Source organism: Chiloscyllium punctatum, chromosome 1 (genome assembly GCF_047496795.1).
Source record: "Chiloscyllium punctatum isolate Juve2018m chromosome 1, sChiPun1.3, whole genome shotgun sequence".
Taxonomy (NCBI): Eukaryota; Metazoa; Chordata; class Chondrichthyes; order Orectolobiformes; family Hemiscylliidae; genus Chiloscyllium; species Chiloscyllium punctatum.
The window spans coordinates 9,600,655-9,672,743 of record NC_092739.1 but is presented as its reverse complement, the minus strand read 5'-3'; the positions used below and the strand labels follow the sequence as shown (position 1 = coordinate 9,672,743).

General features: G+C 45.4%; 1 protein-coding gene across 1 annotated transcript; it reads left to right on the top strand.

Moving 5' to 3' along the window:
• The first annotated feature begins 17,164 nt into the window (after nucleotides 1-17,164).
• ednraa (endothelin receptor type Aa) lies at nucleotides 17,165-71,769 on the top strand. The gene is made up of 7 exons (XM_072568534.1): nucleotides 17,165-17,921; nucleotides 18,730-18,842; nucleotides 36,291-36,489; nucleotides 53,901-54,053; nucleotides 55,371-55,504; nucleotides 66,822-66,930; nucleotides 70,656-71,769. Exons 1-7 carry the CDS (start codon nucleotides 17,418-17,420, stop codon nucleotides 70,800-70,802), a joined length of 1,359 nt encoding a protein of 452 aa, XP_072424635.1. The 5' UTR covers nucleotides 17,165-17,417; the 3' UTR covers nucleotides 70,803-71,769.
• The last annotated feature ends 320 nt before the right edge of the window (nucleotides 71,770-72,089 follow it).

Sequence of the window (72,089 nt, the reverse complement as noted above, 5' to 3'; positions counted from 1 at the left end):
TGGCACTCATCGGCGAACAGAACCACAACATCCAGGAACTTGCCTTTGAACCCCATCACACCACCTGGTGTTTCTTCCTAAGATGGTTCAAAGGCTTGGGTTCTTCTAAAAGTCAGAAGGCTGTGGGCTGTGGGTTGTGGGCTCAAGTTCCCTCTTGGTCATATTGCAGCTGTACAGGACATTGATTAGGCCACTTGTGGAATACTGCATTCAATTCTGGTCTCCCTGCTGTAGGAAGGATGTTGTGAAACTTGAAAGGGTTCAGAAAAGACTTACAAGGATGTTGCCAGGGTTGGAGGGTTTGAGCTACAGGGAGAGGCTGAATTGACTGGGGATATTTTGCCCGGTGTGTCAGGGGCTGAGGGGTAACCTCATAGAGGTTTATAAAATCAGGAGGGGCATGGATAGGGTGAATAGTCAAGGCATTTTCCCCAGGGTAGGGGAGTCCAAAGCTAGAGGGCATGGGTTTAAGGTGAAAGAAGAAAGTTTTAAAAGGGACATGAGGGACAACTTTTTCACGCAGAGGGTGATGCGTGTATGGAATGAGCTGCCAGAGGAAGTGATGGAGATGGGTACAATTACAACATTTAAAAGGCATCTGGGTGGGTATATGAACAGGAGGGGTTTAGCGGGATATGGGCCAAACAGGATTAGATTAGGTTAGGATAGCTGGTCAGCATGGACAAGTTGGAACAAAGGGTTGGTTTCTGTGCTGCACATCTCTATGACTCTGTGACGAGAGATTGAGCATGTGATCCAACCTGACATACCCACGCAGTTAGCATGCAAATGTTGGACTGTTAATCATGCAATCTTTGACGACAGCCACGCTAGTCTGAATGCACCAAGCTCCATCTGATCCTGGAATCTAAGCAGACTTAAGCCTGGTCAGTATCTTGATTGGATATTGCTTGGGAATATCAGGTGTGGCAGGCTTTCTGAGTAACCAGAGGTTCAGAGTGTGGCGCTGGGGAAGCAGAGCAGGTCAGGCAGCATCCGAGGAGCAGGCAAAAGCCCTTCATCAGGAATGAGGCCTCATTTTCCTGCTCCTCGGGTGCTGCCTGACCAGCTGTGCTTTGCCAGCACCACACCCTCGACTCTGATCTCCAGCATCTACAGTCCTCACTTCCAACCATATGTTCAGTCAACTCCCTGGCCACCTGTAAATTCTGTAGCCTCAATGAATCTATGAACTATGTTCCTATTTATAGTTACAGGCTACAGCCCCTGGTTTGTTTTTAGATGGGTTACTGTTGATTTTTTGGTTCCACACGAGTCCACCACACCTTGCCCCTGACCTTTGTGCACCCAGCACAGAGTGAAGCGGGCAGATCAGAGGACTTCCCCATATGTCTGCTACTGGGCTGGCTATGATGGCCATTACCAAGTCCAGGCAGCAGGCAGTAGAAGGGGTCATTGCACCCTGACTGACAGCGTCTCTTCTTCTGTGACGGCTGCATCCTGGTTTTCCCAGAGATGGAGCACTTGGTGCACACTGGCATACTTCAGGTTTCCAGGACTGGGGGGGGTAGGGGGGATGCACAACAGGGGCTAGGATATATCATCACTCCTTACCCCCGAAATTATACTTTCATTCACAATCCCGTAAGTTTCCTTTTGTGATTTAATTTCTGTTACATTGTTAATTCAAATTTTGTTCAATTTAGTGCATATCGTAGAATGCCTACAGTATTGAAACACGCCCTTCGGCCCATCAAGTGCACCCTGACCCTTTCCCCTACCCTATATTTACCCCTGACTAATTCACCTAACCTGCATATCCCTGAATACTTTGGGCAATTTAGCACGGCCAGTTCACCCGAACCTGCACATCTTTGGACTATGGGAGGTAAACCCGCGCAGGCCCAGGGAGAATGTACAAACTCCATACAGTCACCCAAGGCTGGAATCGAACCCAGGTCTCCAACACTGTGAGGCAGCAGTGCTGACCACTGAGTCACCGTGCTGCCCATGTTTTATTTGCAATACAGTATTAGAAAGGCTGATTGAGACGCTCTCGTGAGTGTCAGTGTGCTAATTATTTTTTATTTCAAAATATACTTTATTCATAGAAATAAATCTTTGGTACTTGTACAATTTGCCATGTCGTTCATAGGTATAAACATTGCATGTCTTAACATTACAAAGAACAGATTGAATTAATCGAATTTATACTTATCCTATTTACAGTTCCCTTTATTAACCATCCAGTCTCTTAGTATTTAGCTGTGGCTTCAGCAGAACCCACCTACTGAGTGGGTGCCCTGTTATATGAAAGCAAATGAAACTTCTTTAACCCCCAGTTTATGGGGTTCCCATTGTCCATTTGACTGTCCTGTCTCTGGGGTAGCTGTCTACATCCCCAAGGTAAGCACGAACTGCTGGACCTTCGCTGGGCTGAGGTAGCTATCCAGCTCCTCACTGGGGTCATTTACCCGCTCTGGTGTCATTGAGCCAAGGCAAGGGTCCGCACTGTCCAGTTCTGTGTCTGACAATGGGACTGTCAGAGGATCACAGCTCTCGGTTGCCTGTAGTTGTGGGGCAGTGGGCACCCCCTGGTTCTCACTGGGTGGAGGGTGGACTTTGGGGGGTCCGTTGTTTCCTGGTTGGGAGGAAATGCCCTCCTCTTTACCGACGGCGCTCTGTCTCTTCTTCTGGTGGTGATGACCTTCTGTGTGTCCATCTTCCCCCTCCGAAGAGCTGGCCGTCCCTCCCTCGTGCAGCTGTCTTTTCCCCTTTTGCTGGGAGGCTTTGGGAGCCTGGCAAGATTTCCTCTTCCTGTTTTTAACAGGTATCCACTCCTCTGCCTGCTTGATTACCTCCTCCTCCTCCATTTCTTCCATCTGCCCGGCTAGAGCTAGGATCAGCTGCTGTGTCTCTCCGCTGGCTGCTGCCTCCTCCACTCCAGCCTGTTCTTCTTTCTGGGTGCCACCAGACTCCGTTTCCCTGCTGTCTGGGTGGACCTTACTGGTTTTTGGGGGTCCATGGCTCACATTGCCACCTCCAGCCATCTGTGCGTAAGTGGGGCTCCCCCCCCGTCTTGGGCAGGTCTTATACATGTGGCCCGTCTCTCCGCACAGGTTGCAGCTCTTTTCTTCCTGGCAGTCCTTAGTCAAGTGACCCTCCTGTTTGCAGTTCCTGCAGATGGTCACTTTGCAATCCGCCGCCACGTGTCCCGACTTCCCGCAGGTTCGGCACACTTTCGGCTGCCCTGCATATGTCAGGTAGCCTCTGCTGCCTCCAATTGCGAAGCTCGAGGGTGGGTGGAGGATATTCCCACTGTCATCGGCCCTCAGAGTTACCCTGACCTGCCGCTTACTGGTCCAGATCCCAAAGGGGTCGATCACATCGGTGGCTTCTCCCTCAACTTGGACGTACCTTCCCAGGAAGGTCAGGACATCAGCCGCTGGAACATAGGGGTTGTACATATGGATTGTAACAACCCGATTCCTCTGTGCAGGAAGCACACACAATGGGGTCGCTGACAAGATGGAAAACAGCGGCTCCCCTTCCTTCTCCTTGAAGACCTTCAGGAGCTGTTTGTACTGCTTCACATTTCTGAAGGTCTCATCGAAGTAGCCTGCCCCAGGGAAATCCTGCAGACAGTACACATCCGCTGCAGCGAACCCACAGCATCCCAACAGTACCTTGTTAATAAACAGGGTGCGGTCGAGCGGTGTACGATCCTCAATCTTCTTCACAGTCACCCTGACTGTGTTTCGAATCCCCTGACCTGGGCTGCGGGCAGCTGTTGAGGCTATAGCTCTGAGGTTGGCTGGTCCCTGAATTGGCGTTAGGCCGAAGCTAGCATGAAGATCCACCAAGAGCAGGTCAGCACAACCAAACCAAACCAAACCAAGAAGCAAATTTTTTTTTAATTTCAAAAATATACTTTATTCATAAAATGATTTGATGGTCTGTACATTGGATCATGCCATACATATGTCCATATTTACAAACACAGATTCGAATTTATCCTTGTCATTTACAATCCTGTGCATTTTTCAATCTTGTACATATACATATATTTGGCTGAGGCATCAGCAGAGCCCAAAAAAACGTCTGTATGGGCCCCCTGTTCTTCTTTAGGCAGGCCGATGTTACACGGTGGTCTTTCCCCACCGCGCCTTGGCGGCAGCTGCCCCAAGCTTCAGCGCGTCCCTCAACACGTAGTCTTGGACCTTGGAATGTGCCAGTCTGCAGCACTCGGTCGGGGTCAACTCCTTCAGCTGGAAGATCAACAGGTTTCGGACCGCCCAGAGAGCGTCCTTCACCGAGTTGATGATCCTCCAGGCGCAGTAAATGTTCGTCTCGGTGTGAGTCCCGGGGAACAGGCCGTAGAGCACGGAGTCCCGCGTCACGGCGCTGCTCGGGACGAACCTCGACAAGCACCACTGCATTCCTCTCCAGACTTCCTCTGCATAGGCACATTCCAGAAGGAGGTGTGTGACAGTCTCGTCCCCCCCGCAGCCACTTCGAGGGCAGCGTGCGGTGCGGCAGAGAGTCCGGGCGTGCATAAAGGATCTCACAGGCAGAGCCCTTCTCACCACCAGCCAAGCCACGTCTTGGTGCTTGTTGGAAAGTTCTGGCGATGAGGCATTCTGCCAAATGGCTTTGACAGTCTGCTCAGGGAACCACTCGATAGGATCCGCCCTCTCCTTTTCCCGAAGGGTGTCAAGGACGCTACGTGCTGACCACTTCCTGATGGACTTGTGGTCAAAGGTGTTTTTCCTCATAAATTTCTCCACGAAGGACAGGTGATACGGAACGGTCCAACTACTCGGAGCGTTCCGCGGCAGCGAGGCCAGGCCCATCCTTCGCAACACCGGGGACAGGTAGAACCTCGGTACGTAGTGACACTTGGTGTTTGCGTACCGGGGATCCACGCACAGCTTGATGCAGCCACACACAAAGGTGGCCATCAGGGTGAGGGTGGCATTGGGCGTGTTTTTTCCCCCATTGCACCGGTCTTTGTACATAGAGTCTCTTCGGACCCAGTCCATCTTTGATCTCCAAATGAATTGGAAGATGGCCCGGGTGACTGCAGCGGCACAGATCCTGGGGATAGGTCAGACCTGTGCCACATATAGCAATACTGAGAGTACCTCACACCTGATGACCAGGTTTTTTCCCGCGATGGAGAGCGACCGTTGCCCTCATCTGCCTAGTTTCTGTCTCATCTTCCTGATCCGCTCCACCCAGGTTTTGGCGCACGCCCCAGCCCCCCCAAACCAAATACCCAGCACCTTCAGGTGGTCAGTCCTGACGGTGAAGGGGATAGAGGATTGGTCGGCCCAGTTCCCGAAGAGCATGGCCTCGCTCTTGCCTCGGTTTACCTTGGCCCCCGAGGCCCGTTCAAACTGGTCGCAGATGCACACGAGTCTGTGCACGGACAGCGGATCCGAGCAGAAAACAGCGACGTCATCCATGTACAGGGAAGCCTTAACCTGCAGGCCCCCGCTGCCAGGAATAGTCACCCCTCTCAGGCTCGCATCCTTCCTGATGGATTCGGCAAATGGCTCTATGCAACACACAAACAAGGCGGGTGAGAGGGGGCATCCCTGCCTGACTCCAGATCTTACAGGGAAGCTATCTGATTCCCACCCATTGATTGAGACTGCACTGACAATGTTGGTGTAGAGCAGTCTGATCCAATTTCCGATTCCCTCCCCAAAGCCCATTTTGGAGAGGACATCTCTCATATATGTATGCGATATCCTGTCAAAGGCTTTCTCCTGGTCCAGGCTGATGAGGCAGGTGTCCACCCCCCTGTCCTGCACGTAGGCGATCGTATCCCTGAGGAATGCGAGACTCTCAGAGATCTTCCTGCCCGGTACAGCACAGGTTTGGTCCAGGTGGATCACCGATCCCAGAGCAGACCTGACCCGGTTGGCGATGACCTTTGACAAGATTTTGTAGTCTGCATTTAACAGTGAGATCGGTCTCCAATTTCTAATTTCCTCCCTCTCCCCCTTCCGCTTGTAGACGAGGGTGATGATGCCTTTCCTCATGGATTCACTCATGGTACCTGCCCGAAGCATACTGACATACACCTCCAGCAGGTCCTGGCCGATCAAGTCCCAAAGAGCGGAATAAACCTCGACCGGTAAGCCGTCGCCTCCGGGAGTTTTATTCTTTTCGAAGGACTCCAGGGCCTTGGTCAGTTCATCCAGCCAGGCAGTCTGGGTTCAAATTCCACTGCCATAGAGGTACATCATAACATGTCTGAACAGCTTGGTTAAGAGTACTTGTAAGGTGCAGTGGTGTGACTCAATGTCTTCTTGTGGAGGTATGTTGAAACAGGTTGATTGAAAAATTGTTTTGCAGGTAGGAGGGTTAGTGGCAGCAAATTATCCCAACCAAAAGCTATCATTGATTGGTCAGCAGAAGATAGGAACACTCAGGAATTTTATTCAGATTATCTGTTCTATATGACCTCTATGTGGTATGTGGTTTTATTCCACTAACTTACCACACAAAGTAAGATCACTGTACCACCACTGTACACAAGATTGTTGCTAAGTAGACAGGATCTGAGTATTTTGCATCCTGTGAACATTCAGAGTGTTTGCATGTATTGTATAATTCTACTTATTACTTTATTGTGTGAGATCTTGCATTTCAGAGTAAGCGTCTGTCTGCCTTTTCCTTTTGGTCAGTCAGTGCGTTGTTTAATATACGCGGCTTTCTCAGACTGTCTTGTCAATTTACTATTCCTCTAAAACCTACAAGCACTCCTCATACTTGTTAGCGCGAAACTGAGAATTGAAGATTGATGATTTTTAACATTTTCATTAATGTTCACACTGTATTCTGTCATGGGGCAGGGGGCATGGTTTCACAGGGGGAAAAAGGTTTATGCAAAATCCAATTTCAGATTTTTAAAACTGTGAGAATTTATTGAGGGTCACACAACTTTGTGTTTTTCTTGAAGTTAGCTCCCAATGCTCAGAAGGTTACATTGCTTGGTGCTTAGTAAAGTCACATAAACCTGATGCTTACCTTTGCTGATCAGACTTAGGAAGGCAATGGAGGTTCTGCAGTTATCCTGAATGGGGTCAGGGAGAGGCAATATTAGCCAGATATTTCTGCTCATAATGACTATCTACTGATTCCTGATGGAAAACGCACATACACAATTGGTGGGTGGAGCTGGGATTAAATTCTGCAATCATGGTGTAGTTGAATATTCTGCAGGTGCTTATCATCTTTGCAACACAACATTTAGGACAGAAACAAGTACCAAAAAGCATTAGCATTGTATCTCATACATATTACTCTATCCTCAAATAAATAGATGGTTTGGAAACGACTATACTGGACCTGCTGCAATTATTTATTCCACTCCATAGAGTTTGGGAATTATCTAGATATGTTACCAGTTGCCTAATATATAACTAACAATTTTGCTCCAGGAAGCATTGTAGTATTTGCAGGAAGCGTACTGAGCAATGCATTTGACTGGTGTGAGACTTGCCAAGTACTACAACTGAACTATGGTCTCAGCACATGAAGACAAACCTTTTCATCCCAAGTACCTGTTGGTTCAGTTAGTTGGACAGCTGGTTTACATCAGACTGCTGCTAACAGCATGGATTCAATTCCTGCACTAACTGAGATTACTACAAAGGACTGCCCTTCTCAACTTCTCCTTTTACCTAAGATACGACCCTCAGTTAAACGACCACCCTCCAATGAGGGAGCAGCCCTATGGTCCGAGATGACTCTGGTGACTCTACCCTTTGGAGGGCCTAGCTTTTTGAAAAGCCTGTTCAGTTGTTTACATTTCAGAAGACCGCTGTTGGATTTAGGGAATCAAGTGGAAAAATGAGAATGAATTTGTGGTGTTTTGCACCTAGTCTTTTGAAAGTTTGAAGTCTAACATGCTATCAAACTTACAGGAAAGGGTTAATTTACCACACAATTAAAATTAAATATGCTACCAAGTGGCTAATTTGGACAGTTTTTTCTTCCTGTAGAGTTAAATCGAAATGCCAGGAACTCATTGGATATGTAGATATGCTGCTGTTTATGTTAGTCTCAATAGTTTTATCATGGATGTTTCCCACTGAGCTCGGAAAGGAACCAGTCTTTCTTTGGTGTCAGCAGACAATTGCTTCCTGCACTCAAGAGCCTGATACAGTGAAACTCTGATAATAGGGAAGTCTTGTCCGTTACAAAAGGACTTTGTTGCAATAATTATTTGGTTATCGTGTTCCCAGTTACCAAAACCATATATCTGGAACTTTTCTTAGTTTAGAAAGAATAACACATGACTTTTAATTTCCAAAACACACTTTTTCTCATTGTTTATTTATAGATAGCTTATTCTAATATTTAAAGGAGTCCAAGCTATTTCAAATTCAGAACTACACAACCTATTCTCTGTGACATAAATGGATATTTATGAGACTTAATTATTGTCTCATAAAAACTCATACACTGCACTCAAGAAATCTGACACCTATCTAAGCCTGAACTTTTCTACAGCTTATCATAGTAGACTATTTAATGTTTTGTTCTTAAAATCTTCCTGATATCAGATTGGATAGGGACTCGAAAATGTGGTTTTCAAGTACCTGCATATACAGATGCCATGAGTTCAGTTCCAATTTGACGGATTGTTTCTCTATTGATCTGAGAGGCCGTGGGCAAACTTGCACCTCTACTGTCCCTGGGTGGTCAGCTGGCAGACTGGATTACCCACCCAGTGTAGAACACAGGAGAAAGTGAGGACCGCACATGCTGGAGATCAGAGTCAAAAAGTATGGGGCTGGAAAAGCACAGCCAGTCAGGCAGCATCCGAGGGGCAGGAGAGTTAACATTCCAGGCATTAACCCTTCATAAGCCATTCCTGATGAAGGGCTTACACCTGAAATGTCGATTTCCCTGCTCCTCAGGTGCTGCCTGACTGGCTGTGCTTTTCCAGCACCACTCTTTTCAACAATGTAGAACATGCCCAACTTTCAAGCTATTGAGAACAAAATGAAAGTCAAGTGGATTCAACAATAAGCAACTGGTTCCTCCCTCTTCCTGTCAAAATGGGTTGAGGTGGAGACTTTAACATTGAGTTGCTCGCCACATTTACTAACCTTTTTGATGCCCGACAACTATTTGTTTCACCAACTTCCAGTTTCTTGACCCTAACCACCACCTCCTCACAAAGGATGTGCTATCTCTGTACATCTCTATCCCCTATCAGATCAATCTCAGGATTCTCTCCTTCCTCCTGGAGACAGATCCTCTCCAGTTCAAACCCAACAGCACTCTCTTCCATCTGATTTTCTTCTCTCATTGGTCAGTTCTGTAGGCCCCTTTAATCTGGAGCACCTTTAATCTCTTGGATTTCCCATATAGGAGATGCTTTCCATGCTAAAACTTCCCTACCATTTCTCCTTTGGAGTTTCTTGAAGGACTGGCATTGGCTATCCTTCTCAGTGGTGGCTTCCAACGAACTGCACTCAGCACATCCTCAATTTGTGTCAGCAACCTTGTATTCACAATCCACCTCTCCTGAAGCATTTACACTTTTATATGTCAACACGTTGATTGGTTTGGACTCTCCCACTCACCCTCAGTGATTGAATTATTGATAAAACTCCCCGAAGTCTACACCTGCAGTCCCAAATACATCAGAAAGTTGACAAGATCAATCTCTGCACTCCCTCAAATCCCCCCTCCTCCCCCCCACTGACGTCCAGCAACCATATTCCCCCATCCTGAATCAGATAGTTTGCAAACAACTCCATGCATTTGGGAACCATCCTTTCAAAGGTTTGATGATTCTCCACCAGTCCCAACATAAATCTGCTCTCCCACACGCAGACCAACTCCAAATACTTCCTCATTGCAGGACTCCCTTTCAGCTCTGAGGTCTTAGAGGCTTCTTGTCCCACGCCTGTTTGAAAACCCCTCAGTTCAATTTTGGAAGTCAAAATTGATTATTGTGTGACTGTTCTTTATGACCTTCTCCTCCACTGCCTTCTGCATTGTAATATAAGAAACGAGGTTACCTGTCTCTCCCTGATGTTCTCCACTGAGCAGTTCCAGGACATTGCCCTTGCCATTTCTCCCTCCTCCGTGTTCACATACAAAGCCCATCAAGGCGCTATCCTTAGGCAGCACCTGTTCTGGGAATGTATGCCCCCCACCCCCCCCTCAGTTGAAAATCACACAACACCAGGTTCTAGTCCAAAAGGTGATGTTTAACTTTATCCACCCCAGTCCAACAATGGCACCTCCAAATCATGGTGACCCTCAGTTGGCATTTTCCTGGGGCCATAGAATAAGATTGCCTTCATATGCTGAGAAACTCGGTACACATTTTGACTCTGCACCTTTGCCATGCATTTCATGCCATGGTCACATATCTAAGCAAATTTCGGCAACCCAGTCCACTCTAAGCTTTTATCAAACCCACTTACTAACAGCTCTGCACCAATTCTCCCACTGCTCCGACTAAGTCATTTAGTAACCCCCGTTTCCCCCCGCCCCCCATTGTCGCCTGCCCCCATTCTCAATTACTCACTCCGCGTTTTCCCATTCAACCTCCTCCTAAAATTCCCACTAAAATGTGTCTTCATCCTCCCTGGGCCTTCCATTCTAACACCACCTCCTGCTCCTGCATCCAGCCCTCGGTCTGCTGGGTCATCCTCAGCTCCGCCACTGGGAGCAGGCTCACCAGGAACACCATCCTTGAAACCCCCTCGCCAATGCTCCAACACACCAGCCTGCCTTTTTTGTTGCCTTTTGAAAACGATTCACATTTTAGATTCAGTTCTTTTTTTAAAAACCAGCATTTTTAAAAAATCTCCCCCTATCCATTTTGGGCGGACTCTGTTTCCCATTGTGTGAGGCACCCCGACCGTTTTGTCTGTCATTTCAATGTTACTGGAACAGAGGGAAACACCTCCACTTGATAAATGCCAAGATTTCAAACATGTCAAACCAAAGAGTCTGTGGGTACCCTGCATTCCCAGTGGTTACCAGAAGACGGGAATAATCAGCCCTTGAGATTCCCCGAGTATTTGTGGAACAGAGGAAAGGTTGCTGAAGGTGTTCCTCAATGTTTCCACTTTCCAGCAGCAGACATTGTTCATTTGCTGATGCCAAGCTTGGACTGTGGTCTGCTAACATGGAGCAGGGCGAAACAGTTTCGAACGTGATATTGATGTGAGGCAACTTGAACATGAGCCATGCAGTTCCACAACTCAAATTATTTGCATTCAAAGATACGAAGAGTTTGCATGAACCTTCTCTCCGGTGTGCAGTGTGTGCGTGTGTGTGCTGATCTCAGGCTGTGTGTGTGTGTGGGTGTGTGTGTGAGTGCTGATCTCAGACTGTGTGTGTGAGTGCTGATCTCAGACAGTGCTCTGTGTGTGTGTGTATGTGTGAGTGCTGATCTCAGACAGTGCTCTGTGTGTGTGTGTGTGAGTGCTGATCTCAGACAGTGCTGTGTGTGTGTGTGTGAGTGCTGATCTCAGACAGTTTTCTGTGTGTGTTGATTTCAGACAGTGCTGTGTGTGTGTGCTGATCTCAGACAGTGCTGTGTGTGTGCTGATCTCAGACTGTGTGCATGTGTGTGCTGATCTCAGACAGTGCTGTGTGTGTGTGTGTGTGCTGATCTCAGACTCTGTGTGTGTGTGTGTGTGTGTGCTGATCTCAGACAGTGCTGTGTGTGTGTGTGTGCTGATCTCAGACTGTGCTGTGTGTGTGTGTGTGTGCTGATCTCAGACAGTGCTGTGTGTGTGTGTGTGCTGATCTCAGACAGTGCTGTGTGTGTGTGTGTTTGCTGATCTCAGACAGTGCTGTGTGTGTGTGCTGATCTCAGACAGTGCTCTGTGTGTGTGTTTGCTGATCTCAGACAGTGCTGTGTGTGCGTGTGCTGATCTCAGACTGTGCTGTGTGTGTGTGCTGATCTCAGACAGTGCTGTGTGTGTGTGTGCTGATCTCAGACAGTGCTGTGTGTGTGTGTGTTTGCTGATCTCAGACAGTGCTGTGTGTGTGTGCTGATCTCAGACAGTGCTCTGTGTATGTGTTTGCTGATCTCAGACAGTGCTGTGTGTGCGTGTGCTGATCTCAGACAGTGCTGTGTGTGTGTGTGTGTGCTGATCTCAGACAGTGCTGTGTGTGTGTGTGCTGATCTCAGACAGTGCTGTGTGTGTGTGTGTTTGCTGATCTCAGACAGAGCTGTGTGTGTGTGCTGATCTCAGACAGTGCTGTGTGTTTGCTGATCTCAGACAGTGCTGTGTGTGTGTGCTGATCTCAGACAGTGCTGTGTGTGTGTGTATGCTGATCTCAGACAGTGCTGTGTGTGTGTGTGTGCTGATCTCAGACCGTGCTGTGTGTGTGTGTGTGTGTGCTGATCCCAGTGCTATGTGTGTGTGCTGATCTCAGACAGTGCTGTGTGTGCTGATCTCAGACAGTGCTGTGTGTGTGTGTGCTGATCTCAGACAGTGCTGTGTGTGTGTGTGTTTGCTGATCTCAGACAGTGCTGTGTGTGTGTGCTGATCTCAGACAGTGCTCTGTGTATGTGTTTGCTGATCTCAGACAGTGCTGTGTGTGCGTGTGCTGATCTCAGACAGTGCTGTGTGTGTGTGTGTGCTGATCTCAGACAGTGCTGTGTGTGTGTGTGTTTGCTGATCTCAGACAGTGCTGTGTGTGTGTGCTGATCTCAGACAGTGCTCTGTGTGTGTGTTTGCTGATCTCAGACAGTGCTGTGTGTGCGTGTGCTGATCTCAGACTGTGCTGTGTGTGTGTGTGTGTGTGTGCTGATCTCAGACAGTGCTGTGTGTGTGTGTGCTGATCTCAGACAGTGCTGTGTGTGTGTGTGTTTGCTGATCTCAGACAGTGCTGTGTGTGTGTGCTGATCTCAGACAGTGCTCTGTGTATGTGTTTGCTGATCTCAGACAGTGCTGTGTGTGCGTGTGCTGATCTCAGACAGTGCTGTGTGTGTGTGTGTGTGCTGATCTCAGACAGTGCTGTGTGTGTGTGTGCTGATCTCAGACAGTGCTGTGTGTGTGTGTGTTTGCTGATCTCAGACAGAGCTGTGTGTGTGTGCTGATCTCAGACAGTGCTGTGTGTTTGCTGATCTCAGACAGTGCTGTGTGTGTGTGCTGATCTCAGACAGTGCTGTGTGTGTGTGTATGCTGATCTCAGACAGTGCTGTGTGTGTGTGTGTGCTGATCTCAGACCGTGCTGTGTGTGTGTGTGTGTGTGCTGATCCCAGTGCTATGTGTGTGTGCTGATCTCAGACAGTGCTGTGTGTGCTGATCTCAGACAGTGCTGTGTGTGTGTGTGTGCTAATCTCAAACAGTGCTGTGTGTGTGTGCTGATCTCAGACTGTGCTGTGTGTGTGTGTGCTGATCTCAGACAGTGCTCTGTGTGTGTGTGCTGATCTCAGACAGTGCTGTGTGTGTGTGTGTGTGCTGATCTCAGACAGTGCTGTGTGTGTTGATCTCAGTGCTGTGCATCTGTACTGATCTCAGACAGTGCTCTGTGCGTGTGTGTGTGTGCTGATCTCAGACAGTGCTGTGTGTGTGTGTGTGCTGATCTCAGACAGTGCTGTGTGTGTGTGTGTGTGTGTGTGTGTGTGCTGATCTCAGACAGTGCTGTGTGTGTGTGTGTGCTGATCTCAGACAGTGCTGTGTGTGTGTGTGTGTGTGTGCTGATCTCAGACAGTGCTGTGTGTGTGTGTGTGTGTGCTGATCTCAGACAGTGCTGTGTGTGTGTGTGTGTGCTGATCTCAGACAGTGCTGTGTGTGTGTTGATCTCAGTGCTGTGCATCTGTACTGATCTCAGACAGTGCTCTGTGCGTGTGTGTGTGTGCTGATCTCAGACAGTGCTGTGTGTGTGTGTGTGTGTGTGTGCTGATCTCAGACAGTGCTGTGTGTGTGTGTGTGCTGATCTCAGACAGTGCTGTGTGTGTGTGTGTGTGTGCTGATCTTAGACAGTGCTCTGTGCGTGTGTGTGTGTGCTGATCTTAGACAGTGCTCTGTGCGTGTGTGTGTGTGTGTGCTGATCTCAGACAGTGAGACAGTCTTGCTGCTGGGACTCTGTGGTTAATGTCTGAGACCCCAACCCTCCTTATCCGTGTATGAGCCGGGTGGACTCTTGCTGAGCTGAGGACGTGAGATAGGCTGTTGACTTTCTGTCTCGGTTTCTTTCTCTTTCTATCTTCCCCCACCCCCTACAATCCCACATTGATTCGCTTTTGGGAGAGTTTTTAAAAACCAGGAACGTCATTGGCCAAGCTCCATCCGGGGTTGGGTTGAGATGTGGGGATCAGCCACGTCTCTCCCTCCCTCAGTCAGACTCACTGGGAGCAGCACTCACACAGACAGGCTAACTGTGGGGATCAACACTCACTCACACAGACAGGCTAAGTGTGGGGATCAACACTCACACACTCAGACAGGCTGTGGGGATCAGCTCTCACTCATTCAGTCTCTCCCTCTCTCAGTCAGACTGAGGGGAGCAGCTCTCCCTCCCCCCCTCCCCCCTGTCAGACTGAGGGGAGCAGCTCTCCCTCCCTCCCTCCCCCCTGTCAGAGTGAGGGGAGCAGCTCTCCCTCCCCCCCTCCCCCCTGTCAGACTGAGGGGAGCAGCTCTCCCTCCCCCCCTCCCCCCTGTCAGACTGAGGGGAGCAGCTCTCCCTCCCTCCCTCCCCCCTGTCAGAGTGAGGGGAGCAGCTCTCCCTCCCCCCCTCCCCCCTGTCAGACTGAGGGGAGCAGCTCTCCCTCCCCCCCTCCCCCCTGTCAGACTGAGGGGAGCAGCTCTCCCTCCCCCCCTCCCCCCTGTCAGACTGAGGGGAGCAGCTCTCCCTCCCCCCCTCCCCCCTGTCAGACTGAGGGGAGCAGCTCTCCCTCCCTCCCCCCTGTCAGACTGAGGGGAGCAGCTCTCCCTCCCCCCCTCCCCCCTGTCAGACTGAGGGGAGCAGCTCTCCCTCCCTCCCTCCCCCCTGTCAGAGTGAGGGGAGCAGCTCTCCCTCCCCCCTCCCCCCTGTCAGACTGAGGGGAGCAGCTCTCCCTCTCTCCCTCCCCCCTGTCAGAGTGAGAGGAGCAGCCCTCCCCCCTGTCAGAGTGAGGGGAGCAGCCCTCCCTCTCTCCCTCCCCCCTGTCAGAGTGAGAGGAGCAGCATTCCCCCCCTCCCCCCTGTCAGACTGAGGGGTCAGCCCTCCACCCCCCCGTCAGAGTGAGGGGTCAGCCCTCCCCCCTCTGTCAGAGTGAGGGGTCAGCCCTCCACCCCCCCGTCAGAGTGAGGGGTCAGCCCTCCCCCCTCTGTCAGAGTGAGGGGTCAGCCCTCCCCCCTCTGTCAGAGTGAGGGGTCAGCCCTCCACCCCCCCGTCAGAGTGAGGGGTCAGCCCTCCCCCCTCTGTCAGAGTGAGGGGTCAGCCCTCCACCCCCCCGTCAGAGTGAAGGGTCAGCCCTCCCCCCTCTGTCAGAGTGAGGGGTCAGCCCTCCCCCCCCTTTCAGAGTGAGGGGTCAGCCCTCCCCCCCTGTCAGAGTGAGGGGAGCAGCCCTCCCTCTCTCCCTCCCCCCCCCCCTGTCAGAGTGAGGGGCCAGCCCTCTCTCCCTCCCCCCTGTCAGAGTGAGGGGAGCAGCTCTCCCCCCTGTCAGAGTGAGGGGAGCAGCTCTCCCCCCTGTCAGAGTGAGGGGCCAGCCCTCTCTCCCTCCCCCTGTCAGAGTGAGGGGCCAGCCCTCTCTCCCTCCCCCCTGTCAGAGTGAGGGGAGCAGCTCTCCCCCCTGTCAGAGTGAGGGGAGCAGCTCTCCCCCCTGTCAGAGTGAGGGGAGCAGCCCTCTCTCCCTCTCTCCCTCCCCCCTGTCAGAGTGAGGGGAGCAGCCCTCTCTCCCTCCCCCCTGTCAGAGTGAGGGGTCAGCCCTCTCTCCCTCCCCCCTGTCAGAGTGAGGGGTCAGCCCTCCACCCCCCCGTCAGAGTGAGGGGTCAGCCCTCCCCCCTCTGTCAGAGTGAGGGGTCAGCCCTCCACCCCCCCGTCAGAGTGAGGGGTCAGCCCTCCCCCCTCTGTCAGAGTGAGGGGTCAGCCCTCCACCCCCCCGTCAGAGTGAGGGGTCAGCCCTCCCCCCTCTGTCAGAGTGAGGGGTCAGCCCTCCCCCCCCTTTCAGAGTGAGGGGTCAGCCCTCCCCCCCTGTCAGAGTGAGGGGAGCAGCCCTCCCTCTCTCCCTCCCCCCCCCCTGTCAGAGTGAGGGGCCAGCCCTCTCTCCCTCCCCCCTGTCAGAGTGAGGGGAGCAGCTCTCCCCCCTGTCAGAGTGAGGGGAGCAGCTCTCCCCCCTGTCAGAGTGAGGGGCCAGCCCTCTCTCCCTCCCCCTGTCAGAGTGAGGGGCCAGCCCTCTCTCCCTCCCCCCTGTCAGAGTGAGGGGAGCAGCTCTCCCCCCTGTCAGAGTGAGGGGAGCAGCCCTCTCTCCCTCTCTCCCTCCCCCCTGTCAGAGTGAGGGGAGCAGCCCTCTCTCCCTCTCTCCCTCCCCCCTGTCAGAGTGAGGGGTCAGCCCTCTCTCCCTCCCCCCTGTCAGAGTGAGGGGTCAGCCCTCTCTCCCTCTCTCCCTCCCCCCCCCCTGTCAGAGTGAGGGGCCAGCCCTCTCTCCCTCCCCCCTGTCAGAGTGAGGGGAGCAGCTCTCCCCCCTGTCAGAGTGAGGGGAGCAGCTCTCCCCCCTGTCAGAGTGAGGGGCCAGCCCTCTCTCCCTCCCCCTGTCAGAGTGAGGGGCCAGCCCTCTCTCCCTCCCCCCTGTCAGAGTGAGGGGAGCAGCTCTCCCCCCTGTCAGAGTGAGGGGAGCAGCCCTCTCTCTCTCTCTCCCTCCCCCCTGTCAGAGTGAGGGGTCAGCCCTCTCTCCATCCCCCCTGTCAGAGTGAGGGGTCAGCCCTCTCTCCCTCTCTCCCTCCCCCCTGTCAGAGTGAGGGGTCAGCCCTCTCTCCCTCCCCCCTGTCAGAGTGAGGGGTCAGCCCTCCCCCCCCTGTCAGAGTGAGGGGTCAGCCCTCCCCCTCTCCCTCTCTCCCTCCCCCCTGTCAGAGTGAGGGGCCAGCCCTCCCCCTCTCCCTCTCTCCCTCCCCCCTGTCAGAGTGAGGGGTCAGCCCTCTCTCCCACCCCCTGTCAGAGTGAGGGGTCAGCCCTCTCTCCCTCTCTCCCTCCCCCCTGTCAGAGTGAGGGGTCAGCCCTCTCTCCCTCCCCCCTGTCAGAGTGAGGGGCCAGCCCTCAGCCTGGCGAGTCAGTCTGAGAGAGTGTGAGCAGTCCCTGAGTCCTGACCCAGTAGTCTCTCTCACTCACACACACTCTGTCTGACAGAGGGACAGACAGCGCTGACTCTCCGGGCTCCGCTCAGTCTCCTGTGTGTGTGTGTGTGTGTCTTTCGCCTCTCCTTCCTGGGAGTTTGCTGTGTATTCATCGTTCCGCCCCTGGACCTGTTGAGAATGCGGCTGCTGCGGGTTTGTCTGACCCTGCCGTGGATTTCTGTGTTGGTCGGTTTTGGGATATCACAGAGCACCGCCGAGAAAATGTTGCTCCCTGAAAATGAGACCTGGGGCAAGTTTCATTCAGCTGCCGACTCTCTGGATGTCTTCCACTCCCCCACGGTCCAGCCCAGCTTGGGCTTGTCTCAACGGGGAACCGGTCAACCCTATGGGAATCCGGCGGTGGATAACTCCAACCGAACCGATGGCAATGCTAACTCAGTCGGTGACAATATTATCCCTTCCTCCTGTTACTACCCGACCCGCAGCAACCCCACCTTCAGATACATTACTGCCGGCCTGTCCTGTGCCATTTTTGTGGTTGGAGTGATTGGCAACGCGACTTTGCTGAGGATTATCTACAAAAATAAATGTATGAGGAATGGTCCCAATTTGTTGATTGGAAGCCTGGCGCTGGGCGACCTGTTCTACATCACGATCGACATCCCTTTGCATGTCTACAAGGTAGGTCTACTCTCCTCTAAGGTCTGCTCCCCTGCATATCCCCTCAGCTCTTCAGTCTCACTCCCTAACTGTCCTCTCATTCCCACTTCAGATTTAATCTGCATTCCCTTGCTCTCTTCATTTGGCGTATTTCCCACTTTCATGGTCCAACTTTTGTGTTTGCATTTCACTTCCTAACATTTCAAAGGAACCATAGGGTTTTTAATCCTGATCGGACTGCGTATTTCAATTTATTTGTAACAATTTCTCAAAACAGAAAGAGCTAGGGTCAGAAAAGATCATTTCGGTCTATCAGACGTTAAAAAGAGAGGTATATTGACACACAATACCAATGTGCGCTGCCTGTGGGAGTGACAGAGCCAGAATCATTGGTGACCTTTAAGCGGCAATTGGATAGGTACATGGATGGGTGCTTAAGCTAGGACAAATGTTCGGCACAACATCGTGGGCCGAAGGGCCTGTTCTGTGCTGTATTGTTCTATGTTCTATAACATTACAATCATTCGCATTTTTTTGATGTGAACCAGGCGTCATTGCTTCAGTCAGTACCCCTTTCTCTCTAACTTAGTTGCTCCTGTGCCTTGAAGCTTCCACATATGGTTTAAATTTCTTTCTCTTTGATATTAGAAATAAGTCATTTGTGGTTTCTTCCGGTTTTTTTTTCCCAATTTTATCATTTATCTCTTTAAGCGATCTAACCAAGACAAATTATCCATTTTTTTTCTCTGCCTCATTTGTTAACTTTTTATCCAACTTTTTTTGGGTGCATGTGTTGACATTTGTGTCCTTTGCCAATCGTGTTTTTCAGCTTCTGGCTTCCGAGTGGCCGTTCGGGATTGTGGTTTGCAAGCTGATACCTTTCTTGCAGAAAATTTCAGTCGGAATCACAGGCCTAAGTCTGTGTGCACTGAGTGTGGACAGGTAGGCCTCACAATGATATCTCCAAAGCTTCTCTAATATGTCATAGCACACTCTGTGACAATTTCCGATTCTGGGAGCTCGTTGAGGCTTTGTATTTTACTATGTTCAGTGGCAATGAGACCACGAATACGTTATATTGACTTTTTTAACAGTATGTTTCCCAGCGCTGAACTTCAAAAACAGAAAACGATTCTCTTAGAGAAACAAAATCAGGTTGCGCGGGAGTTTGAAGTTAGTTCCTCTCAGAATTTGTTTCTTTTGAGCTCCAGTGGTTAACAAATACACTAAATTATTTGGAGGTTTAATTGGAAGCACTAGCTTTCAGAGCGCTGCTCCTTCGTCAAGTGTTTATGGACTATATAACCTGGTGTGTGATTTTTAACTCATCAAATTATTTATTTGAACTTTATATAAGTCCAGCAATAGCATTTTTTCTTTAAAAATGTACATTTATGTCACCTTGTTTTATAAAATAAGTTTTTATTTATAAATATGGCTGCACTGGTAACTTCATTATATTGTTTTACACGGTTGTAAGCTGTGGTCACTGATAAGCATGCTATGGTAAGCTGTTCTTTGAGATTTCTGGTGTTGATATTAAACTTCCTTTATGATATTTGCTATTATTTAAAACTTTCAGAAACTCCTTGCAATTTGATGACTCTGTCCTACTCTTCATGTCATTATAGGGGAAGTTAAATCACATTCTTGAGATCCTAAAATACAACATATTAAAAGGATACTAATTGCCATGTGCTCTGTATTTTGCTTTTATTTGCATTTTGTTTAAATTATGTTTTTATGGTTACTACATTGTCTCACTCCTGAGAGCTCAATTTTTATCTAATCCAGAATTGAAATAATTTGAAGTCCCAACCCAGCTCCACATTGACTGAGGTCCACCAAATTGCCTACAACTTGCCAATAATTGCAGTAAACTGACAATTTCCCTTAGGACAGGTTCGAGAGGTTAAGATATATGGATAAGACTAATTTCACGTGACTCACATAACAGCCTGAATTGTTCCTCCTGAGATCAGGAGAACAAGGAAATTTAAGGACATTTCCGGCTCTGCGAATTCAACTTGAGGGAAAGTACCTTGAATGTTCCAATTGTTTTTTCTATGGATGGGTGTTGATAGGAGATCAGTCCACTGCCAGGAAACACAGCACAGGCTTCCACAGGGCTGCTGTGTGTGGAAGCAGGATGTATGAAATGCTGGCCTTGGTTCTGTCAGACCTCTGTACACACCAGCGCTTCACCGGAGACTCTCACTGATGATGTTACCTAGTATGGTGACGAAACATCTGAAAACAAACCTTCCAGCTCAGCAAGCAAACCTACAGACTTAACATCAACCTGAGCTACAAATGTGCTCAAAAATTGCTCACCCTCATGCCTCTTTGCATTCCCCATGCGCCATGCCTGCCTCCTCAAACATTCTCCATTCATCCCAGTGCCTCTTGTATCATCAATTCAATCCATGTCGCTCTACCCATCCCCATGACCTGTCATACATTTTGCGCCAACCTTATGCTCCTCTTACCCACTCCCATGGCCCCTCTTATCCCCTTTTACCACCCCATGTCTCTTTGTGGTGCCATTTTCAACTTAAGGCCAACTTGTGCAGCCCATACTCACCACCCCACAAGGTAAAAACAATGACTGCAGATGCTGGAAACCAGAGTTCTGGATTAGTGGCGCTGGAAAAGCACAGCAGTTCAGGCAGCATCCAAGGAGCAGGAAAATCGACGTTTCGGGCAAAAGCCCTTCATCAGGAATACCACCCCACAAGCCTTTACCCTAAACTCCATATGCTGACTGCCTACTCTTCATTGTAGATTTTAATCCCCACTCTGAGGGTAAAGAAAATGAAGTTGTGAACGTTTGAAATAGAGTCCACTGCATATAAATAAGCACTTGCATTGATAAAAATCCATTCACTCCAATTACATTCCTTCAACGGTTTTAATCCGTTATAAAAGCAAACATTTCATTCAACTGCTTAAAGTCTTAGCTCCATATTAAAGACTTTATGACCACTTAGATCTGTCAATTGAACTGTGAGCAGCTCATTGCAATGTAACAATGATTGATTGTGAAATCAATCATGCAACGCATTTGGTATGATAATGGTATTCAAGCTAGATAGGTCAACAGATAGTGAAATCCTATTAAAAATCACTTTTTGTTTTAAAGTATAAGTTAGGATATTTATATGCTTTGCTAACTTAACAGTTCCAACGAGTTTGACAGTTTCAGTGATATTATCCATTTATTATACACATTTTAACAAACCCAAAGGGCACTTGACATGGGTGAAAGGGTACTTGACGTCTCTCAAAAGGCGTCCTACCTCTCTCAAAGACGTTCCTGGGCTTATCCAATATCTCCAACAGCATCAACATTCGACTTTCCCCTGAGTAGAATAAACCTGACAAGTGGTGTGCTTGATCTCCACTTGCATGAGATTGGATTCTCTGTAAATGCAGCTACACCTTTACAGTTGTAAGGATTTCTGTGAACGACAGATCTGTCCTCTCCCATAATGCCCTGACCAAAACGACAGCCACTGTATTTGGGAAGCACTTCTAGAACTGGGGCCGCAACACTATTTTGGCTAAAGCCAAACACTTTCTCATTGTTACAAGAATTTGGCCAAAAATCTGATATTGCCGCTCACTCTTGGGCAACAACTGAAAGATTAAAGGGACAGAAACCCCTTGCCCCGATGACCCTCCTGCTGCAAACCACCTCCAAAATCTAAAGCTGTAATGGATTGTTTTTAGATTCACCATATTCTTATCATTTACACCCCTCTGAAATCAATGCAGTTCTGGGAGTAGTATATTGGATCTTATTAAATAAGCATGACACTTTCCAAATATAAGATTAGGGGATTTAATTTTGCTGCTTACTTTAATTAAAAGTTGAACATCTTCAAAAGGTGAAAAATTATGCTTGACAAGCAATGTCAGGTATTTGAAAGGATGGGATAAATTTATTTCTTCCCAAATTATGTCAGAGGTGAGCTAATCATTCTTTGACAGGTTCCCTTAACTAAGTGTGGCTCAAGAATTGAATCATTCGGTGATTTTTGCAGCTTTAAATCTAAATAGATTTTTGATTTTACTTCCAGCATATAAATTGATAGATTGTTAGGTAATCAGAATTAGATTAGCTTCCCTACAGTGTGGAAACAGGCCCTTTGGCCCAACTAGTCCACACCGACCCTCCAAAGAATAACCCACCCAGACCCATTCCCCTAATGTCTACAGGCAATTTAGCATGGCCAATTCACCTAACCTGCATATCTTTGGACTGTGGGACGAAACTGGAGCAAACCCACGCAGACACGGGGAGAATGTGCAAACTCTACACAGCCTGAGGCTGGAATCGAACCACTGAGCCACCGTGCTGCCCAATTAGTTAGAAGAATTGGTTAGAAACATTCTGCCGTTATTAATTCTTTCAACCCTGCCGCTGGCCACAATGACTATGATGATGGAGAGATGTCTGACCTCCAGCAGCATGATGGCAAGATGCCCACCACCAGTCAGGGACCACTGCTTCTGGTCAGGAGTCAGACTGTCCTGCAAGAGAAAGGGAAGTGAATCAGTGAATGAATGACAATGTGCAATCAGTTTAGGTGACGTAGTTGTTATGATTGAATAGCTGGAAGTGTGTTTATTCTGGGAGATGTCAGTGTGAGGCTTATAACAGTGTTAAGTGTGAGGGTGGGGTGAATCATGAGTGTGAGGATGACTTTCAATAGATAGAGATTGTTCGTAGGTGAATTGTAGTCATATAGTTCATTGAGTTTGTGTGAGATTTCGGGTATATTTGACCTTGATCACCTTTACAGGATCTTTCAATGTCTTGCAAGGTCCTCAGGACTAACAACTGCGAGCAGCGTCTTGTATAGCTATCTGCTTCCACTGCTTTCTCAGAGCTTGTCTGGAGGATCATCCAGCTTCCTGTAGATAGCTGTCCTTTCTCCCATCTACTTCATTGCTCTATTGGATGATTTGCAGCCCCCTCTTGTTTATCTTTTATTGTTTCTATATCTTAACCGTATCTAAGTTACTGTTTTTAATGAATGATTGAATTTGCTCAGACTAAAATGCATCTCCTCCTTCAGAGGTTCCGTCTTCCTTGAAGTATTCAGGCTGGTTTGGAAATGTGTGGCAGCCTCTCAAGGGTTAGACCTCCTTCCTCAGATGATGTGATTACTCAACAGTGTGCTCAGGGGGGTTTGGACGTTGTCTGGATCATAACAAATAGGTTTGGTTTAGTCATGCATTGCAATCCCTTTAACCATTTTTAGGCCTAACTTCAATTCTTCTGCATATGACTTTACTCAGCTCAGGTTGAATATTGTGGATTCAGTTCATTTGAAAAGCTGGAATCGGTTACATAGAAACTAGAAGCAAAATTGGGCCATCTTCCCTTCAAGTCCACTCAGTTGTTCAATAGGAACATGACTGATCCTCTACTTCAACACCATGTGCTCACTTGTTTTCTGTACTCTTTGATGCCTTTTAAACTTAGGAATGTCTCTGTCTCTTACTTGACTATATTTAGTGACACGGTCTTCATGGCATTTTGTCTTGGAAAATTCTGCAGGGTCACTATTCTTTGAGTGAAGAAATGTTTCCTTATTTCAGTCCGAAATAACCTACCCCACATCTTAAGACTATGATCCCTGGTTTGGACTCCCTAACAAGGGAAAACATCCTCCCAGAATCTAGTCTATTCAGCCCCATTACAGTGTTATTTCTGTCAATCAGATCTGACCCACTCCCCCATCCTCCTAAACTGTGGTGAATACAGACAAAGTTGAATGAATCTCTCCTCAAAAGACAGCAAGCCATCCCTAGTGTCAGCTTAGTGAACCTCGGTTGCATTCTGCCTATGGCAAGTATGTCCGTTCTTAGGTGGGGAGAGCAAAACTGCACTCAATAGTTAGTGTGATTCCATCAAGACCCTCTGTAACTGCAATATGGCATCCCTACTTCTGAATTCAAATCGTCTTGCAATGAAGGCCAATAAACCATTTACCTGCTTAATTGAGTACTCCACTTACCTGTCTAGTTTAATTATCTGGTCTCCAAGGTCACCCAGATGCCCTTGTACATCCACATTTCCCAATAAATCACCAGTTAAATAATACACTACCTTTCTGTTTTATTACTAATACAAGTGCCAAAGATTTCAAAGTGTCAAAGGTTATTGTCAGCAATCTGAGAGCAAGTGAACATGAATTTCAGGGCCTGAATGTTTTTGATATGAACTTGGTCTTTCCACATTGCACAAAATATCCACAACCCATTTTATTTTGTGTGGAAATCTCTTTAAACTCTAGAACTAGAAGTAATCTAGTTCAGACTTACCGCTAGTGAATTTAGTATTGAGAAGGATTCCTAAGATTCACCTCTGTAATTTTAAAAGCAAATTGCCTTTTTCTCTTGTTTACACATTTAAAATAAATACTCTCCCCACCTTAATCGTTTATTCTTTTCCTAGTTTGGTTGAGTCCAAATTATGGCTGATCAGAAATTTATTACTGGACACCTCATGCAAGACTGCATCTATAATACATGCTTAGAATTGTTTTTTGTTCAAAATTATCTCAAAAACAAATGTAAACTTTAAAAAAGGACAATGCCAGGGTTAGATACTTTATTAATTTCAGTGCTGACTCAATGGGCACATAAACTAGTCGTCTTGCGTGGTCAACCACTGGTATGCAAAAAATATGTGCTGTTTATTCAGAGTCAAGCAGAAAGGAAGCGGCAGGAGATATACAGCATGCTTAGGAACCCTGCTTCTGGACTTTAAGGGCAGTAATAGTGTCTCTGTTCTCCCACAAAACCTCCATTGTTTGGTATGCAGGACACTGCCTGTAAAACACAATAGTTTTTTTAAAGAGGTCCTGTATGGGCCAGGCTCAGTAAAATAAAACGCGCTATCTCAAAGTTGCCAAAAGGAGCTACTTGGGTCCTGTTGAACATACTAACTGAAAAACTTTAGAAAGTTATGGATTGCAAATAGCTTTTCTTAAAAAAAACAGACCTTTGAGAGTCCTCGGGAGAACCATTTTGTAAAACAACAAACATATTTCTCTAATCTGCTTTCTTTCTTTCTATCGAAATGTAAACTTCTGGTTTGACTTCAAAACTGCATAAACTTGTGAAGCAATATGTTAAACCTCTGTGCACATCAGATTTTGATTTAAATTGCATTTTTCGAGGGACTGGCTTTAGATGAAAATTTATAAGGCAATTGATAATTGCCAATTTTATTTGAATTCCAACACTCAGAAATAAAATTGATGTAGTGGCGGATGTATAAACAAAATCTCGAAGCGAGGGGGAGTTTTCTGCTTCGACCTGGTCACAAACCCATGCCTTATCCATGAGATGGGCTGTATAAATAATCGGGGCTGACAGAGGGGATAGAACAAGGGCACGTGCCTCACAGAAGAAGCATCATGACCATTGAGTTCTGAGAGTAGAAGCTAGAGACCATAGCAGCTGAAAATAAAGATGAACTCATTTAAATAAGAAAGCCTTTATTGCTGCACGTTAAAAATGAGGAGGTCTTCATATAACTGTATGGTTGGTGAGGCTGCACCTGGATAAACTGTGTCTGGTTTTGGTCCCTGTATTTAAAAAGAATATAGTGTAATGGCATTGGAGGCTGAATTTCAATCTCTTTTAAACTTCACTGTGCTGATTCCTGGGATGTAAGATGTCAGGAACAACTAGGGCTGTATGACTCCATGATTCTATAACTGAACAGGTTAGGGCTTTATTTATTCAAGAATAAATAAAGGGGCAGCACAGTGTCTCAGTGGTTAGCACTGCTGCCTCACATCGCCAGGGACCCAGGTTCGATCCCTGCCTCTGGCCACTGTCTGTGTGGAGTTTGCACATTCTCCCCGTGTTCTGCAGAGGTTTCCTCCGGTTTCCTCCCACAGTCCAAAGATGTGCAGGCCAGGTGAATTGGCCAGGCTAAATTGCCCGTAGTGATAGGTGCATTAGTCAGGGGTATACGTGGGGTGGGTCTGGGTGGGTTACTCTTTGGAGGGTTGGTGTGGGCATGTTGGGCTGAAGGGCCTGCTTCCATATTGCAGGGAATCTAACTTAATGAGGGGTGATCTTGTTGAAACATTCAAGATTCTGAGGGGTTTTGACAGGGCAGATTGCTGAAAAGATATTTCTACTGGTGAAGGAATCTCAAACTAGGGGATATAGTTACAGAATAAGAAGACGCTCATTAGAAGGAGAGATGCAAAAGAATTTCTTCTCCCAGGAAGTAATTAGAGTCTGGAATCTCTACCTGACAAGGTTGCGGAGGCTAGATCACTGAAAATATTTAAAGAGGAGGTAGATGGAGCTTTGAAATATCGGGGTATTGATGGCTATATTGGACCACCATGAAAATGGAATTGAGGTGCAAATAGATCAGCCATGACCTTATTAAGTGATGAGGCATGTGTGAGGGGTGAATGGCTTGCACCTCCTCCAGTTGCTTATGTCCTTATTTCGTTCTTGTAATTTATCTTTCCATTCCACACGGCTTTGGACCTAAATTGGACCTAGGCAGAAGCTATGTCTGTTCTCAGTTTCTGTCCAAATTGTCACAGCAGTGTGGAGGAAGCCCCAAGCAAGTTGAGTGTCTCACCGCTCACCCCTCTCCTCTTGCTTTGGTTTAACCTGGCCCACTGGGGAGACGTAGCAATCCAAGTATAACCCAGGATGTACTTTGACAAGCTGCTGCCATACCATAAGTGAGATGGGACGTAAACGCCAAAATCTCCATTACTGGATTGTGTTATGATAATAATCCAGTGGAAACTCAACTCTTCTGGTTTCTGACTTAAATTGTGATTCCAACAGCATGTCTACATTATAAATCCATCCACAAAGAAGCAGAATGTCAATCTGATAGTCTTCACTTAAGAGAACGTTCAAGAATAGCTGATTGTCCGAGGGTACTGCAGAGGGATTGTGGTTTGTATCTCATCAACTATTGTAAGCCTCAGTTAACATAATAGTAATTTCACTTATTTCATTTCTTAGTAGTTGTGAAGTCAGTGGCATTGATTTTGTTACAAACAACAATATGTATGCACCACATAAGGTCTTGTAACCTATTGCTGGAAAGAAATAGATTTTGATGGATAACCTTTCACCTATTTAACTTATTTAATAAAGTGAGGAATTCAACCAGGACTGCACAACCCTTTTAAGTTGCAATCCTGCTTTAAGAACAATGAGGGCAGAGAAACTCAAAATAATTTTTCCAAAGAATTTTAATTGAAGGCATGTGTGCCTTGCGTTGGGTAAACAAGAGTTAATAACATGATATTAGTTGATGTTCATCATTGTGTACCAGTGTTATCGGATCTACACAACCCAGTCACCACACAGTTTTAGTTAGTAAGAATTCCCTTCCATCCGATGCACAAAATTTACCAATCAGCTGTTCAAAAGATCAGTGTCACAGAATTAGTGCCACTCAGATTGATTTTCTAAAATGGGTCACCTGGAACATTATTCATGGATTGTCTTCATTTCATCCCAGGGAAAACCCTTCAAGGAAAGGAACGTTGCTTAATGAATGACCAGAGGTTGGTTGATCACAGAAATCTAATTGTGCAGATCTGTGGTTGTTATCCAGGCAGTATCCACAGTGCGATCAGTCTGCAGCAGTATCTAAGACCTGTATTATTTTGTGCAAGAAATACTCAGTGAACGAAGCTTGTGACAATAGGGCTACTTTCTGCAACTATGGCTGCTGCTGTGGCATTTATGACCACTTCAAGGAGTAGAGGTGTATCTCAGCCTGGCAAGCTCAGCATCTGTCCACTGTTTGTCACTGCACTTGCGTTATCACAACAGTCTTTCTAAGCTAGTATAAAAACAATGAGGTTGAAGATGGAGTGCGAAAGCACAATAGTTGCATACCATACCTGAAATGTTACATCCTGAAAGGTTGTCAGATTAGTTTTGTCTCATGGATCCACAAGAAATAGGTGGAAAATGAAGAGCACTCCTGAGAACAGAACGCAACCATCTCATTTACAGACGAGTGCAATGGCATAAGAATATTGCATTGGCTTTATCAGCAGCCTATTTCTGTAGTCGAAACTTGTGCTGTTAACAATGGACGCAATTCTCCTTTGGAGCATTAGCTGTGACATCCACATTGAAGTCACACCAACAGTATCCATCATGCCATTGTGAACACTTGGTTCACTTCTCTGCTATTGCCAGAACTTTCTCCTTTATGGAGCAACAACCATCTGATGTAGGAGCAGCGCTCCGAAAGCTAATGCTTCCAATTACACCTGTTGGGCCACAACCTGGGGTTGTGTGATTTTTTTTTCCCTTCATGGTGAGTTGTCTTTGCAAAAATACACTTCATTTATATAATTTGTAAACAAAAACATTACAGGAGCATTTCAGTTCAAGCATTACGGGATTTGCAATCGATTATAAAGATCTTCCATAGCCCGTATTACTCTAAGTTACCTCGAGACATTTCGATTGTCTTAATTTACATCATACATCTTTATGAGGCGCACAGGATGATGGGTATTACCAATCCCTACCCCTCAGTACACAAGGGCATAAAACAATCACCTTTCTGTACTGCAGTTCTCCAGTGAACCTTTGTTCACAAAATAGAAAGGTATGTCCTTTTCTTTGTCTTGTCTGAAGTTCAGTGTGAGGCAGATTGCTGCCTGTTCTGCCCACATATCTAACCATGATAAAACTGACCTGGATGTTTCTGAGGCACTGCTCTACTTTGCAGCAATAAAATTCACATCAATGGGTCTGCGCCATGCATTAAGTAGACTCAAGAAAGCGCTGTTGTCATTTGGAATGATAGGGTATATGAGTCTATGGTATAAAAATTCAGTCAAGGTATTGGATATTCATTGAGCATTGAAGAAATAGAGCAAGGTCCTTGGGATGGGTGGCCCTGGCATGGATGGGTTGGTCCGAAGGGTCTGTTTCCATGCTGTACATCTCTATGACTCTATGTGACAGCCACAGCTAACATTAGCATTCCTTGTTCATCCGAATTGCCCTTGAGAAGATGATGGTGAATCATTGAGCCTATGTGGTGTAGGTACACTCACAGTGCTGGAAGGGAGCTGCAGATATTTGACCCAGTGACAGTGAAGGCTCAAGTGTGTGGATTGGAGGGGAATTTGCAGGTGATGTTACTCTCATGTGTCTGCTGTTCTTGGCAGCGTGAGTTGTGTGTTGGACACTGCTGCTGAAGGAGCTACTCAGAGGCACTTCCTTACCTTCTTCTTTGTTACTTCATGAATAGCCATCAAAGCACAATCCCTGCTCCCACATCCTTCCTTGTCCCCGCCCCAAAACTTCCCTACCCAAACCCCCGGACTTACCTGGGCCTTGCCAACGTTCTGAGACCTTAATGCAGTCCCGGCAGTGACCACTACTCTGATCTGGTACGTACGACACTGCTCATGCTTGCTGGTAATTCCTGAGGTTGACTTTCTCCCACTGAAGAGAAGAAGTCTCAATCTCACCTTTTCAGGGCAGTCTGCAGTATGTTGCTGCTGTTATGGTTTTACAAGGCCTTGAAGTATAACGTGGAAGTTATTGATTTTGGAGACAGAAACAGGCAGGCAGATTCTCTGACTGGTGATAGATAGGGAAAGGGGGATAAGTGCAGAGATCAGTTGCTGAATGTAGGCCGACTGGATCCAGCAGTAGGTGAGGAAAATGGTGGCAGAGCAGCATGGCTGCGGGAGGGCACCTGAACCCAGGACTCACTCGCTTCCTTCTGCTTTCTTTTTCTTTGGCATTCTTTCTTTCTCTTTCACTTCTCAGTTCACTTTTATTTTCTTTCAAGCCTTTTGCAGTGGGTTAATCAGCAGCAAAGGTATGTCCGCGAAGGTGGCCCGTGCACAGAGTGGCAGCAATCTCCCGGCAATCGGAGCCGACAGTGGTGGACAAGGCAGCTGGGATATCCTCCTGTTATTGTCGGAATGGCCGGCAGCAAAGCTCCTCCAGCGATTGAGGCGGCAATGGCAGCATACCTTTCAAGATGGCGGCACTGACAAGGTGATACCTTGGAGGAGGGTGGCAGCAGCCTGGGCTAGCAGTGGAGCCAAGGACTCCTGGTTGCAGTAGGCCCAGAGTGGGGATTCATGGCATTGGTGAATTGGCAGTGGAGCCAGGACTCCTGGTTGCAGGCGAGCGTGGGACTTGGCATCAGCGGTGGAGTTGGTGAGGTGGGCCCAGCAGCAACGTGATGGCGCCTGAAGAGTGGCGACTTCTATATTGAGTGGGTCTTTCCCAGGCAGCCACAAGACAGTGGAGGAGACGTCGCTGTTGTTGGTGAGCTGACTTAGGACTCATGGTGGAGGCGATGGAGCCAAGGTAGACTCTCTTCCAGTTATGTCTTTTTTATTCTTAAACTGTTCAAAATGGCATCCAACTTCACTGTATTCTAAAATAAATCATTCAATTCAAGGCAAATTTGTTGGCCTTCACTGTGAGAGGACTCGAGTACATGAGCAGGGATGTCTTGCTGCAATTATACAGGGAAGAGTAAGTGAGGGCTGCAGATGCTGGAGATCAGAGTCGAGAGTGTGGTGCTGGAAAAGCACAGCAGGTCAGGCAGCATCCGATGAAACAGGAGAATCGACATTTCGGCAGAAGCTTTTCCTCATTCCTGATGAAGGGTTTATGCCCGAAACGTCGATTCTCCTGTTTCTCGGATGCTGCCTAACCTGCTGTGCTTTTCCAGCAACACACTCTTGACTGTAATTGTACATGGACTTGGTAAGCAGTTTTGGTCTCCTTATCTGAGGAAAGGCATTCTGTCCATGAATGGGGCATAAAAAGAGTTTATTAGACTGATTCCTGAGATGACAGGACCAACATGCAGGAAAAGACTGAATATATTCACTGGAGTGGCGAAGAATAAGAGGAACTATCATAGAAACCTATAACCTATAAAATTCTCACAGGATTAAACAAGAATGATGAAGGAAGGGTGTTCTTAATGACTGGTGAATCCAGAACCAGAGGTTGCAGGCTCAAGACAAGGGATAAGCCTTTTAGGAGTGAGATGAGGAGGAACTTCTGCACCCAGAGAGTGGTGTGCCTGTAGGAATCTCTGCCACAGAAGATGACTGAGGCCAAAATATTTTGTGTCTGAGCAATATGCCACATGGACGTGATAGTGAGCAACAAGCAAAAGTATGATCAGAGAATGCTTGCAATATACAAAATCAGGGCCTCACACTGAATCACAAGTGTGAATTCTCCAAAGAATCCATCTCTTGGGGCAACATTGTCAACAATGATGGCAGACCGGCTTATTCTCAAAGGAGTGATGCCATTATGGAGTCCCCCACTCCAAAGTCAATTTAGGATCATCAAAGAGTCTTGGTTGTGGTGAACCAGCTGGTAAAGTGTTTGCCTAACCTAGCAACCACGACAGACGACACAAGGATGGTGTTGGAGTCTTCATCAAGAGAACATTTTTTGGATGTTTATGGATATTTTAATATTTCATGTCCAAAGATAATTGCAGCCAATACTCCAGCTGCAGGTTTAGAAGTAGTACACTTGAAGGAACAGTCAGATGTGTTTGGTAAACTAGACATTAGACATCTTGACATTAACTGATACAGAAACACAAAATGTGGTGATTGAGAAGGAAGCCATCTCAGTTATATGTGCTTGCAAGAGATTTTCAGACTGCACCTTTGTCTGAAACTGGTCATCACAACAGATCGCAAATCATCACTTGCTCTACTGGATGAGAAAGAACCTCCAAAAATACAAAACTATTGACTTTGTTTTGTAAGCAAACCTTGTGAGACAGTGTACATGTCGGGAAAACTGCAGGCAAGGACAGATCAGAGCAATCTTTGACTGCCTTACTTGTCATGATACTGGTTACATCCAAGACATTGAGTCTTAAACCCAGACAATAAGGGCACGATGTCCAGCAAGGCACATCAGCTTAACCAGATTCAACACAAAAAAGAGAGAGAAATGAGGAATGTCTCATCATTCACATGTTGTACTGGGGGTTGGTCACAGTTCTAGTTACATCAATGCAGACATAATGGGCTGAAGGGTCTTTTCTGCACTATATGACTTTATGATTCTATGACATCAAAGTCTGACCATGTAAATATATTTCATACACAAAAATAATTTACTCACTGTTGATGACATAGCAGTTCGTGATGAAAGGCTGTGTCATATTGCGGCTATACAGGACATTGGTTCGGCCACCTTTGGAATACTGCTTTCAGTTGTGGTCACCCTGCTATAGGAAAGATGTTGTTACATATGAAAGGGTGCAGATAATGTTTTCAAGGATATTGCCAGGGCTGGAGGGTCTGACCTGTACTGAGAGGCTGAATAGGCTGGGGCTGTTCTCCCTGGAGCATCAGAGGCTGAGGGATGACCCGAAGGAGGCTTATAAAATCATGAAGGGCGTGGACATTGTGAATAGTCAAGGTCTTTTTCCCAGGGTTAGGGGAGTCTAAAACTAGAGGGCATAAGTTTAAGGTGAGAGGGGAAAGATACAAGAGGGACTTAAGGGGCAAAGCTTTCAGACAGAGGATGGTGCATGTATGGAATAAGCTGCTAAGGGGAGTGGTGGAGGTGAGTACAGTCACAACATTCAAAAAACATCGAAATGGGTAGATGAATAGGAATGGGATTAGATTAATTTAGGATATCTAGTTGGCATGGACAAGGTGGACTGAAGGATCTGTTTCCATGCTGTACAACTCGAGGATTCTATGACTAGTCATCCCAGCTTCACTTCAAGAGGACATCTTGGGGAGTGTAGCAAGGACATTTGATAGTCACCCAGTGCAAAGCCAGAGCCCAGTTGTCAGTATGCTGGCCTGGGATATCCAGCAACATTGAGGAACTTATTGGCAGTTGTTGGCCATGTGTCATCCACAGACAGGACAAAATGAGCCTTTAACGCCCAACTAAATTCCCAAACAGACCTTAACAATGTGTGTGGATGGATTTGACTGTATTTGATTAAAATCTTATCTCTATTATTATTTCTCCTGATGGATCAAGGTTAAGAAATTGCACTGGAAGTGTATGGAAGAGTTATCTGAATCTTAAATTAGATAATCGCAACACATGAGGTATTCCTGATGTAGCTATTTGCCTGAAATAACCACAATTTGTGAATGAGAGCATCAGCCATTTAGTAACCAACTTAGGATTTGAGTATGTGACAAGCTCACTGTGGTAACCCTGAATCTAACAGGGATGCCAAATGTGGGATCAGAATGGTTAAGTCACTTTTGAAGATGAATTCAGATTGTGACACAGTTCTATTGAATTATGGATCCACTCCAATGTGATTTGGCACTGTCAGAGTTACTGATGGGTCAAAAACTGAAGACTCAGCTGCCGAAGAAATTGCTCCATACTTACTCCTTCACGATTACCAATTGGTACATGATAACCATCACTTCTGTCAAGTTCAGTAGGCCACACATTAGAATAAACACCATTTGCCAGGGCTAGAATCAGGGTAGCAGGTACAGATCGAGAATTTAAACAGCAAATGTACAGTAGGCCACACAGGTGTAAACCTGTGAGATAGTATACTGTTCGTATTGCCAAAGTATACTAAGGAACTGCAGGTACTGCATCCCATTACAGAGGAACCATCCTCACATTATTGATTAGGATGAACTAAATGGTAAACCTGAAACAGAGACTATCAGGAAGACAGCCAGACTGTTTGCATGTGTAAAGTCTAAGACTTGAAGGGAGATGGGATTGTGTTAAATATAATAATAGGTATTATAAAAAGTTTAGGGGGAGATGTTGTACCTTGCTGTGAAAGGGGTGAGTGTTAAAGCACCACCCACTATGATCATGACATGAGGGCTTGGTGGGAGAGTAAAATAAGATCTCGGGGGAGGCAAAACTAAGAGGAGATCTTACCGACAGCCTTTAAGGTAACATACGGCCTGTTCTTATAACCTGCAAATAGTTACAGAGCTGCAATAAATTTTATCTTGTTTACAAGAGTGTTCTCATTCAATCAGACATAATAGATTTTGCACATAATTGACTGTATAAACACCTAAAGAACGCACTCACCAAAAAGACATAGAGAGCAACACACCTAACACCACCTCCACACTCAGGAGGTGGGGAACCAGCACTGAGTAACATGTCTCCTGGCTCCCCAAAACCTGTCCACCATCAACAATGTACAAGTTAGATATGTGACAGAAAACTCCTCACTTGTCTAGAATGAGTACAATTCAGCATCATCCTGGACAACGTAACCTCTTGACTGGCACTCCATCGATCACTCTCCACCACTAGTTCACCTTGGCTGAAGAATGTACCATTTATCAGATACAAAGCAGTAATTTCTTTGACAACAGTTTCTAAATATGACATCTATCTGAAAGGACAAGGGTAGCAGATGCATGAGAACAGCAGTGCCTGCGAGTTCATCTTCAACTCTCACACTCTCCTAACATGGAACTATACTGTCACTCATGAGGTACGAATCCTGTAATTCTCTTCCTATTAGCATTGTGGTATGCCTACACCACACGGAATGCTGTGTTTCAAGAAGGTAGCTTAACACCATCTTCTCTAAGACAGTCAGGGATAGGCAATAAATACTGGCTTTGCCAACAACTCCAACATTTAAAAAAAAGAAATGCCTGAAAATCCATCAGTTTTTGATCCTAGTATAAACGGTAGGATCAATTTATCAGAACTTCCTGTATTACCCCCAGTAGAGAATATGGCACGATGGCTCAGTGTTTAACACTGCTGCCTCACACCACCAGAGTCCCAGGTTCGATTCCAGCCTCAGGTGACTGTCTGTGTGGAGTTTACACGTTCGCCCGTGTCTGTGTGGGTTTCCTCCCACAGTCTCAAAGATGTGCAGGTTAGGTGAATTGGCCGTGCTAAATTGCCTGTAGTGTTAGGTGCATTTGTCAGAGGGAAATGGGTCTGGGTGGGTTACTCATCGGAGGGTTGGTGTGGACTTGTTGGGCCAAAGGGCCTGTTTTCACACTGTAGGGAATCTAATAAAAAATGTTTTTGCAGGTTCCTGTGCTACAATAAGTCTATTTTCAGTTGCTTGCCAATGTAGGGCTTTGAGTGTGGAATGAAAAATAAATGCTGGAAAGCAGTTCTAGTTTACGGGCAATGATTTCAAAAAGGACCACTTTCTAAAAAGGTTACATCTTTCTCTCTGCTGGCTTCACTGAAGCATTCAATCTGAACCCCTTGCTCAACATCTGCTGGCCTGGAGGTCTCCTTTCCTGAGGCATATCACCCTCCCACAGGATGACGGACAAGAATGTGACAGTCCTTAAAACTTCTGACTAGACAGAGGAGCCACCCTAAACAAAGCTGCCCAGAGTTTAGAGTTAGACGCTGTATATCAGTCCTCTGACTTTATTTAGTCATCTACTGCCTTACAGTCTGGGAGTATAAAATTCAGGCTGATTGTTTCTCAGGACAAGTTTAGAATTATATTTACACTGAGTGTGAAGTTGTACTTGAAGAGACTGCATTTGGAGATAGGACTACAATTCTGAAATACTGATCCCTTTGCCCAAATTTCTTATCCACACCTGGAATGACACAATAAATGTTGTGGTTCTGTTCACCGAGCTGGGAATTTGTCTTGCAAATGTTTTGTCCCCTGTCTAGGTGACATCCTCAGTGCTTGGGAGCCAGGCCTCACAGGAGGCTCCCAAACACTGAGGATGTCACCTAGACAGGGGACGAAACGTTTGCAAGACAAATTCCCAGCTCGGCAAACAGAACCACAACAACGAGCACCCGAGCTACAAATCTTCTCACAAACTTTGACACAATAAATATGAGATCAGTATAATAATAAATCCAGGGAAGAACTCAAGAGAAATTTCCTCACTCAAAGGACGGTGAGAATATGGAACTTACTCTGTGATAGAACAGCTGAAATAAATGGCATAGGTGCATTTAAGTACGGGCTCGATAAGTATATGAGAGAAAGAGGTTGATGGATAGAGTGTTTGGTTTAAATGTGGTAAATAGAGTGTGAGAAGGCTGTAGTGCTGTCTGAGAGCTGGCACAGACCAGGTGGGTAGAATGTGTTATTTCTGTACTATGCGAATCTTACCGAGTGTAACTTGTACAGCAAGCAGGATTGTATACTTTCAGACAGTAATGGATTTTGAGTGTCAAGTATTTGTTGATGAACTGGTTCTAATTGGAACACATTTTAGTACACTCTTATATATCATAGTACACTCTATGTATTATATATTTGCCACTTGGAGTTTTGTATAGAAGTACAAGATAATGAGAAGGATAAGGTATTGTTCTGTTTAACTAAAGCTGACTGTGACTCCTATTGTTTTGAAACAGGTATCGGGCTGTTGTCTCCTGGAGCCGGGTTCAGGGGATTGGAGTGCCTCTATTGACTGCCTTAGAGATCATTGGCATTTGGATCCTTGCTAGCCTCTTGGCGGTTCCTGAGGCTGTTGCTTTTAATATGGTAACATTGGAATATGGTAAACAAAACTACAGTGTATGCCTTATTCTGCCAACAACAGAGTTTAATCGGGTAAGATTGTATTTCTAAAGATTAGCAAATGTATCTGCTTTACCTTATGGGGAGAGAACATGAGATACAGGATCAACATTTACTGACTTTTTTATTAATTTTAGACTCTCTTCAGCATCAAATAAGTTTTATTTTTGATTGAATTATTCTTTTGCAGTTTTAGAAATGAATATGGCTAGAATAAAAGACACTGATATAGAAATAAATGGGAATGTGAGGAAATTGCCCCACCAGCAAGATTCAACCCACGTGGAATTTTAATCCAGTTTAAAAATCCTCATAAATGAATTTGTCACATTTTAATGAAATTCCTGGTTGGAAGTTTCAGGGAATTCCCCAATTGATCTCAATGGAGAATAAAATTGGGTGTAACTTTTGTGTTTCACCCAACCCTATGAACCTTTCCAACAATTTGTTCATTATTGTGCTGGCTTAACTTTGCTCCCTAAATTGGGTGGCACGGTGGCTCAGTGGTTAGCACTGCTGCCTCACAGTGCCAGGGACCCAGGTTCAATTCCAGCCTTGGGTGACTATCTGTGTGGAGTTTGTACATTCTCCCTGTGTCCGTGTGGGTTTCCTCCCACAGTCCAAAGCTGTGCAGGTCAGGTAAATTGACCATAGTGTTAGGTGCATTAGTCAGAGGGAAATGGGTCTGGGTAGGTTACTCTTTAGAGGCTCAGTGTGGACTTGTTGGGCCGAAGGGCCTGTTTCCACACTGTAGGGAATCTAATCTAAATACCGTCCTTGTTTATGTAAATTTCACTCCACATGATTACATGTTGATCAAGTGGATAGCTTTGTGTTTCCAAATTCAAGTTGGGCAAGGAAAATTCTTGTTAGAAAGGATATCCAGAGATTGAATATTTTTCAGTTGCTTTGGTTTCAAACATCTGCTCAATGTTGATATTCTATACGGGCTTTTGATACGATTATCTGTGGTGGCTTCTTATCTCCTGTGTTTTGTTTCGAAATGTGTTTTGATGTGAGAACATGTTAGGAATATTCATTTGGAAACAATCATTGTCAAATACTTCCAACTCAGCAAGACCCCTATAATGGACAGAATCACAACAGTTCTTCAAGGTTAGGAAGATGATAAGAAATGGGTGTCACAAACAGTGAGTCGATGCAATTATTTTCTCAGGTCCACTGTCTCTAGCATCTCAGTTCAGGCCCATATTCTTGTACTTGCTGTGAACTTTATATGAAGGCCAGTATTCTGTAGTAGACGTATAGGTCGGGCTGTTAGCACTCACTCTCACTAAAGAGTAAATAAGACAACAATATCTGGTGACGCCTCTTGCAGAGTTACGTGTAGAAAGTCTGAAAGTTGCTGCCTGACTAACCCTGCCTTTCCAGAAATATCTTTTTGTTTTCTGCTGTCCTTTTTGCTGATTTTTTGTGTTGTTGTCGTCAAATGCCAAAAGGTCTTATTTAAAAACAAAAAAGAAGAGAAAAACACCATCTGGCATCGAAACGTGATTCAAGACTACCATAAGACATTAGCATCAAACAACCGTTTAAAGAAAGGGCAACCAAAGATGTAACTTACAACAAGGCTCAATTTTGACACACACCAACTGTGTGGGGTTGCTTTAATATGTGAGAGATACTGACTATGCACACCAAAGGGTTTATCTATTCCAATGAACATTGTTTTTTTAATGGTGTGATGTGTCTTAATTGACTGTTGACTGTTACAAAGTTGAAGTCCCATGGCCTCAGCTTCTAGCTATTATTGAAGATCTGAACAAAAAATGCCTGTCCCTTTTAATTTCTCCCCTCTTAATTCCAGGTTTCTTTCTGTCTATTTATTTCATTTTCTGTAGATGATTGGCACTCATTTAATATAATCTGAAGGGCACTTCTATGAATAAAGAGAAAAGGGCTTGGGGCAGCATGGTGGCTCAGTGTTTAGCACTGCTGCCTCACTGCGCCAGGGACCCAGGTTCGATTCCAGCCTCTGGCAACTGTCTGTGTGGAGTTTGCACATTCTCCCCGTGTCTGCGTGGGTTTCCTTCTACAATCCAAAGGTGTGCCGGTCAGGTGAATTGGCTGTGCCAAATCGCCCATACATTTGGGTGCATTCGGCAGGGGTAAATATAGGGTAGGGTAGGGGAATGGGTCTGGGTGGATTACCCTTTGGAGGGTTGGTATGGACAATTGGGCCTAGGGGCCTGTTTCCACACTGTAGGGATTCTAAAATAAAAGGTATTCGGCTCAGCCCTGTTTTGGCTGCTCTGGTTATAACCTCAATTCTACATTCCTGCACGTAGCCAAAAACCTTACATCCCCTTGGTAATCATGACTCTATCTCCCCCTGCCTTAACAACATTTAAAGATTCTGCACCCACTGCCTTTTGAGGAAGGGAATTTCAAAGACTCGTAACCCTCTGAGAGAAAGGGTCATTAAGTTCCACTTCTGCATGGCTCAGTCACAAATCTTCAATCTGCTTGGTTAAGGAGGTACACAACTGCTTGCTTTGTTCAGACAGGTCCCAAGTCCCCTTCAGAAATGGTTTTCTAATCAGAGCAGGGTCCAGTACAAAATCCCATATAGTCTTTTGGCAAATATAAGTATCATGAATGACCTGCACCTTACATTCATACAGCCATGGAATCATAGAATCACACAGCATGGAAATGGACCCTTGTGTCTAACCAGTCCACGCCAACCATGTTCCCGAACTAAACTAACCACCTACCTGCACTTGGTCCATATCCCTCCAAACCTTTCTTATTCCTGAACTTAATCAAATGTCTTTTAGACATTGTATCTGTGCCTGCCTCCACAACCTCCTCTGACACTTTCTTCCACACGTGAACCATTCTCTGGGTTAAAAAAGTTATGTCCTTTTTAAATCTTTCTCCTCTCACCTTGAAAAATATGCCCCCTGTTTTGAATTCCCTCCAACCTTGGGAATTCACTTTATCTATGACCCTCATGATTTCATAAACCTCAATAAGGTCACCCCTCAACCTCCTATACAACATAGAACATAGAACAATACAGCGCAGAACAGGCCCTTCGGCCCTCGATGTTGTGCCGACCTGTGAACTATTCTCAGCTCGTCCCCCTACACTATCCCATCATCATCCATGTGCTTATCTATGTTCCAGTGAAAAAAGTCCCAGTGTTTTGGGTCTATATTTATATCTCAAACCTTCCATTCCCAGCAACATCCTGGTAACTTCTTTTCTGAACCCTCTCCAGTTTAGTAATATCCTTCCTATTAACAGGCGACCAGAACTGCACACAGTACTCCAGAACAGGCCTCATCAATGTCCTGTACACTTCAACATGACATCCCAGTTCCTGTAGTCAAAACTATATGGGGAGGGAGGAACAATGGCCGAGTGCCATTATCAGTAGACTGCTAATTCAGACAACCTTCTGGGGACCCAGCTTTGAATCCCACCACAGCAGACAATGGGATTTGAAGTCAATAGATATCTCAAATTAGAAAGCTTATGGTGATCATGAATCCATTGTCGACTGGTTCACTAATGTCCTTTGGGGAAGGAAACTGCCATCCTTATCTGGTCTGGCCTACACGTGACTCCCAACCCACAGCAAAGCAGTTGACTTTTAATTGCCCTCTGGACAATTGGGGGATGGGCAGTAAATACTGCCTAGCCAGTGACTCTCTCACCCCGTGAATGAATAAAGAAAAAAACCGTTCTGAGCAATGAAGGCAGGCATGCTAAACAGGTTCTTAACCACCCTGTCTATCTGTGATGGAAATTTCAAAGAATTATGTACCTGAACCCCGAGGTCTCTCTATTCTACTACATTTTCCAAAGGCCCTGACCATTCATTGTACAAGTCCTACTCTTGTTTGTACTACTAAAATGCAATACCTCGCATGTGTCTAAGTTAAACTCCATTTGCCACTCCTCAGCCCATTGACCTAATTGATCAAGATCTCTTTGTAATCTTAGGTAGCCTTCTTCACTGTCCACTACTTCATCAATGTTGGTGTTATCTGCAAACTTACTGACCAGTCTTCCCAGATCCTCATCCAAATCATTTATACCAATGACAAACAAAAGTGGGCCCAGTACCACTGGTCATAGTCGTCCAGTCTGAAAAACAAACCTGGAGAAGGTGAGGACTGCAGATGTTGGAGATCAGAGCTGAAAAAAATGTGTTGCTGGAAAAGCGCAGCAGGTCAGGCAGCATCCAAGGAGCAGGAGAATCGACGTTTCGGGCATAAGGGCTTATGCTCGAAACGTCGATTCTCCTGCTCCTAGGATGCTGCCTGACCTGCTGCGCTTTTCCAGCAACACATTTTTCAGCTCTGAAAAACAAACCTCACCACCACCCACTGCCTCCTACCATACGACCAATTTTGCATTCACAACTGACATCAAAATGCAGCCTTGTGTAAGCTCAGCCGTGTCCATGTAATCTCACATGTGTTCCATCCATTTCTTCTCAGGTTCCTCGGGTGAACTATAACCATCATGGCTTCATTTACTTATGGTATAAAAATGAACAGAATGCAGATCTTTCTGTATCTCAATCTTTTCCAGAAAGTTTATTTTCAAACGATCAATGTGCCATCTTATCCTCACGAGCGAACAAGCAAACTTCTGCCATTAGTCAACTCTAACCTTCGGAAAAGAATCTTTCCCGATGGAAGTACATCCATCCAGACTCCATGGGCAGAATCCTGGGCTCCATTCCAATACCTAACAGGGAACCCTGTGGATGCTCTTCCCACCCCAAGACCAGTTAGACCTTTAAGTGGGCAATCCATGCCATATAATGACCTGGTAGAAAGTCAGCTGTTGCAGGAGGTTTGCTGTGTGAGAACACAGCCAGCAGGCCCTGGTCTGTTTGTTTGTAGGGTTTGTGAAAGATTCCTTGTGAAAGGCACTAAGTGCCTGTTCGAAGAGCCCACATTTTGGGTTCGGGAGAGGGGGAGGCACGCTGCTGAAAGCCAGACCCAGCTTTGTGTGCTGTTGTGGTTCAACTTGACAAACCACCAGGAGTCACAGGTACAGTTACAGGCATTTATTCTTAGGTAGTGTGGGAGAGTCAGTCTACGACCGAACACTTACAAAATCCCACAGGTTCTCATCTTTTCACCACTGAGGATCACAGACTCAAATTCAAATCTGGCCATTTTACAACCAAATGGCACTTATTTTGCATTGTTTTTGTTCACTGAATGCCTTCCTGCTGATTGGACAGTCTAGGCTGTGTCCTTGTTTCTATTAATCACGCCGTAGCCCGCCATTTTGCTACCTGCTTACATTGTTTTACAACATACACTTCTGACTGAATCTGAATTGGACCTTTTCAGTTGTAACTCTTTCACTGCTGAGCCACTAATTCACCCACCAACACATTCCTTCCCCTTGTCTGTGCCTGGGTCCCACTTTGATCTGCGACCTCAGGTGGGCACAGTGCCAGCCTGCTGTTGGCCTGTCGTGCCTGAGCACTTGTTGCTACAGGCTGCCTCAGCTAGAGGCAATGCCTATTCTCACCACAACTCAGCCAATTGCTGCGACTTCTGTGTGTGCCCGCGAGGAAGACACAGGGACACTTAAAAGACCAGGATTGGGTGAGCGCAGGGATTTTGGAAGGTGGAATAACTTGCAGTATTAGGAGCAGGCAAGAAGGTGGAGTTGAAACTGAAGATTAATTGTGATCATATTTCATGAGGGTGATCAGGTTCAGAAAGCATTGAAGTCTACTCTTCTTATTTCTTACATTCCTAAGAGTTCAGATGGCAAGTTTGAATCATAAAATAGAATCACTATAGTGTAGAAACAGGCCCTTTGGCCCAACAAGTCCATACCAACCCTTCAAAGAGTATCCCACCCAGACCTATTCCCTACTATTCTACATTTTACCCCTGACTAATACACCTAACTTTACACATCCCTGAACATTATGGACAATTTGGCCTGGCTAATTCACCTAACCTGTACATCTTTGGACTGTGGGAGGAAACTAGAGCACCCGGAGGAAACCCCACGCAGACACGGGGAGGATGTGCAAACTCCACACAGAGAGTCGCCTGAGGTTGGAATCGAACCCGAGACCCTGGGTCTGTGAAGCAGCAGTGCTAACCACCGAGCCACCGTGTCGCCCCCCTTTTTGTTTCAAAAGAAAGCGGGACAGAACACCAGCTCTTCACCGGAGACTCACTGATGATGTTACCGAGCATGGTGACGAAACATCTAAGCGCAAACCTTCCAACTCAGCAAGCAAACTTACATTCAGAACCTAAACCTGAGCTACAAATCTTCTCAATAATCTCAATACCTAAGAGTATTCAGTTTATCTCTAACAATATATGCAAGGATGCCATTCTCTTTGTGGTTAGAGTTGTGACTTCATGTTCATCTGTCTTTGCTCACCCTCTTCACTATTCCCATCAAGCCAAGCTTTCCCTCAGATTTTCCCTTAGCCTTGACTTTCTTTTCTCTTTAAGTTTCCCTCCACCTTTGTCCACTCTGAGCTCGCCTGTTCCATGAGAGCTTGTCCCACTTCCTTGCTCACATTCCCAATAAGCCATTGATACCTAATTTCCATTATTTTATAAATGCCAGCCCTGCAGCAGTCATCATTATTAATAATTCCCTCTCCTGAAAGGGAACTGACCCCCTCCCTTTCAAAATGATTATCATCATCCATCTCAGAAAAGCACATCTTTGATTCCTCTTTCTTGCAAACTAACCTTCAATCTCCCTTCAGCCTGCCTTCTGATTAACTTTAAAATCTCCGTCTTTCCCATGACTTCAGGCTTAAAACTATCCTGTCAGCTTCCTGCCAGACACATCACCAATTTGGCTCTAACTAACATAAAAGAAGGTGTTCTCTGTACCTGTGTTTCATGGTGCACTACCTATATTCAATTGTTCTACAGTTGCTGTCATGATATTTTGTAAGCGAAAGGATAAGCAAAACTTTGGGCATTGCATGTTATTTGCCTGAATTTAGATAAAGTTTCAGTCTCACTTTCTGCTATGATCTCCTCCACTGCAATGTTCCACATTAAAAGGCATTAAGATCTGAAATAAATTAACTCGGTGATTATTGAAAGGCAAGTAAATCACAACTGAGAATAATAAGAGAAGCACTTAGAGTCATAGAGAAGTATAACATAGAAAGCCCAATCTGTCCATGCCGACCAGATATCCTAACCTAATCTGGTCCCACTTGCCAGCACTTGGCCCATATCCCTCCAAACCCTTCCTATTCATATACGCATCCAAATGCCTTTTAAATGCTGTAATTGTACCAGCCTCCACCAATTCCTCTGGCAGTTCATTCCACACACGTACCACCCTCTGCGTGAAATATTGAAGTTGCTGAAGAGGGCAGAAAAATGGGGCCAGCAATGTTGTTGCACTGACATGGGTATGATTGGCTGAATGGCCTTCCACTCATTTGAAAAACATGACATAAACTCACTACAGTATGGAAACAGGCCATTTGGCCCAACAAGTCCACAGCAGCCCTCCAAAGGGCATTCCCACCCAGGCTTATCCTCCTATCCTTGCCCCATAACTCTGTATTTCCCATGGCTAATCCACCCAGCTTGTACATCCCTGGAACCTGGGCAACTCAGCATAGCCAATCCACTGAACATGCACATCTTCAGACTGTGGGAGGAAAACAGAGCACCCAGAGGAAACGCCACACAAACAGTTGCCCGAGGTTGGGATCAAACCCGGGTCCCTGGCGCTGTGAGGCAGCAGCGCTAACCACTGAGCCACCGTGCCACCCAAACATTGATGATTCAATACCTTTCAAGTTCAGGAGTACCTGCAGTACTCATTGACCTATCAAATCTGTTCAGTTGTGGGGTTGGAATTGACATTCCCCTGCTCGTGGTTTTGAAGGTAAGAGGTGGGAGGTGGTGGGGTCTGTAAACTCCTGTGTCTGGCTCTCCTGCCGTCTCTGCACACGCACCCTCCCCTGTCAATCTGAAATTATATGAATTGGGGGAGGTGACAATTTATCGACCTGTCTTGGAATCCCTACAGTGCCGATCGAGACCATTCAGCCTTTTAAGTCTCCATAGTGCATCGCACCCATTCCCCATATTTGCCCTGGCTAATCCACTTAGCCAGCACATCCTTGGACCGTACAGGGCAATTTAGCATGGCCACTCCAGCTAACCTACATGCTGTTGGACTTTGGGAAGAAACGTGAGCACCCGGCAGAAACCCACGCAAGCATGAGGAGAATGTGCAAACTCCCTACAGTCGGTCACCCGAGGCTGGAATCAAACCCTGGTGCTGTGAGGCAGCAGTGCGAACCACTCTGACACCATGCAATCCTTGATCCGATGCAGCCAGTTAATGTCAACGGAAGGACCTCATCCTAGTGCCAGTGGTATGTTACTAAGGCAAGGACACATCATCACCAGTAGGAGCCTGACAGCTTTAGCTGCTCAGACTGGCAGCAGCCAAGGTCCCCTTTACAAGATCCCTGTTGCTATGAGAGACGCCTTTCCAACTTTCTCTTTTAACCCCCTCACAAGCCACTTGAACCTGCTCCCCACATCCCAATCTACTTTCCCCGATCCATGGGCTTAGCTGTCTGTCAAAACAGTTTCGCCCTGGCAACCGTTTGTAGTCCAAGCATAGCCACCACTCCTGATTGGTGCTGCCGAGGCAAGAAATCTGGCTAATCTGATTGGAAGGGAAGTCTGTAAGATGGGACGCCCTTTCTGATAAAGGCAAGTCACACTTTACAGCAATCAATACTGCTTCCAACTTTACATCACAGTGGTGCAACCATCAGAATCTTGTGTGGGTTACCCTGCCTCTGAATTATTAGCCAGCAGAATGGGGACCCCACTGTCCCATAAAAACCCAACAAATGAACATAATCATTTTCTTACATTCCTTCACCAAAACAGCTAGTTCTGTTTAGAAGATTTGTGCTTTTTATTTGGATCTGTTAAGCATTAAAATATCTTCTTTCTTTCCTGCCTCGTGTGTTTCTCTTGATCTTGAGAATTGAAAAATGATGCTTGTGGACAAAATTATCCATGGAATGTATCCTGGAGGGAGGGCTCTGGTCAGCTTCAATAGGTCGTGTAGTTGTTCAGAATAAATCCCAACAGGATTGGTTCAATTCCTGTTCTGGCTGAGGCCACCTCGTGAGGTCCTTTCTCACCTTGTCCCCTGAATGTGGAAGGGAACGACCGCCACCGACAAAAACTGCTGAGGAACTTGCCGAGGTTGAAGCAATCAGCAGACCATGAGGGAAAGTCCTGCCTTCGAGCACAGCACCCACAGAATGGAACAGATTCCAAACGGAACGTGCCTTAAAAAAAAATAAATTGCTGCAACACGGAATCCTGGGCTTATCCCAATGTTAAGGTTTTTTGTCGGTGGCGGTCGTTCCCTTCCACATTCAGGGGACAAGGTGAGAAAGGACCTCACAAGGTAGCCTCAGCCAGAACAGGAATTGAACCCATCCTGTTGGGATTTATTCTGAACAACTACACGACCTATCGAAGCTGACCAGAACCCTCCCTCCTGGATACATTCCATGGATAATTTAGTTCACAAGCATCATTTTTCAATTCTCAAGATCAAGAGAAACACACGAGGCAGGAAAGAAAGAAGATATTTTAATGCTTAACAGATCCAAATAAAGAGCTCAAATCTTTTAAATAGAGATAGCTGTTTTGGTGAAGGAATGTAAAGAGAATGATTATATTCATGGGTTGGGATTTATAGGACAGTGGGGTCCCCATTCTGCTGGTTAATAATTCAGAGGCAGGGTAACCCACACGAGATTCTGATGGTTGCACCACTGTGATGTAAAGTTGGAAGCAGTATTGATTGCTGTAAAGTGAGAGTTAATACATTAGAAAAATGTTTAAGTAACAAAAGGAAATTACTAAAGTTCATTGCACCCTCTTGGTCAAGTTTGACTTCCAGTAAACACAATAGCTCACCTTGAAAGCTCTTCAGTAACTGTTTGCCTGGATGGTTGGCCTGTATTTACCTTGGAGAAAGTGAGGAATGCAGATCAGAGTCGTGAGTGGGGTGCTGGAGCTCCCTTCATCAAGAAAGGCTCTTGCCCGAAACATCGATTCCCCTGCTCCTTGGATGCTGCCTGACCTGCTGTGCTTTTCCAGCAACACACTCTGGACTCTGTAGTTGCCTTTAATCAGTCACTTCCTACATGTTTAGTTATTCCAGTGGTTTAACAGTAGCTACTAATTCCATGACAACACTGACAACGCTTTACAAACACTTTTAGAACATAGAACATAGAACATAGAAAAATACAGTGCAGTACAGGCCCTTTGGCCCTTGATGTTGCACCGATCCAAGCCCACCTAACCTACACTAGCCCACTATCCTCCATATGCCTATCCAATGCCCGTTTAAATGCCCATAAAGAGGGAGAGTCCACCACTGCTACTGGCAGGGCATTCCATGAATTCACGATTCACTGATTAAAGAATCTACCCCTAACATCTGTCCTATACCTACCACCCCTTAATTTAAAGCTATGCCCCCTCGTAACAGCTGACTCCATACGTGGAAAAAGGTTCTCACTGTCAACCCTATCCAACCCCCTAATCATCTTGTACACCTCTATCAAGTCACCCCTAAACCTTCTTTTCTCCAATGAGAACAGCCCCAAGTGCCTCAGCCTTTCCTCATACGATCTTCCTACCATACCAGGCAACATCCTGGTAAACCTCCTCTGCACCCGTTCCAGTGCCTCCACATCCTTCCTATAGTATGGCAACCAAAACTGCACACAATACTCCAGATGCGGCTGCACCAGAGTCTTATACAACTGCAATATGACCTCAGGACTCCGGAACTCAATTCCTCTACCAATAAAAGCCAGTACGCCATATGCCTTCTTCGCCGCACTATTTACCTGGGTGGTAACTTTCAGAGATCTGTGTACATGGACACCAAGATCCCTCTGCTCATCTACACTACCAAGTATCCGACCATTAGCCCAGTACCCCATCTTTTTGTTACTCATACCAAAGTGAATCACCTCACACTTACCCACATTGAACTCCATTTGCCACCTTTCTGCCCAGCTCTGCAGCTTATCTATATCCTGCTGTAACCTGACACATTCTTCCTCACTGTCAACAACTCCACCGACTTTCGTATCATCCGCAAATTTGCTCACCCAACCTCTAGCCCCTCCTCCACGTCATTTATAAAAATGACAAACAGCAATGGTCCCAAAACAGATCCTTGCAGAACACCGCTAGTAACTGCACTCCAAGATGAACCTTTACCATCAACTACTACCCTCTGTCTTCTTCCAGCCAGCCAATTCCTAATCCAAACCTCCAACTCACCCTCAATGCCATACCTCCATATTTTTTGCAGTAGCCTACCATGGGGTACCTTATCAAACACCTTACTAAAATCCATATACACCACATCTACCGCTTTACCCTCATCCACCTCCTTAGTCACCTTCTCAAAGAATTCAATAAGGTTTGTGAGGCACGATCTGCCCTTCACAAAACCATGCTGACTATCCTTGATCACATTATTCCTGTCCAGATGTTCATAAATCCTATCCCTTACAATTCTCTCTAAGACTTTGCCCACAACAGAAGTGAGACTCACCGGCCTATAGTTACTAGGGTTATCCCTACTCCCCTTCTTGAACAAGGGAACCACATTTGCTATCCTCCAGTCTTCTGGACTATTCCTGTAGACAACGAGGACATAAAATTCAAGGCCAATGGCTCTGCAATCTCCTCCCTTGCTTCCCAGAGAATCCTAGGATAAATGCCATCAGGCCCAGGGGACTTTTCTATTTTCACCCTTTCCAGAATTTCCAACACCTCTTCCCTACATACCTCAAAGCCGTCCATTCTAATTAATTGTGACTCAGTATTCACATTGGCAACAATGTCCTGTTCCTGAGTGAATACTGATGAAAAGTATTCATTGTGTCTCCCCAATCTCTTCAGCCTCCACTCGCAACTTCCCACTACTATCCTTGACTGGACCTATTTCTACTCTAGTCATTCTTTTATTCCTGACATACCTATAGAAAGCCTTTGGGTTTTCCCTAATCCTACCAACTAAGGACTTTTCATGTCCCCTCCTTGCTGCTCTTAGCTCTCTCTTCAGGTCCTTCCTGGCTACCTTATAACTCTCAATCGCCCCAATTGAACCTTCACGCCTCATCTTTACATAGGCCGCCCTCTTCCCTTTAACAAGGGATTCCAATTCCTTATTAAACCACGGCTCCCTCACACGGCCCTTTCCTCCCTGCCTGACAGGTACATACTTATCAAGGACACTCAATAGTTGCTCCTTGAACAAGCTCCACATATCGATTACACCCTTGCCTTGAAGCCTACTTTTCCAAGCTACCCGTCCTAAGTCATGCCTCACCGCATCATAATTTCCCTGCCCCCAGCTATAACTCTTTTCTGGCTGTTTAGTGCTTTGGCATATCCTAAGGCCATCAAGGGCAAAATATAACAAATTTACAACAACAACAACTTGCATTTCCATAATGCTTTTGATATACTACAGCAACACAAGATGTTTTGGTATGAAACAAAATTTAAGACGAAGGCCAGTGAGGAGATTTTAAGACAGATAGCCAAAAACTTGGTCAAAGAGGTAGTTTCCAAGGAACAAGACTAAAAAGCTGGGGCAGTTCAGTGAGGTGATGCTAGAGGTTGGGCAGAATGGTGACATAGTAGTCAGCATTGCTGACTCATAGTGCCAGGGACCCAAGTTCAATTCTAAGCTTCGGACGATTGTCTGTGTGGAGTTTGAACTCTCTTCCCCGTGTCCAGGTACTCCGGTTTCCTCCCACACTTCAAAGTTGTGCAGGTTAGGTGGATTGCCCATGCTAAATTGCCCATAGTGTCCAGGGATATGCAGGCTAAGTGGATTAGCTATGGGAAAATACAGGAATATTCTTTTGGGGTGGGGGTGGGTCAGTATGGACTTGATGGGCCGAATGGCCTCTTTCCACACTGTTGGGCTTTTATGATTCTAGGTTAGGGCCAAAGGCACAGCTGTCAGTGCTAAAGCTATTCAAATTATAGATTCTCAAGAGACCAGGATTGGGTGAGCATGGAGACTTCAGAAAGTGAAAGAGGTTGCAGAGATAAGATCAGGCAAGGAGAGATCTGAGAACAAGATGAGAATTTTAAAGTTTCGGTCTTAGTAGACCAGGACGCTATCCAGCACAGAAATGATGAACAGAATCTGTTACATTTTGGGATGTAAGCAACAGAGAGTTGGATGAGTTTGTAATTAAGAGCAGATGGAAGGAGGCTATGACACCATTGAGATGGTTAAGTCGAGAGATAACAAAGGCATGGATGAGTGTTTCAACAGCAAATGAGCTGAGGCAATAGTTTAGTCAGTCACAGTGATGTAGCACTGTCAAAGGTTCAACTCGATCTCAAACACAATGGTGAGTTTGCACGTGGTCTGGTTCAATCTCAGACAGCTGGGAGAGACATGAAGGCAGTGGCTAGAAGACAGAATTTACAGGTGGGGATTGAAAGCCATGCCTTTGGTATTCCGAATACTTATTGGAGAGAATTTGTATTCACACAGAATATCAAGCAATCAGTGTGACAAGTAGGAAGGTTGACAGAGGTGGTGATTAAATAGGACTGTGTCCTTTCAGGGCACTTGATAATTGTGAGTCCTTGTTTTCCTTTCTAACTACAGTCAAGGTAACAATGAAATATAACTGCAGTGTGTTGGAAAGCATGTAGACCGAATACATCATGGTAGACTTCACATATACCCTTCATTGGACCTGGGGCCAGCACCGTGGGGAAATCTCCCCTTCCATATTGATCCAAGAGCAAAAGTCAAAACTGGGAAGGAAGTAACTGTTAAGACAGAAGAAAAATATTGGTACAAAGTTTGTAAACAAGATTTAATCAATTGATATAATCACCATGTTTGCTGAGAAACAGTTGAACTTTCGGAATGTGAAATCTAAAACAAACAGAGACAAATCACAAACAAAAGCAGAAATTGCTGAAAAAGCTCAGCCAGTTTGGCAGAATCTGTGGAGACAGAGTTAACAGGTCAGGTCCTTCTTCAGAAACCCTGCTTTGTCTCCACAGACGCTGCCAGACCAGCTGAGTTTTTCCAGCGATTTCTGCTTTTTTTTCTGATTCCCAACATCAGCAGTCATAGAGTCATAGAGATGTACAGCACGGAAACAGACCCTTTGGTCCAACCCATCCATGCCGACCAGATATCCCAATCCAATCTAGTCCCACCTGCCAGCAGTTAGCCCATATCCCTCCAAACCCTTCCTATTCATATACCCATCCAAGTGCCTCTTAAATGTTGTAATTGTACCAGCCTCCACCACTTCCTCTGGCAGCTCATTCCATACACGTACCACTCTCCGTGTGATAACGTTGCCCCTTTTCATATCTTTCCCCGCTCACCCTAAACCTACACTCTTTCAGCACCACTAATCCTAAACCTACACGCTCTAGTTCTGGACTCCCCCACCCCAGGGAAAAGACTTTGCCTATTTATCCTATCCATGCTCTTCATGATTTTATAAACTTGTCCAGGGAAAACAGTCCCAGCCTATTCAGCCTCTCCCTATAGTTCAAATCCTCCAACCCTAGCAACATCCTTGTAAAACTTTTCTGAACCCTTTCAAGTTTCACAACAACCTTCCCAGAGGAAGGAGACCAGAATTGCACGCAATATTCCAACAGTGGCCTAACCAATGTCCTGTACAGCTGCAACATGACCTCCCAACTCCTGTACTCAATACTCTGACCAATAAAGGAAAGCATACCAAATGCCTTCTTCATGATCCTATCTACCTGTGACTCCACTTTCAAGGAATTTTGAACCTGCACTCCAAGGTCTCTTTGTTCAGCAACATTCTCCAGGACCTTACCATTAAGTGTATATTTTTTAATATTTGTTGTTCAGAGATAAATCACAGTTCAATCAGAAACTGAAAGCATAAAAGGTTGTCTTAAATTTCAGGATGTGACTTTCTGCTCCTTGGGGGCATCTCCAGATAGAAGTATGGTATAACTAACCAGGAATCAGGATGTATGTTTGTTCACTGGTTCATTTTCAGCCGGTTTTGTCACCATGCTAGGTAACATCATCAGTGAGCCCCCGGTGAAACACTGCTGTTAGTGACCCACTTTCTATTTATGTGTTTCGGGTTCCTTGGGTTGGTGATGTCAGTTCCTGTGGTGATGCCATGTCCTGTTCTTTTTCTCAGAGGACGGTAAATGGGGTCCAAGTCGACGTGTTTGTTGATAGAGTTCCGGTTGGAATGCCACACTCCTAGGAATTCTCATGCTAATCTGTGTTTGGCTTGCCCTGGGATGGATGTGTTGTTCCAGGCAAAATGGTGTCCTTCCTCATCCATATGTAAGGATACTAGTGAGAGTGGGTCATGTCATTTTGTGGCTAGTTGATGTTCATGTATCTTGGTGGCCGGTTTTCTGCCTGTTACAGTTCTTGCAAGGTATTTTATAAATGACATTAGCTTTGCTTGTTGTCTGTGTAGGGTCTTTCAAGTTCATTAGCTGCTGTTTTAGTGCGTTGGTGGATTTGTGGGCTACCATGATGCCAATGTACAGATTAGCCAAGGAGCTCCACCAAAGACTAAAACACTTGGTAGAAAACTCCCACCACTCCATCCACTCCACCCAGGAATTCCTGAAGACCGTCAAAGACACCAAGATAGAAGAGGATGAAATAATGGTCTCCTTTGACATAACAGCCCTGTTCACATCCATCAACATCAACCTAACCAAGGAAACACTATTAGAAGACCCAAACACACACACACCAAACACCACCAACTTCATCAGCAAGGACAGTATCTTCAAGCTGGTGGACTTATGCCTTACCACCCACTTCACCTTCAACAACAAAACCTACAGACAAACCAATGGAACACCCATGGGAACTCTGATATCAGGGTTCTGAGCAGAGGCAGTAACGCAGAGACTTGAACAAACAGCCCTGCCAACCATCCAACCCATCTGCTATGTGGATGACACCTTTGTCTTCAGTAAACAAAACAAATTAGAGGAAACCTTCAAGACCATCAATAATCCCCTTACTGGCATAAAATTCACTAAAGAGGAACAAAACAATAACAAACTGCCATTCCTAGACGTCACAGTCGAGCGAACAGCCAATGGGGAACTTCAAACCAACATCTACAGGAAAACAACACCTACTGACCAAATATTGAACTACAGAAGCAACCACCCCAACACCCACAAACGAAGCTGCATCAGAACATTACTTCAATGAGCCACCACACACTGCAGCACAGAGGAACTACGCAGAGCAGAGGAAAATCACCTATACAATGTATTGAAAAAGAACGGTTACCCAATGAACACAGTCCACCGATTTCTCAGCAACAGACCCAAACAAGCAGACAGAACATATCCAGAAACCCTAACCACACTCCCCCACATCAAAGACATCTCAGAAACGACTGCTAGGCTACTCAGACCCCTTGGCATCATGGTAGCCCACAAACCCACCAACACACTAAAACAGCAGCTAATGAACTTGAAAGACCCCATATAGACAACGAGCAAAACTAATGTTCTTTACAAAATACCATGCAAGGACTGTAACAAACACTACATTGGGCAAACAGGCGGAAAACTAGCCACCAAGATACATGAACATCAACTAGCCACAAAAAGACACGACCCTCTCTCCCTAGTATCCTTAAATACAGATGAGGAAGGACACCACTTTGACTGTGACAACACATCCATCCTAGGACAAGTCAAATAGAGACACGCACAAGAATTCCTAGAAGCATGGCATTCCAACCAGAACTCCATCAACAAACACATTGACTTGGACCCCATTTATCACCCTCTGAAAAAAAAACAGGAAATGACATCACCAACTCACGGAAACCTAAAAACATAAATAGAAAGCGGGCCATACCACCAATGCTTTGTCCAGAGGTTCACTGATGATGTTACCTAGTATGGTGACGAAACATCTGAAAACAAAACTTTCAGCTCAGCGAGTTAACTTACATCCAGAACCTCAACCTGAGCTACAAATCTTCTCAAATCCAGGAATCTGTAGGCACCAGGTATTCAATATTACCTTGCAGAAGAGCTTAAGAGCAAGGATGACCAGGCTGCTAATTTGTTTAAGTATCTCCAACCTCAGAAATCTAACCAGATTAAAGAGAAAGTTCTTGCTTTGTCAAGGCTCTACTGGCATTGCAGTCAACTTGAAAATATCCCATTAGTCTTTCCAAACACGTACTGAGTCCTGCACTGTGGCCCTTGGTCTTTCAGCTAGATTTTCCAATATTAAAAGAAAATATCAAAGATGCTGTCTCTATGAACGTCTTGTCTGGCCGGTTTCTGTCTCACAGGACACAAAATGTTTTCTTTCAGTTCTACATGAATGTGAAGGATTGGTGGATGTTTGGGTTTTATTTCTGCATGCCCCTTGTCTGCACTGCTTTCTTCTATGCCCGAATGACCAGTGAGATGTTAAGCAAGAGGAACAAGAGTTTGAGGATTGCCTTGAGTGAGCACTTGAAACGGGTAAGTTTTATTTTTAACTATAGTTTAATGCCGCAGAGAAGCTGTGTGCAAATGTGAACATATCTCAGTGACAAAATGTCAAGATATTTGCAATGCCAAGTGCCAGAAAATTAGATTAAAATAGTTAGGTGTCTGGTTTTGTCTGGTGCAGACTCAGTGGACTGAAGGGTGTTTTTGTGTGCTCTCGAGACTAAACGTATAATTAACCCAAGTGCCAATGCCTCAGCAGTTTGTGTATAACTTGTGTACCTTTTGCATCATATCCTTACAGGTTTGTGAGTGACACTGTTGTGAACAAATAGCCTAATGAGACAAATTGCACCATTAATAATTCCATTTAAAAAAAAAACAAAAGCTTGATTCACCAACCCAGGACTTTGTATGGGGAGCCAGACATGAAACGAGTAGGTCTGGAACTTCTTAATGTAGCATAGATTCTCCAAACTCTCAGAACTAAATCAGCTCTTAACTTTCCACCTGGACTTTTAGTGGTGGACAATGGTTTTTTTTTCAGAAAATTAATTATTTTCTAAGAAATAAAAAAAGTTTCAAAATAGAATCTAATAGACTCACTCTCCTTCATTTTAATCTTCATTGCTGCTGTCACTGAATTTGATTTAATTGAAGAAACCAGATTTTGTTTTTGGTATTCCCTGTCTCTTTCATTACTATTTTAGCCTATTGCTTCTTCAAACCCTCTTGTTCTCTTAAACAGTCTACCCCCCGATCTTTCTCCTTGATCCTTCCTGAGCTGATAGATGAAAGACTATTGATTGAGAAGGATCCAAGCCCCCTCTGCTTTCGCTGCGTTGAAATTTTATTTAATCACACATTTTTACACTTGATGCTAGAGCAATTAAAATCAATTAGTGGGGCAGTATGGTGGCTCAGTGGTTAGCACTGCTGCCTCACAACACCAGGTTCAATTCCAGCCTCGGGTGACTGTCTGTGTGGAGTTTGCACATTCTCCCTGCGTCTGCGTGGGGTTCCTCTGGCTGCTTTGGTTTCCTCCCACAGTCTAAAAGATGTGCAGGTGAGGTGAATTGGCCGTGCTTGGGTTAATGTGGACTGGTTGGGCTGAAGGGCCTGTTTCCACACTGAAGGGAATCTAATCATTACTCTCCATTTAAAAAACTCCCTTTCACCAGCATACATGATGTTATTTTGTTACACCTAATTGTTCGATAAATAGATCCAAGAATTGTCATTGGCCCTTGATTTACCAACGCGAGTGAAAGAATGTGAGCTTTGTTTGATACTCTCTGTAACTGGCTAAGACTATTTGAACTAAAGCTTACTTTTTGTATTTTTTTACAGCGCAGAGAGGTAGCCAAGACTGTTTTGTTTCTAGTTGTGCTTTTTGCTCTGTGTTGGTTCCCTCTCCACCTTAGCAAGCTTTTAAAGAAAACTCATTACAATGAAAATCGCTCCAACAAATGTGATTTCCTGAAGTAAGTAAGATTGATCAATGATATTCTCTTTACATTAACCTTGAATTCACTTTGGGGAGATACTCACAGGAAATATTAATAAGTTCAAATGAAAGTCTACCTCCCACTATCATGACTCGTATAATTATTAAATTGTATTTTAAAAATTATCTCTACGAAATAAGCAGTTAATATGTATTTCCAGACTGGGAAACTCTCAGTTGTATAGCACCTTTTACGCCCTCAGAATGTCCCAAAAAAATTCATTTCAAAATGTACTCACAATGAATGTATTTTACAATCACGTTGTCAGAACAAAGTTAAAAATAACACAACACCACGTCGTAGTCCAACAGGTTTGTTTGGAAGCACTACCTTTCAGAACGCTGCTCTTTCAAACAGGTGGTTGTCAGAATAATGTGGGTTCGAGGCCTTCTTTAGGGATCTGGGTATATAATCTAGGTTGACACTCCACCACAGTACCGACAGACCCCTGCAGTGTTGGAAGCGCCATCTGTTGGATGAAATGTGAATTCCTCTCAGAAGACAGGAGTTATGGCTGATGTCCTGGCCAATCCTTATCCCCAAATCCACATCTCAGATTAACATCATTGGCTCAGATTTTGAAGGCAGTTGTGATTGATTGCTCGATATTCCTTGTGTATACAGCTTGCGGATAGTTTGTGAGCTCCCATGCAGCAGTGATCAGGAGTCTGATAGGACACAGGAGATCTAGGATGGGCACACAATAGCACACCATTCTGCGACAAGTAACTCTGGGTGGGATGCTCTTTGGAGGGGCTGGCGTGGACCTGATGGGCCGAATGGCCTGCATCTACACTGTAGGAATTCTATGAAAAGGACGAGGTAACAGCTGCTTGGAAATATCAGCTGCAGGTTTCTCTCCAAACCACACTCTATTGGATTTGGAACGATATCATTATCCTTTTGTTATCGCTGGAACGCCCTCCCTAATGTCACTGTGGACATAACTCCATCTCATGGACAGCAGCAACTCAAGATGGCAGCTTGCTACCACTTAGTTAAGGGCAATTAGGGATGAGGAACAGTTACTAGTCTAGCTTGTGACCCCCACGTCCTGTGAAACGACAAACAACAGTCTCTTCAAGTCATCAGATTGCGGAACTGAAGGGCTGAATTTTAACACCGTGGCCTGCTTTGAGCAGATCCCAGGAATTCCCAGCGCCATTTCTGTTGGTGTAGGTGGGGAAGTGTCCTTAGCAAGCGCTTCGACAGCACAGAGAGCAAGCAGTATTAGTGGCGTCAGGGTTTGGGTGACTGTGAGAGGGGAAGGTGTTGCAGACAGCAGCGAAAGTGATCGAGAGTGAGCCTTGGTGGGAGGTGGGTACAGGAGCAGAGGCAGAGTGAGCATGAGGTATTGGAGAGAGGATTGTGGGAGACGGGGGAGGGTCATTGATCTTGGATAGCTGTGTATTTCTCCAGAAGGCTGGGACTGCTTGAACCCAGTTGGTAATTTTTGGCCAAGCTGGCATGGTCTGGTGACCAGCCCCCACTGCAGGCTCCAGGGGAGCAGTGAGTCCCACATCTGTGTCACCCTGTCCAGCAGGAACTCAAGGTCCCTACATGCACCAACTTACCCCTGTCCGCCATGTTTGGGACAAACGTCAGAATCCGTGCATGACTGACCCAGAATAGCAGTGATTGCCTGGTTACACAATGGTACACAGGTGCCAAGGATGCCAGTCAATTCTGGAATATCTGGTGAATGGCACGTGGTGCCTGGTGACATAGGGTGAACATCGGACTTGGTACAAGCCAGAGGGATGCGAGTTTGGTAAGATTCAGAGAGAAAACCCGTTCAAATCCCTCCGACAAACTTGATGTGACCTGTAACTTAGCCTTGAAACAGTAAGATTCAGCCCAAAATGTGCGTGAAATGCATTTCGAACAGACTCTGCAGAGGATGGCTTGCTGTTGAGTCGGGAATTTGTCAGCCCCTCACTATCTCAAGTCGCTCTCTCCCCATTTAAAGGTTTTTTGACACCTTTAGCTATTACATCCCATCAGCCCCACACACAAACTTTTGCCAAGCACCCGTTGAATTTCCATCTGCAGTTATTTTGTCTTTATTAAAATACACGTTCTCAGATAACGGGCTAACAGCTCCTGTCGTCTTTCAGGAGTTCCGAGCTATCATCCTAAAAACCTCCATTTGGAGTAGCTGAGGTATAAATATTGAGGCATCCCTTCCAGAAGGGATTGAATGCGTTAGAAGCACATAGCAACAGGACGGCCACATACCTGAAACTATATTCGGGCTAGGTCCATCATTAAGAGACCTGGGCATTACAGAGACTGAATGTGTGAAGAAAAAATTAAAAGTTTAAAAATAAGATGCTAGAAATACAGCATGCCAAACAAAAGATGAGCTGTTCCAGCTTTCCAGTGAAGGGTTTGCAATGCTGTTATTCCATCACCAACAGAAGGTAAGATGCTGGCGTTCATGTGATTGAAAGGTGTTCACAGGAAAACTACATCACCACAGAATACGGGATACACAGAACACAAAATCTGACTGCAATCAGCTGAGTGATGGCAGCTGGGGTTTTGAAAGTAGGGGGTTCCTGTGGGTGGGAGGTGGAGGGTGGTAAGAGGCAAGTTCTGGAGGCTCGGGGGAATTGGTTGTTGGTGTCCCACTCGTCCCACCTCCCAATACCAGATTTCTCAACGAGGAACCGAACGCCCTCGACCAAGTAACCCATGGAGAGACCTCAAGTAAACTGCAGAAGTGTTCCCTTCATCTCCTGACTGGCATCTTCCTTCGAGCTATGTAGTATGACCAACTGTTGTTTGTTTGATGTAAAATTATTTGCTCTACACGGAGGATAATCTAGTTATTTTTAATTGGCTTTTTATAGTCTTTTTATATTCCTGACTAGTTTATTCTCTTTGCCAACGATCCATTCAGCTATACTGTAATATCGATTTAGGTGAGCTGATATTTAGGGTTTTGACTCCACCCTGCAACATAATTATCTGTAAGTGGGTTTTGAGAAAGTTTATAGCTCAGGTTGAGGTTCTGGATGTAGCTTTGCTCGCTGAGCTGGAAGGTTTGTTTTCAGACGTTTCGTCACCATACTTGGTATCATCCGGAGGCTCACTGATGATGTTACCTAGTATGGTGATGAAACGTCTGAAAACGAACCTTCCAGCTCAGCGAGCAAGCCTACATCCATGGTCATCTATTCCAGTTACTGTTCTGTTATCTTACACTGATGTGGCACTGCAAACCTGTATTTCTGAGCTTCTGCAGTCGCTGCACCAATTAGCATTGTGTTGACAATAAACAGACTAAAATCTGTTTGATTGCTCCATTTTCCCATAATGCCCATTTTACATGCCACCTGCAAAGTCATCTTCTGTTTGTGAAGACAAAGAGTTAAGACTAGATTATCAATTGTGGCACAACTTTGTGCTGAACATCAGAGGAACCCAGCAGATTCAGAATGTGTGTTCCAGATGATTGCTGTGTTTCTTTCTAAGTGAGCCACACATGAACTGGGACATGCCAGGTTCCATCGCTGTATTATACTCCTCCTCCTCTCTGCACTCCCTGCTCCAGTTCTCACTTCTTCATCGTGTAGGCATGGCGGACCATTGTCGTTTTGGAAATCCTGGCTGGCAGCTCTAGATCTATCCAGGCACTGAAACCATGTTCCAATTCCTTCCTCCATCACAGCTAGGGTTGGAGGGAGGTGGGGGTGTCAAGTGGCTTTTGCTGAATATAATTACAAATCACACAAACCCAGGTTACAGTCCAATGGGTGTATTTGGAAGCACTAGCTTTCAGAGCGCTGCTCCTTCATCAGATAACCGTAGAGCAGGATCATAAGCTTCAGAATTCAGTTGTATGGCACTGATCTTTTGCTATAAGTTCTGTGTCTTATGATCCTGCTCACAGCTACCCAATGAAAGAGCAGTGCTCCGAAAGCTAGTGCTTCCAAATACACCTGTTGGATTATAACCTGGTGTTGTGTGATTTTTAACTGTGTCCACTGTAGTCCAATACTGGCTCCTCCATGTCATGGTTTCCCGAATATCATTATCCTCGCACATGTCATCAGCAATCTCTTCAGAAACTCGTGTTTGTCTCCAGGGAAGTAGTCAATAACTCTTCTTTGAGATTTGAACACCAGGGAGGCTTGACAGAGGCATGCTGGATAATCTTTCAATTACACAGACAGGTTGTACAGTTTTCCAAGAGGGAAAATAGTGCTGCTGCTCTATAGATACCCACCCAAGATTTGATTCATTATCGTCACATACTGAGATACAGTGAGAAGTATTGTTTTGCGTGCGAAGCAGACATATCATACTTTACATAAGTACACAAGAGTAATTGAACAGAATGCAGAATATAGTGTTACAGTTTCTGGATTAGTGGTGCTGGAAGAGCACAGCAGTTCAGGCAGCATCCAAGTAGCTTCGAAATCGACGTTTCGGGAAAAAGCCCTTCATCAGTGTTACAGCTCCAGAGAAGGGGCAGAGAAGGATCATCATGGAGTCTCTGCCATCAGCTGAGTGATGGCAGCTGGGGTTTTGAAAGTAGGGGGTTCCTGTGGGTGGGAGGTGGAGGGTGGTCAGAGGCAAGTTCTGGAGGGACGGGGGATTGGTTGTTGGTGTCTCACCTGCCAGTGCCAGATTCCTCAATCAGGGACCAGGTGCCCTTGAACAAGTAACCCATCCAGAGATCTCATGTAAACTGCAGAAGTTTTCCCTTCATCTCCTGACTGGCATCTTCCTTTGAGCTATGTGGCATGACCAACTATTGGAGAGTTACTCCCCAATCCCATTGACTTCAATTTTACAGGGGCACCGTGATGCTACACTTGGTCGACTCCTGCAGTGATGTCAACTGCACTTAATTCTCACCTCACTGCTCGAATTCAACTCTTAGGATCAGCGCTGTGATGAGTTCTACAGCAAGTGGTCTGGCGGATCCAAAACTGAGTATCGGTAACAAATTAAAAATGACAAAGATCTGCTGGGGCTGGAATCAGAAACGAAAACAGAAATTGCTCGAAAAACTCAAATGTCTAGCAGCATCTGTGGAGAGAAAGTTGACTTAACATTTCAACTTTTGTGACCCTTCTTTGGAATGTTCTGAAGTAGGGTTACTGGATCTGAAACGGTAACTTTGCTTTCTCTTCACAGATGCTGCCAGGTCTGCTGGAGGTTTGGTAACTAAGTTATTGGTGAATACATGTCCCCTGACAGCACTATCGGCAACACTTTCCATCACTTTGCTGATGAGTCAGAGTAGACTGTTAGGGCAGTAATAGGATTTGTCCTGTTTTTTTTGTGGACAGGACATACTTCACAATAAAAGCCTGTGTTAACGCTGTGCTGAAATGGGACACATATATTACTGGACTACGCGACTTCTGCACTACAGCCAAGATGTTGTCAGGACTCATAACTTTTGGCTTGTCCGGTGTAACCTGCCATTTCCTGATATCAAGTTAGGCAAAGTGAATTGCCTCAATATTTGCCTCTGCGATAGAGGGGACTTCAGGAGGAGGCCTAACACTCCTGGCTAAAATGGATGATGCTCCCCCCACCCCTCTCCACCAATTACATTCTGTGCTCTTTATAATCTCAGTGCTTCATCCAGGGTGTTGGTCAACATGAAGAAGGCTGTTTCTATTACTGATGGAAGGCAATAAGTGTTCACCAGCAGGAGGCTTCCTTGCCTGTGTTAAAGCTGGTACCATGAGTCTATGGGTCAGGGAGTCGAGAATCAGGTTACAGAGGGGGGAAGCTGAGACCTATCTGGAGATTAGATTGTTTGGAATTATGGTGCTGAAGGCGGAGCTGTAGTCAATGTGTAGGAGCCTGATCTAGGTATCCTTGCTATCCAGATGTTTCAGGGTTGAGCATAGGGCCAGGGAGATGGTATCTGCCGTGGAGCTGATGTGACTGTAGGCGGATTGCAAAGGATCAAGGCAGTCTGGTAGGCTGGAGTCGATATGAGTCATGACTAACCTGTCAAAGCTCTTCATAACGATGGAGGTCAGAACCACCGGGCAGTACTCATTGAGGTACACAGTGCATGGCTTTTCTTTGGCACTGTGATGATGGTGGTCTTCTTGAAGCAGGTGGGAACCTCCGATTGGAGTAAGGAGTAAGTAAAGATGGTAGCAAATAGTCCCACCAGCTGGTCCACACAGGATCTGAGTGCAAGGCCAGGGAGTCCATCCAGGCCAGTCGTTTTCCATGGGTTCACTCTCAAGAAAGCCAATCTAACGTCTGTGGCAGTGACTGTGGGTACAGGTGTACAGGTGTACCCACAGTTGTCAGGTCAGGTGACATTGTTTCACTGACCTGCCGTTCAAAGCAAGTGCAGAACACATTGAGCTCATCAGGTAGGGATTCCCTGTTGACCACGACTCTGCTCGACTATGATTTGTAGCCAATTATGTCGTGTAAGCCTTACCACAAACAACAGGTATCTGTGTGGTTAGTCTAGGTCTCAGGCTTAGTTTGGTATTGCTCTTGGTGTCTCTGATGGCCTTATGAAGATTTCCTGTGTAGGTCAGGATCATCCAACTTGAAGCCTAAGACCTGGACTTCAGTCGGGGGTGGATTCCCAGTTGATCCATGGTTTTCTTCTGGGGAAAATTCAGATTAACTTCTTCAGTATGCAGTCTTCTATGCACTTACTGATGTAGTAATGTTAGTGGCTTACTCGTTTACATTGGCTGCCGAGTTCTTGAATATGGACTAGTCCAACTCCAAGCAGTCCCATAGAAGTGTACAGTGAGTGAGGATGTAGGGTTCCATCCCAAAAGAACTCTGTAAACTAGGTGGTATTCCATGACAATCCAGTATTTTGATGGTAATCTTTACTGAGACTAGTTTTATTTTATTCCAGAAATATTAAAATTTCAATGCTTCCAACTGCTGCAGTAGGATTTGAATTCATTTCTTCAGAATATTTGAAGTCCCCCTCCTCTGACATTCTCATTTGATTTGGCAGAAATGGTCCTCACCCTCAACAACTTCTCCTTCGAATCCTCCCACTTCCTACAGCCATGGGCACGGGTATGAGGCACTAGCTCTACCTGCCTTTTTATAGCATACCTGGAAGAGTTCTTCTTCTGCAGCTACAAGGGCACCATCGCCCTCCTTTTCCTCTGCTACATTGATGACTGTATTGGTGCCATCTTGTGCACCCACAAGGAGACTGAATAGTTCATCAACTTCATCAACACCTCCCACCCCAACCTCAAGTTCATGTGGACCATCTCCGACACCTCCCTCCCCTTCCTCGACCGCTCCAGTAACTGACTCAACACGGGCATCTATTTCAAACCCACCGACTCCCACAACTACCTTGGCTGCATCTCCCCCTCCCCCATAAAAACACAATCCCTGACTCCCAAATCCTCGCCTCCACTGCATCTGCTCCGGGGGGAGCAATTCCAATTCAGGACACCCCAGATGTCCTCCTAATTCAAGGACTGCAATTTCTCCTCCCACATGATCAACAATGCCCTCCAATGTATCTCCTCCATTTCCCACACCCCCGCTCTCAAACCCCACCCACCACCCCCCCCCCCCCCCCCCCCCCCCCAACTGCAACAAGGGTAGAATCCCTCTGGTCCTCACATTCCAACCCACAAATCTCCAGATTCAGCGCATCATTCACCACCATTTTCACCACCTAGTGTCAGACCCCACCACCAAACATATACTTCCCTCTCCATCATTCCCTCCGTGACTCCCTCGTTAGGTCCATGCTCCCCTCCAACCTACCAACTCAGCACCTTTCCCTGTGTCCACACACAGTGCAAAACCTACGCCCACACCTACCCCCTCACCTCCATCCAAGGCCCTAAAGGAACATTTCAAATCTGGCAGAGATTTTTGTGCACATCCACCCACCTTATTTACTGCATCTGTTGCTCTCGATGTGGTCTCCTCTATAGCGGGGAGACCGAGTGACAATGCTCAGAGTGGTTCAGGGAACATCTCTGGCCTGCACACGTCAAACAACCCCGCTGCCCTGTGACCAACCACTTCCCCCTCACACTCCCCCAAGGACATGCAAATCCTGGCCCTCCTCCACTACCAAATCAAAGCCACCCCACAACTGGAGGAAGAAGGCCTCATCTTCTACCTCAGGACCCTAGAACTACACAACATCAACATTGGCATCACCAATTTCCATATCTCCCTACCCCCCCACCTCATCCCAGATCTAGCCCTCCAATTTGGCACTACCCTCTTGACCTGACCTCCCTGTCTAATTTCTTCCCACTTATCCACTGACTACCACAATCACTTCCCACCTGCATGCACCTATGGCCATCCCACCTACCTTTCCCCCCAGCCCTGCCCCCACCTTGAATTTATCTCTCAGCCCCTTTCCTCCTCCTCATTCCTGAAGAAGGGCTCATGCCCGAAACGTCGATTCTCCTTCTCCTTGGATGCTGCCTGACCTGCTGCGCTTTTCCAGCAACACATTTTCAGCTCCGATCTCCAGCATCTGCAGTCCTCACTTTCTCCTGAAATTACCTATGCCCCATTAAACAAAGATCATTACACTTCCACTTGAATGTACTAGCCTTCAATTTGTTCTGGCATGTTTAATGGGCAATTAATGGGTTTATACCACAACACATGTCCTTGCATGTATTTACATGCCAAATCTCTTTGTGAAGTTCCATGTGGTGAAGTTTGTGGGAAATCAAAGGGCAAACTGGCTATAATTTCCAGATTTCCACATTTCATTGCATGCACAAAGTTGCAGACCAATTCATGCTTTAACAATGGAAGGACCTGATACATTCACTAGCCACCAAGATACACGCACACCAACTGGCCACTAAAAGACATGACCCACTAATACTAGTTTCTATACATACAGGCAGAGAAGGACACCACTTTGACTGGGACAACACACACACACATCCTAGGACAGGTGAAACAAAGACATGCATGAGAATCCTTAGAGGCACGGTATTTCTAACCAGAACTCCGTCAGTAAACACATCGATTTAGACCCTATCTACCTTCCCTTGAAAAAAACAACTGGAGATGACATCCACATCTTAAGTAACCAAGAGCTATAAATAGAGAGGTGGAACATACCACCAGTGCTTCACCAGACTCTCACTGATGATGTTAACCAGTCATGATGATGAAACGTTTGAAGACAAACCTTCCAGCTCACCGAGCTAACTTACAGACTTATCATCAACCTGAGCTACAAATCTGCTCAAAAATCACTACCATTCACTTATTGTTACCACAAAAGCCTGATGGTAATCACATTACCATATTTCGTGCACAAATTGGCAGCAATGCTGCCTGCTTAAAATCTATCACTGCAGCTCAAAGAATCTACACCAACCGTAAAACATTCTGGAACTTTCTGAAGTCATGAAAGGCACTACATAACTGCAAGGCTTCAATCTCTCGGTAACGAAGAGGGTAATTTCAAGATAAACAAAAAAAAACCAAATGTTGAAAATCAGAAACAAAACCAAAGTGCTGGAAAAAACTCAGCAGGTCTGATAGCATCTATGGAGAAAAATCAGAGTTAATGTTTCCGGTCCAGTGACCCGCCTCCAAAACGGTTCTTAAGAAGGGTCTCTCTAGATCTGAAATGTTAACTCTGCTTTCTCTCCACAGATGCTGTCCGACCTGCTGAATTTTTCCAGCAGGTTTTGTAACTGCAAGTTTACTGGCATTAATGTCCTGCATCATACACAGAGTTGGCATGACACTGTGCTCACATCTTCAGAAGAATTTGTAATGCTTCAAGATTAGTGGGAAAGAGCAGCTGAGAGGTTAATTTCTACAGTTCCACTTTCCCATTTCAATTTTGCTGACTGTGCGATTTTAACACCAATGGTTTTGTCAGCAAAATAGGCTCCTGTTGAACTCTGCAAATTGAGCTTTCACAAGGCATATGGAACTCTGAAGACCAGCACAATCCAGTGCTGAACTGCCCCTCTGCCCAATGCTGATGGAAAGCTAGCATGGCCATTGAGGATAAGTTTGAACAAAGGTGCCTTTAACAGGGCCAGGAGGAGCTTCTGGGTCCCACAAGCCCTCCCAACTCGGAGACCGCTGTTACAACTCCTCCTGCAATTACTGCTGTAAACGTTCTCATGGTTCTGCCATCGATTACCAGGACTATCTGATTTGCCCCTTAGGTGACTGTTTTCCTCCTGAAATTCAAATAGTGGCATTAAAATAGGACCCGACAATATCAGCTGACAGTTTCCAGTCTGAGGTGAAGAGGCCTTTATGTATCTGTTTCTCACTTAGTTTTTATGCAGCTTATGCGGAAAATAAATACCTTGTATTTCAGATAGGTAAGTAGGCTGTCTTTGACTATCCCTTCATGCCCCTTCATCAACATCTGCCCAGGGTAATCTGAAAATCTGGGTGCAAAGATTTTCTAGGTGAATTTTCCATGTATATTGTAGAGGGCCAGTAACCACACAAGAAAGCAAGGAACTTCAGCCAATGTGTCATGCAGAAGAGCTATTCTGATTGGTTGGAGAATTGTTTTAAACACTCCTCTCGGTTTTATAAAATTGCCTTAATGTGCACCGTGTACAAGATGACTAATTTAATCTCCTGAATTTTAAGTCTCTCTCTCCTGTACATTGATGGGGAAAATTGTGTGATGGATTACACTAAATGGCAAGCTCGCTTCATCAGGACCTAGGTCTAAGATTCGAGTGTTGCTGGAAAAGCACAGCAGGTCAGGCAGCATCCGAGGGGCAGGAGAATCAACGTTTTGGGCAAAAGCCCCTCATCAGGAACCCAGGAAATGTCGATTTTCCTGCTCCTCGGATGCTGCCTGACCTACTGTGCTTTTTCAGCACCACTCTAATCTAGACTCTGATCTCCAGCATCTGCAGTCCTCACTTCCACCAGGGCCTAGTTTTTTTTCTCATGTCTGCTAACAAAAGGGACAGAATTTCAGATGTCACATACCAGTTGATGGAATGAGATGTTCAACTGATGCTTTTGATCTTTAGTTTCAGTGCCACTCAAAGCAAATAAATGTACTGTAAGGGTGTGGAATGCCCTACCTGCCAATGTAGCTAACTCAACCACATTAGGGGCATTTAAATAATCCTTGGATAAGCACATGGATGATCATGGGATAGTGTTGGGGGATGGGCTTAGGATAGTTCAGAGGTCGGTGCAACATCGAGAGCTGAAGGGCCTGTTCTGCGCTGTATTGTTCTAATGTTCTAATGTAATTTCTGTTAGAATATCACAATGTGAGAATAACCTAACAACAACATTCATTTGTTCCTCTCCCCAGTTTCATACTTGTCTTGGATTTTATTGGCCTCAATCTAGCAATTCTGAACTCCTGTATCAATCCCATCGCTCTGTACTTTGTGAGCAAGAAATTTAAAAATTGCTTCCAGGTAGGAATCTCATTTACAATATGTGTAATTGCAATGTGTGATTCTGTGAGAGTTAATTGAAAAAGAAGAGGATAACACATATTTATTGATGGAGCATATCATATAAAAGGAGAACTTCCACAAATTCTGTGTTTGCATTTATAAAAAAGAACCATTGGCACAAAGGATATCAGATTCCTGCTGTTCATGAAGATCTGCTATTACCTTTCCAGAACAGCTAGAGGTGCCCCATTAGACAACAGCACTTGTGTCTTCAGATTGAATTAAAAATAAATATCCTAGACCTATGTCTCATCTTCAAATAAACCTGAAAGTCTCTCTCAGCCACAAATAGCCAGAACTAACCCAAACATTATACTTTAAAGCATAAAAGGTCTCTGATTCTCTGCGTCAATGCTTCTAGCTCCATGGGGTAGAAACCCTGATTTTGGCATGAAGCTCCACCATCAACACTGTCAAAACAATTGCTTCCTATTTATCTTCTTGGTATGTTTAAGCCTTCGCACAACAGGAAGATGACCAAAAACGGACTTTTCACCACCAGAACAAATGCAACCTTGAGCCATTATTCCTTGCGTTAGATGTAGTTTTACACCATGGGAAAACACCCATCATTTTTTGTGCCAGTCTTGGTGGGCACGGATGAGTTGGGCCAAAGGGTCTGTTTCTGTGCTGTACATCTCTATGACTATGACCTATCTACTCTTATCCCACTTCCCATTGGTTAGCTTATGGCCTTATATGCTGTGGTGTTTCAAATGTTCATCTAATTACTGCTTAATTATGTGAGGGCTCCTACTGCTATTGCTTTTCTGGCAATAAGACCCAGATACTCTGGGTGAAAGAATCCCTCGAAACCTCCTTCCCCTTATCTTAAATCCAAGCCCCTTGATTATTGACCCTCACCACTAAAGGGAAACCTTTCTTCCTATCTATTCTAGCTAGGACCCTCATAATTTTCCACATCTCAATCGGGTCCTCTCTTAGCCTTCTCTGGTCTAAGAAAACAACACCAAAGTATTCCGTTTTTGTTCATAGCTCAACATCCTGGTGAATCTCCTCTCTATTACAGTCACATGCTTCCTATAGTGTGGCCACTAGAAATGGATACATCGGTCCACCTATAGCCTATCGAACACCTACAACTCCATCGTCACCTCCTTGTGCTTGTTTTTAATGTCTCAACTAATAAAGGCAAATATCCTACGTGCTTTCTTAACCATCTTACCTACCTGTCCTGCTGCCCACAGGGATCTATGGACACAAACAGCAAGGTTCCGCTGATCCCTTTGTGTATTCCCACGCCTTTAGTTCTCCCAAAATGCATCAGCTCACACCTTTTGGGATTAAATTCCATTTGCCACTGTTCAGTCGAGCTGACCAGCCCATTGCTTTCTAGGTGACAATGAACACCTGGTTTTTATTCTTGCTGGGTTCTCGGCAGTTGAGAAGTTAGTGTTGTCCAAATGTATGATCCTAAAAGGGTTAAAGGTCATCTTACATTGGCTCCGTCTATTCTGCTCCAGTTACATAAAGTCTGTGAGTGACAAGGAGTTCTACTCTGGCTTGCAGAGCGCACAGGTACCAACTCCCTGAGGTCTTTGTAATTCTCCACGATCAAAGGTAGTTCTACTTTTAGCAATTTTTTTAAAAATTGGAATGAGGACATCTAATTTAGAGGCAACCACATTGCTATGAGTATGGAGTCACATGCAGGCCAGACCCTCCTTCAAGTACAGATGGGCTTTTCCAATAATCAATAATGGATTCATCGTCAATATTCATCTTACTACCAGAATTTATTTTATTGAATTCAAATTCCACCATTGGCCGTGGCATGATTTGAACATAGGTCGTCAGAATATTACCCAGGCCTCTGGGTTAATAAGCGAGCAATGATATCACTAGGTCATTGCCTCACCTTTTTTTATTATTTATGACCATGTTTATTGTCATGTAATAAACCTTCTTGTTATTTATGAACAATGCCTTTTCTGTAGGTGCTCATTGAAGGGGTACCTTTTCCCAGTACTCACGGGATAGGCTGCAAGCTACACTGGGCCTTATTCAGCAACAGTACAGGTAGAAATGGCAAATACCACAAAGTATCAGGAATGGTCATCGGAAAAAATACAAAAGCAGGATGAGGCTGAAACTCACCCACAGTCCCAGAACTGACGCCAAGGCTGCATTAACACCTCAGTCCCATATACATTATATTAACTGGCTTCCTTTCTGGAATGGGTAACAAACCAGCTGGAAGTATTGGAAAGTATATTCACAACCCAGAGGCTTCCCGCTGGTGCATTTTGGTGGCAGGTTTGGTTTAGAGACTGTCTTTTGATAGTCTCCTGTTTGGGAGCGTGGGAAAATGAAATGGGAATCCTGTCCACCCTTCGGAGGTCCAGGAGGGTCCTCCAGGTCTCCTGGCATTATAACAGACCTTTTGATGTCCTTTTTTTAACTTCAGTTCTGTATCTAAAAATTTTATTATACATAAAACTGAACAGATTTTATTCCTACCACCAAATCATTCATGGTCCTGGTCATCTATTATCCAACATCATGGTGGCACAGTGGTTAGCACTGCTGCCTCACAGCGCCAGGGACCCGGGTTCAATTCCCACCTCAGGCGACTGACTGTGTGGAGTTTGCACATTCTCCCAGTGTCTGCGTGGGTTTCCTCCCACAGTCCAAAGGTGTGCAGGTCAGGTGAATTGGCCAGGCTAGATTGCCCGTAGTGTTAGGTGAAGGGGTAAATGTAAGGGAATGGGTCTGGGTGGGTTGCGCTTCAGAGGGTCGGTGTGGACTTGTTGGGCCGAAGGGCCTGTTTCCACACTGCAAGTAATCTAATCTGATCTAATCACTAAATCACCCGTGTTTTCAAATAATCAAATTATATGCAAAGCCTGGCAGAGCTAATTCATTGCCACTAAAAGTGAGGGAGAGAGTGAGGGATGAAATCAAAGTGGAGTTTGAAGATAAGATAAAGCACTCCAACCCTGCCGTGCCTAAAGCATTGGGAGTTTTGGTGAATACGGTGTGCTTTCTCTCTAAGGACACCTGGGTATGAAAGTAGCCATAGCAGAGGGGCAGACATTTGGCAACCATTACTGCCTGCCTTTTGGATCTATTAATGTCCAACTTGACCAGGCCCAGGAACAGACACATGAGGAAGGCCCTCTGACTCACACACAACCCTCTACTCCAGATGTCCTTTCTCTCTGTCCAGAAAGCTTTAACTAGCTTGATCTGGTGGGAAAGTGGTAGGGATTGACCTGCTCGGGCATCAGTTAAACTGCATGTCCTTCAACCCTTGCTGAGTGGGATACATTTTCGAAGGACTAGTCAGAGAGGTGAGAAGCACCGTTTCCAGACTCCAACAGGAAAGCTTGGGCCATTGCTGCCGTGATCTTCAGTCTCCCTCTCGCGACCATGATTGCTTCAGCAGCTCTTATCAAATGATTCCTCATGGCATTTAGCCCCGCCCCATTCTCACTCTCATTCAATGGCCTTAACAATTCTGGTGTGCAATGAGCTGTCCACTTCAGGTCACCCAGACACCAACCCTACATTACATTATTATGGTATGTTGCCTTTATTATGGTATGTTCCTCAATAATATGACATTGTACTGTGCCTTTTATCTCAGTGATTGACCATCAATGCATCTGCTGACAGGACACGTAGAAAGCTAGCATGTTAATTATTTGTATGTCTTTCAGTCCTGTTTGTGCTGCTGTTGCCAGAGCCAGGCTCTAATGAATGTGATGCCGATGAATGACACCTCCAAACATGTAAGTTTGCACTGGAAAAACCAGGAATCCAATAACCCTGGTGATCGTAGCAGCCGAAAGGACAGTATGAACTGAAAGGAGAAAGTTCTATTCGATGATGGGACAGCATCAGCCGAGCTCGCTTCCTCTTCCATGTCTGAAACTGTATCAATGATGCCCTCTGATGTGGGAGAACTGAAGACAGGGTGGACTGTGACTAGAACTTATAATTTTAGATTTATTTTGGGATTCCAAAGGCTTTGGTTACCTGTGGCAAAGTGTTGGTCATATACCAGCGTTGAATTTTTTAATTTGTGAGTATCAACAGACAATGTTTGAAAACACTGGGTTGAGTACCTGTATGGATTATTATCTTGAAACATCCTTAGGGCCCACTGTAGACTTTTATCCACATTCTGTTTAAAGCAAAATGACTGGGTAAGTTTTCTGATATTTCACATATGTCAGTAGGCCCTTGGATACTAGAACCTAAGAAGAAAAACCTGTTTCACAAATGTATTCAGTATATAAATCCCTATTTATCTAAAGGGAGTACAGTGATAATTTCGTGTGAACATTTCAAGTACTTCAGCAGGACAGGTTCAACAATTCAAATCAAGTCAATTTCATTATTGGCTAACAAGAGGTAATGCAAAATAATAAAGACTTGTTTAATACTGTAGTCTCTGTAAAAGGAAAGAATCATCCATTCTCATCACTTCTACAAAACTATAGATGCCTATTATGATTAGTTTTAGAGGATATGTATCCTTTCCATTTTATATATTATGAATGGTGATTATTTCTGTATTATTTGAATGGACATAATTATTTGTCAGTTTCTAGAAATGTCACATAAATGTACATAACAATATAACGTCCTCAGTAGCAGTATAATCAAAAGAATAGAAATGCCACATCAAAGTTTTGTTTATAAATTATACATATTACAGGGTCTATCCAATGAGCATGTCTCAGATGAGTTCTGACTTGTGTACATGTAATGAATCCCCTACCTCCACCACAATGCAATAAAAGCAAGAATGATTCTTCTTTTCCATAATTTTGTTGAACCAGTGTTTGAGTATTTAATGCAATACGATAAACAAATACATAAAATCTGTTTCAACATATTTTAAATGCCATTAGTAACCAGTATGTTCTTGCAGTTGTGTCATGGATGTTGACTATAGTACATCTGGTTCAGTTTGAAATTCCAAATATTATCACAGCAATGGATCACTTCACAGAGAAATTTAACTTTCCACATACTTACCTGGGTGAATTTGATGTTCAGACATTTTATCTCCACATCAGCCAAAAGCACTAATGATTCCAACATGTTCACAGCTATTGTGCACTGCACAATTAAAATAACATCTC

Excerpts from the sequence above, each read along its gene's own strand:
- ednraa (XM_072568534.1), top strand. The coding sequence starts at position 17,418 with ATGCGGCTGCTGCGGGTTTGTCTGACCCTGCCGTGGATTTCTGTGTTG. Across the intron at positions 18,843-36,290 it reads TGTGCACTGAGTGTGGACAG|GTATCGGGCTGTTGTCTCCT; the intron begins GTAGGCCTCACA and ends GTTTTGAAACAG. Across the intron at positions 54,054-55,370 it reads TGAGTGAGCACTTGAAACGG|CGCAGAGAGGTAGCCAAGAC; the intron begins GTAAGTTTTATT and ends ATTTTTTTACAG.